This window comes from Coturnix japonica, chromosome 12 (genome assembly GCF_001577835.2).
Source record: "Coturnix japonica isolate 7356 chromosome 12, Coturnix japonica 2.1, whole genome shotgun sequence".
In the NCBI taxonomy this organism is placed as follows: domain Eukaryota; kingdom Metazoa; phylum Chordata; class Aves; order Galliformes; family Phasianidae; genus Coturnix; species Coturnix japonica.
The window spans coordinates 4,127,892-4,199,980 of NC_029527.1; the positions used below are offsets into that span (position 1 = coordinate 4,127,892).

The 72,089-nt window shown below is 42.8% G+C and overlaps 1 protein-coding gene and 1 long non-coding RNA gene across 5 annotated transcripts; one reads left to right on the forward strand and one right to left on the reverse strand.

The window, feature by feature from the left end:
• Window positions 1-16,780: 16,780 nt before the first annotated feature.
• On the reverse strand, window positions 16,781-48,801 carry WNT7A (Wnt family member 7A). Of its 4 annotated transcripts, none has more exons than XR_001557895.2 (5): window positions 48,667-48,801; window positions 47,695-47,921; window positions 38,806-39,077; window positions 20,219-21,156; window positions 16,781-17,315 (listed from the first exon to the last, which is right to left on the reverse strand). XR_001557895.2 is itself a non-coding variant. In XM_015874795.2 (4 exons), exons 1-4 carry the CDS (start codon window positions 48,735-48,737, stop codon window positions 20,677-20,679), a joined length of 1,050 nt encoding a protein of 349 aa, XP_015730281.1. In that variant the 5' UTR covers window positions 48,738-48,801; the 3' UTR covers window positions 16,781-20,676. The 4 variants fall into 4 exon arrangements, 1 of the variants encoding a protein (XP_015730281.1); XR_001557894.2 differs by having other exon boundaries at window positions 16,781-19,411; XR_001557893.2 differs by having other exon boundaries at window positions 19,215-21,156.
• A 12,613-nt stretch (window positions 48,802-61,414) lies between these two features.
• Window positions 61,415-69,961, forward strand: LOC107319708. Its single transcript, XR_004308746.1, has 2 exons — window positions 61,415-65,203; window positions 68,348-69,961. It is a non-coding gene; the product is annotated as an uncharacterized LOC107319708 (long non-coding RNA).
• Window positions 69,962-72,089: the final 2,128 nt, after the last annotated feature.

Here is a 72,089-nt window from a genome sequence, read left to right on the forward strand (position 1 = left end):
TGCCACAAGCACTTTGCAAAGAGCCTGTTTGTTAGTTACAAACTGATGTCAAAATATTCAGTTAGCAGGACTGGAGTTATGCAGCCTTGTCTCTAAGCTGTGATTTTGTTTGAGTTATTTGGGTTGCTTGCAGATGGCAAGCTATGCAACCCAACTAACTAGTGAGGTACCCTTAAAAGAATGAATTGTTGAAGTGCTACTTTTAAATATCTTGGGATAAAGCATTCAAGGGCTTATTTTCCTCTCAATATTATATCCGTTTTGACTCCATCCATATAATCTCTTCCTGCTGAAATTAGGACCAAAGATGCACTTGTATGCTATGGTTTCAACTGCATAAATATCTACTTCACTTCTGTTGCCACTGCTCAAGCTGTCTAAACAACGGCTGTGAAGGATGGTAACAACTAACATGGAATAGCCCTGGGAAAGTATAATAATGCAAACTTAGAATGGGGGCGAGGGAAATTGTCTTATTTTCTTTTCTTCAGAAACATGAACTTACTTCCCCCATTTGTTTGCTTTAGTTTGCTGATTTGCCAGGTGCACGGATCCAGTAGACCAGGGCGCACCCAAGACATTTGCCTGGATGGTTTTCTTTCCTTTTGCATTGCTCTTCAGATCCTGTTGCATAAATTAACACGTCATTTTCCCACATTTGGCAATGTACGGTCAGTGGTTAAAAGTTGCTTCCTTCTCTTGTGCACTTGTGTTGAATCAACAGCGTACTGTTGGGTAGGATGCAGGTCTCAAGTATGCAGAGTGTTATCAGAGTATCTGAGTTTTCATGTTCTGTTGAGTATGAAACAATCATTGTTTCCTACTGTTCACTCATAACTAGGATAGTAATGAGTTCTTTTTTCTGCAGTTTTTGATCTTGTTTGGTGCTTTAATGGTGTTTTAATGGTGTTTTTGGTGTTTTAATTAAATGTTTCCTTTTGGTAATCTCCGTTTTGTGCTTGCCATCTAGTAGGTTTTTTTATTTGATCTGAGTCCTGTGAAGAATGAATACCACAAATTATCCCTGCAGTATGGGGATTGTTCTGCCCCTTGTCCTGTGCAGAACTAGAGGTGATTGTGAATCATTAAAAATGCTACCCCTGAAGTGAGCACCAGCACAGGGCACAGGAGCTGGGAAGTTTTGGTCCAGTGATTAAAGAAAGGAGCTGAAAGTTGGGACTCTTGAGTGACATACTAATACACAGTTGTATTTTTGGAGAAGAGTCTGTCTTTTACTTAAAATTCTGAACGGAAGGGGTGGCAAATTCTTTTGCAGATGATTTTTATCATTTCAGTCCCTAGTGGTACTTTGCCTTTAAAAATACTGTTAACTGATGTAAATATTGTCAGCATCATAATTTAAAATGATTGCAAAGCAGTCGTCCCTTAGCTGAGGACCACATTCCTTTCCTGAGTGTCACAAGTGCCTTTGGTTGGCTTGCAGTGGAGGATGAAGAGCTGGAAGATTAGAGTGTCTGTCCCTTGTGCTTTCAAAACGACTTTTCATTCAGTAGTGGCTAAAGCTGGTGGACAGATGGCTTCAAAAAGCCCTTTAACTAATACGTGTTGCCAGCCCTACATCCTCTCTTCTGTTAAACATTTCATTCATTATGCAGTTTGAAGAAATGGTGGGAGCCAACTCTTTCTGCCAGTGTCACCCCTGCACGTAACTCCCCCTTCATTCCAAAGAGCTGTCAAGAGGCATTTTTCTTCGAAAGGGGTGGCAATCTAAGTCTTGCTACAATCAGCTTCTGAAGAGGAAGGGCCATGCATTCAGCCAAAGCACTAGCATTTGCTGGGGTAGAATTAAAAACGAGATGAAACGAGAGGAAAGAAAATTTCAAAGGGTATCAGGGGGCTCAAACAGTTTCATCAGTTGGAGTGTGTTGCACAGACTTTGTTTTAGAGATCCAGCTCAGTGTACACAAGGAGAGCGCCTCAGATGCCGTGTGGGTTACCAACAAGGGAAAAGAGACATGAAAATAACACTGCAGCTTTTCCATTCTACATGAGTTTCTTAATGGCTTTGAGTAATTAGAGGCTGCGGAGCAATAGTGGTTATTTTTCATTCCGAGTCCCATTTTAATTCAGCTCAAAGTCACCTGTTGGTAGAAGAGAAGAGGAGAAACAATCAACTGTTGGTTCTGCCTCTGGTTAAGTGTTCCCTTAAAAATGCAAGGAATGAGAGCTCCTCTGGGAACTGTGATCTCAGCTTCAGCAAACAGCTCAGCTGTGGGAGCACAGGCACGGCCGTGCCTGAGGCAGCACCAAGTGCCAAGCTCTGGGCTGCAGAGAGAGGTTCTTCCAGATGCTCTGAATAGCTTGAGTGTGCCTATGTTATATTTTACTGGTTTTTAAAGTATTCAGGAAAACTTCTCATGAGGAGGTGCTGATTTTAACTGAAGTGCCAGAAGATGTTTCTTGTCTTTTCAGCTGTCAATGGGCACGTGCTCAGGACAAAAGGCCATGATGTCACTGGACAGTTTGTGGCTGTGCTCTCAGAGCTCACAGCCCTGTGAAGGTGGTTGCCTCAGGTTCTTGGAGGGAGCTGCTGAGCTCACCAAGTCTGTGTGCTCTCATCCATAAGCGTAGAAAAAATTGTTCTTATCCCACTGAGGAGTGAAAACTGTATTTCTTCTCATATGTTCCTCCTCCTTTCATATATGCGTGTGCATCCAGTTTTGGTGCACATCAGTAACATGGTGTTCCCACCATGGGAAGAAGGGAAGGAAAAGCAGGATCTGCATTCTGATATTGCGTGTGTTGTCTTTTTGCTGTTAATTTTTCTGTGAAGTATAAAACATTTTAGAGTAACTCCAATCATTCAGAGTAAATGGAAATAGACAGGAAGAGGAAATATATTAGTTATTTCAAAGCGCATCTCAAGCTTCTTTAAATTTGAGGAATTTAAAGCATTCAAGTTTTCTGGCTGCCTACTATGAGGAGAAAGGACAGGAATTTTTCCCCAATCGTAATAAGATTTCCTTAAGTTGTAAGAATTTTTTTAAAGTGTTTACTTAAAAAAACAGATAACTGATCACATGAAAAGCTCTAAACATCTTGGTATTACTGGTGCACAGATCGTGAATACGTGTGAAAAGTAGTTCCATAGGTAAATTTTGACTCCAGTCATGACTTGTGAGTAATTTCACTAAACTCTTGTTACGTCGGGCTCTGCAGGCAGAACACGTATTTTGGTAGGACTGCGTTTTGCTTAGTGTGAGTGCTTGAGTTCTGAAAATCAGTGCTCTTTCTGTTTCTGTACACTTTGTGAAATATAGAATTTAAGTCTAAGGCTTCATACATTTGTCATTTTAGAGGACATGAAGTATACATGAACATATATACATGAAGTATATATGTTCTTTAATGATCAAAATAATTTGTCTTTCTTATATCAGTTAAGAGCTTGAGAAATTTTGTTTCTTCACTGCAACATGCCTTTGCTCAAACTTTGTTACCAAATCCTTGGTATGCAAAACCAAGGGAAATTTTGCTTAAGAGACAAGTCAAAATGAACCAGCATCTTGATACCTTATTCTGTGCTCTGCACACCAACTCAATCTTACCTTTTGTTTTGGCTATCTAAACAGTCATTACCTCCTAGTCTCCATTTCTTTCCACCAGAGGAGCAACAAAATTATGTATGTAGTTTATAAATGCAAAATCTGATCAAATAAAATATTTCTGAAACCTGCCTCCCTTTATGGGTGATGCAGAAACAAGAGATAGCTCTGCTTAGTGGAAATTCTCACAAGTTGGCAAGGGACCATAAGCCTAACTGAAAAGGAGGTAAAGTATGAATTTCATCTAAGAATTCTTCTGAAAAAAGCTTGTGAATTCCAAGACAGCAGGGAGTATGAACTGTTTGAGCTAGCTGTGAAAAAAAAAAAAAAAAAAAAAAAAAAAAAAAAGGTGCTGCCAAAAGTTGCATAGCAAAAGACTGCATAAAATTCATCCACTTGTAAAAGCCACAGTTACATGCAAACTGTCCAAACAACCTGTTAATTCTGGAGATACGTGTTCTGCGCAAGCAAATTGTGAACACTGTCACCACCAACAGAAAGCTGGAATACAGCCTTCTGCTTGGAACAGATCAGTCACCAAAGACTCATCCATCACCTAAGCAAGGAAACAATGGAATTCTGTGGGGCTGGAATCATAGAATCATAGAATTGCTCAGGTTGGAAGAGATCTTGAAGATCATCAAGTTCAACCACAATCTGACCACACTACCCTAACTAACAGCTCTCCACTAAATCATGTCCCTGAGCACCACATCCAAAGAGTTTTGAAACACATGCAGGGATGGTGACTCAATTTGGCCTTAAACAGTGCAGGGCTCAAATGACAAAGCAGTGGAATACTTCAATGGACACTGTAGAAAGCACATCAGAAATATCTCAGACACTACTGTGATTTCACAGTTACTGACTACTGATCTTCAAGACTTTGTGAAAACAATCACGATGTGCTATGGGGAAAAACTGAAGCTATTTCAGGAATTTTGAAAAGGGTAGCAATACGTGTAATTCAAGAAATACTGCTATGTTATTTCAGAAACCATAAGTTTTATTTCTTATCTGTGCTGGAACTGAAAATTATCAGTGTAATGTGTAAAGTCAGAATGTATCCGTCTTTCCTATCACCAGAAATCTTCTGAACTGTAAGCTAGTGTGAGTCTAGGTATAAAATGCAACTTGGAAGGAGGTTTCTGTTATTGAAATGCATCTGGCCACTGAGATCAAAAGAGGTTTTGAATGGTTTCACAAGTGACAAATGAATAGGGAGGGATTTGGCAAAGAAGCCATAGGAAGGGGCAGTTCGAAAGGATCCAGTCATTCCCTGTTCCTGGATTAAATCAGAACAAATGAAAGACAGCAAAATCCAAGAGAAGACTGAAATGTTTAAATGACGGAAGATAATCTGTTCTGAGACAAATCCTGCATTCCAAAACACCCAAATCTGAATTAACTTCAGTTCGCAACAGCATTAGTCAAGGGCTTTAAATGTGTTAATATACAAGACAGTATCAAGGAAGGCTCCAGGATCTGTGCTGAACTGACTCAGCTCGGTTCTGGGACAGATTAAAACTGTGACATGATTATATCTAATTTGGTCTGTAGAAGTTGGATTGGGAAATTCAGAGAACTTCTTAGGCTGTCCTAGTATTTTGACTGCTTTTCCCAAATTCACCAACACCAAAGGATTTAAATGCAAATGTTTAGGTTTCACTGTGGGACTCTATCAAATATGTGAGCCTGCATAACACCAGAGCACAATCCAGATCACTGTGTGTTAGTAAAGGAGACTATGGCACATCTGTATGATAAATGATAGCAGAATTAAGCAATCTAGTACAAGTCTTTTGCCACCAGTCACTGAACCATATTTAGCTGAACACAAGAGTACTGCAGAACAAAAGTGCTTGACTTGCTGTTGATGTAGTTGTGGTTCTCCAGCGCTCATCAGACATGACCTTACATGTTATAAAGAATACCAGTAATTTTGCAATGCAGGCACATTTCACTGAAGAGGGAGGTTGGTTGGCTGTTTTCAGGAAGCAATAAATTCTTTCTAGTGAAGAATTCTGTAATCTGAATATATAACCTAATAGGAGTCAGCTGATCATGGCTATATGCTACATCTCTCCAGTTTTCCTCTGTGGAGGTATGGATCTTCATGTTACTTTCTTCACAGCAGAGTTTCCATTTTAAAACTGAAACGCTCACCTTGTAAATCCTATTCGTAATGCTTTATAGCTTAGAACATGAGACGATATGTCCTAAATCAATAGGCCCCCCACAAAAATGCAAACCTCAGTAGTGTAATTATCGTGTAATGACATTAGACTGTGAATTTAGCTTTCCCATATAATAAGTACCTCGATGGCTGAGGTTGTAAATTAGTATCTAATACCATACATTTTATACAGAACTTTTTTGTTCTGTGGTGGTGGTGTTATTTTTCCATTGCTTCATCATTAAACGTAGCAGAACATCACTCGATTGCATTCTTCAGCTAGTCAGATTTCTTTGACTTCACCTAATTGTATTGAACCACTGAAGTTTTAATAAGCAATTTTAAGAATGAACCACAGGGTTATTCCACAGAAGAAAGGAAGGTGTTTTCTCCCCTGGGTTGCTTATGAATACTAGTCCCAAAAGATGAAATTAATCTCATAACATAAGAAACTACTAGGAGAAATTGTTCAGTGTAAGCCATTAATGTGCATTTTAACAGTTACTGAATAATAACTGAAAGTAAACTTCACGTTCAGTCATTCAGTAATCCTACTTATCTTTGATTTTATTAGTTAATGTTTTTCAGTTGCCAAAGCAGTAACTGCAGGAGGGAATCATTCTAAGCTAATTACTTCCAATATTGTGCTATTAATACCTTAGGCAATCCAGGAAGTTGCCTTCCATTTTAATACTTTTATGGAAAAGAATTGGAGCTAGCCTAGAAAAAAGCTCAGGATGCTTTGGCATTCAGGGAGGTGGAGAAGGGAAGCAATGTGCAGGGGAGAAGGAACTGTGAGGATCTGCCAGGAATTATGCGTGCCAAGGCAAGAGATCTGGAACTCAAGCATTGCTTCGCAGCAGTATGTGGTTGCAGTGTTGCTTGCTGCTGCATAAAATACAAAAGGGAGCCCCTAATTTAGTGGGATGCCATCAGATGAGTGTCACAATACATGCAGTTTGTGGCAATCAGCAGTGTGTGCACAGTCTATTTCAGCAGCTTTGTCTCTGGAAAATCAAAGACAAATCTTAGTAACAAAACCAAGCAGGTTAAGAATAAGCTTCTAATTATTAACATTCTTGAACAAACTACTGAGGAACTGGATAAGTGAGAAGATCCATAGCTGAGTTAATAATCACTTTTTGTTTATGCAACTATATCAACTTTTAGTTTAATACAGTTTCAGCACCTCATTGACTTACAGATACAGCATATTGGAAAGAAAGAATAGTTCTGCCTTGCTAGAATGGATTTGCCTATTTCATTATAATCATGCAGGGAATTATGAGATACAGAAATGAGAGTAAGGGTAGAGGAAGCAGTGTATGAAAGAGGTGATATGGGGGATGATAGAAGGGATTAGATGAGTGTCTCAGTTGTAAATGCAGTCTGTCTGCATGGATTGCTATCTATTTATTTTGTTCTCTGTTTTTCAGAGGGAGAAGTTAACTATCTGTGACTTATTTGCTTATTAGATTCTATGTGTATATTAAAACAAGGTCAACAGTCTTGAACTTGGTTATCTAAGGAGTGAGAAGCTGCCTACAGCATATTTCCCTTCAGTAGCAACATACCTGAGTGAGGAGTGGATACAATCTGTGGTGGCTTGGTGATTTTATCCAGAAAGTCCTTTCAGTGAATTTGAAAACAACAGCAGAAATCACTACACCTATTTTTGAAATTACTTTGCCCAAGTACTTGTCCGCTGGGTGTTTTGTCAGTGTTAACATCTCCATTGCTGTCGGTATTTCAGAACACTTGCAGTGCACAGCCTGGCTAAAACACAAGCTGGGTGCAGAATGCTCCACTCACAAGAGTGAGTTTGTTGGCTAGATTTCCCTGAGAGAAACTCCAAGGTGCCTTTGTAATGTAACCTTATTAATGATGGAAACTGAGTCAAAAGAAAGTATTGCAAGCCACTGAGGTTAACCAATATGCCACTTAAATATAACTGTAGTTTGTGTTATCTGTAACTGAAGAAGGTCATAGGATCTATCGTTTCAGTGGGAGTTTGCGGTGCCAACAAATTAGCATCAAAAGCTCTGGCTTGGCATACAGAGCAGGGGAATGACTACAGCCTCTGAAACTTCTCAAGAGAGCTGCGAACGGAGAAGAACAAGCTCCCTCGAGCTTGTGATCTTACTGTCATTTATTACAACAACCCAGCTCTTGTTGCCAGCCTTAATGGGCTGAGAAACTGTCGGCTGAGCCTTAGAAAGCAAGTGGCAGGGCTGGCGATGCCAAGCCGTCTGGTGGGAAAGCAGACCCATGGGAGGTGTGCAGTGCTGAGAGCGATCCTGTCTCACTGCTTCCTGCTCCAGGGCTTGGGCAGGGTGGCATTGGGATGCGCCACAAGGGTTTCCGAGAGGGTAGCAAGAAAACCAATTTACTTCTAGAGTAATGAATTTAAGTGCTTTTGCCCTTTTGTTACAAGACTGGCTAAGAGGGAGAAAAAAGGGAGAAGGCAACGTCTTCCTCTTTTTCTCCTCCCTCTTGCAAAATCCTACATGCCCTTTTGGCAGAGATCCATCATACACTTAATGTGTCCTGCTGAAATCAATTCATGTGTCAGGATTTGGAGAGAGAGAGACCAAAATTTGTTTGATCCCTTCCACGGATCACTCAAGAGGATTCATAAAGGCTAGAGAAGGAAAAATAAAAGAGGACCGTTCAATTTCATGTGATACATTAGAGAATGATGGATTCCAACAGAGAGGAAGAAAAGTCTGATTGTATAAACCAGCTGGTGCAAAGTCCACCAGCAGTTCCATGGAAGGGAATTTGCCTCCTTTGGCAAATGAAACCTGCTCCCTCTATAGTGAGCAACTGCACCCAGCTACACAGGGAGCTCGGGGCTGGAGGTGCGTCACTGCAGGCAGCTCAGGTGGTACTGTAGCCATGTTACTCCTGGGATATGCACAAAGGACAACTCCCAGTCCATACCCCATCAGGGCTGCTGGTCCTCCAGCTGCTTGTCTTGGCTGACTTCATGCACTGTGACCCCTGCTTTAGGATTCCTTGGTGTCTGCACTGCTGCATTAAGCTAAGTCAGCATAAAACTCACCTGTGTCATAGAAACTGGAGTGAGCTGTGGGGTGAAGAGAGAAACAAAAGTTTGGTCCAGATGTCCATAGCTGCCTGCTAATGAGAAGGGCTAAGCATGCAGGTATGAGCTGGACTGACAGGTGACAGCATGCTGAGAGGGTTGCATTTCTGCTGTTGCAACAGACACACGTAGGTCTTCACTACTCAAAATTAGTTTTAATCAAAAACACACTTAAGTCCATTAAAAAGAAAACAGCTTAATCTCACGTTTCAGTAAGAAGGATTGCTACAGGTGTCAGCCAGCAGAACGCTCAGCAATGTATAAGCTCTCCACCACTTCCCCTCTTGCTTTTGAGGTTCGTGCAGCACATCAGGCTGGGAGGCCAGAGCTGTACTTAATCTGGCTGAAGCTCTGACCAACTACATTAACCTGCTTATAGGCCGATGAGCTGCTTTATAACTTCCCCATATGTAGTTCCTCTGGTAAATAGCACAGGCCATGATGTCATGCTTGCTTAAAGCAATTTGTTGAGTTGTAAATATTACTGATCAATTCCTCTGACTGAATCCCGTGACCTTGGGTGTGATCCATAGCAGTGCTGACTTTAATGTATTTTCTAGCCTTAGCAGAAGTACTTTTAGCTGCCCTTTCCCATTAACTTCCCATCTCAATAATAAAATACCAAGAGAATTATATTCAACACTTCTGCCAATTCTAACCGGAAGCAGTTCTGACTCAGGAGCATGGCTGTGTTTGGCAGCACAGGTCTTCAGCCTGATAGTACAGCCAGACATATGTTACAATGCAAGTTCATCTGACCACAGTGTCAGATTTAAATGTAAGGAGCCTTTCAGTCACACCCAAGGCAGCCCAGGGAACACGCTCCCTGTACCTGTACTAGGTTTTATGATGAGATTCCCCAGCTTGAAGGCTTAAAGCCCCAAGTCTGCTCCTGTCCTCCCCCAGACCTGCAAGTAGGCATTTCTGAAAATGCTTGGTATTTGTTTCCACTTGATCATCTCCTGAAGGAGGAAAAATATTTTACTGAGTTATTTTATAGGCTTTCGGTTGGATGATTGAGGACAGGATGCTACTACCTGACAGGAAGGATATTTGCACTTGGTTTTTTGTTTTTTTCCTGACATTTGAGGTGATTCCAGTGACCCAGGTCTATGTACTACTAAATAAATTGTGTTTACACTATAGATCATGGGTCAAAAACCTGGGTAGTGCAGCTAGCTTGGCCAGGTTTCTCTGACTCAGAATACTGAGCCCTGACACTATGGCACTGCTATGTCCTCACACTAGAAGCATTTTAAGTAAGGTCAAGAGCTGATGAGCAGAATGTGATCTGCTCTTGCTATCTTTCTGTGATAAGATGTGAAATCTCTGCATGTTTGCTTTTGCTTCTAGTCCTAGAATAGGGTGCTGGTGTAGTAGGTACCAGATACAGCCCTGTGGGAATCTGGATCTCTGTGGTCCCCATGGAGAATTTACACTTCTGCAGCAAAAAAATCCTCATCTCTTCACAACATCCTAGTGAAAAAATCACATTGCAGTACTGTCTTCCACATTTCCTTATATAGCTGAAGTAGCTTCTGCATCTTCAGGTCACCCAGCAGTTTAATCTCAGCTGTCTTGGCACTTGAGTTTGCAGCAGATGCTTGTTTCTGGGTTGCAAACCTAGTGGTGGGCAGAAGAGCAGCTCACAGTCTGTGCAAGTGATGTGGGTGGCAAGGAAGTGTGAGCTGCAGCCGAAAAAGTTGCTGGAAAGTTTCTTCCCTAGAATCTGAAGTTCAGACAAATAGTTCGTACTGGCTGTAATTTAAATTCAATCAATATTCAGTTAAAAAATAAATAGAAAGCTTTTTAGATCGGTGATGTAAGGGAATGTTGGTTCAAGGAAGTAATTACATATTATGTAGAAAAAGTCAATTTAAGTTCTCAATAATTTACTTAAGTGATTTACGTGACTGATGTGTTGTCTTGACCCAGCAGGGCAGAGCAGCAGACACTAAGTTATGGCATGGTTCCAGCAAAAGCAGCCGTTGTTACTGTCCAACATAAATCATTAGCTACTGTCTCATTCCAGGTGTACACAGGTGCTGTTCTTTTTTTTTTTTTTTTTAGGAAAAAAAAAAAAAAAAAAAAAAAAAAAAAAAAGAAAGAAAAAAAGTGATAAATTTTATGTTTGTAAACATAACTCTGTCAAATCTAATCCTGTTTCTGGCAGATGAAGATGTTATCCATAGCTCTCGGTAAGGTAATATACATCTTCAGGAAATAAAGCTCCCAGTATATAATTAGCTTATAATGGCGGTCCATAGGGAAGCAGGGGTGAGTGCTGTATTTTAAGCTGAGTAGCTGTGAAAGAAGCTGCTCTCTCTGTCAATATTGCATCTACACATGGCGGACAGTTCCAAAAATGCCAAGTAAATGTGGCTGGGTCGAGCAGATCAGCTCCAGGCTGAGTCTTTGCTTCCCAAGGAGCTCTTTGGCCTTCTCCCACGTTCCATACCCTGTGTGTGAAAGATAGAGATTGCAATTTGTAGCCATGGCAACGATGCTGGTGAATGCTGCTGCCTTCCTCTTTGCTCACCCTACCTGCGATACACAGGATCCTTTTAAAGGTTGGCCTTTGTGCTGTGCTCTTTTTGTAGAGTTAAGAGCCAACTTTAGCCTCTGAAAAGATGAAACCCAAGTGAGCCGCTGGTGCTGTGGGTAGGTGTGCTGCTAACTTGGTGCTGAACTGCAGCAAGTCTGAATGCACAGCACTGAGCCCCTTGCTCCTTCTTCACATGGAAGAGAGGTCAGCTGGAGCCTAAACTTAATGCACGGCTCCTTTATGCTATGTCTGGCGGTATTCCTTGGAGAGGTTGGGAAGGTGTGATGAGACCATGTAAGAATCTTTGAGCTAACTGCGTGTTGTACAGCTGTCTTCCTTGTACTCAGCCTCCCAAACACTTGGCACAGCAGCATCAGGCTTTGGATGCACCTTTCCAAGGCACTGGGGACAAGGCAGAGCTCAGAGAAGCAGAGGTTGGTTGTGGAAAGTAGGTATAGCTGCCCACAGTGTCTGAATGTGGTTTTCAACACAGGTGAAGTCTCTCTGAGCCAGCAAATCACTTGTGGGTCTCTTCTGACTCGGGATGGTCTGTAATGAGAGTACTATGGGGCAAGGGGCTGCAACCACTTTGAGCATTGGAAAAACATCTACTGAGTGTTTTCCATATACATTCTTATAGTAATCAGTAGCTTAACATTTCTTGAGTGCAGTTATGTAACTAGATCATTAGATTAACATTCGGGACCTATTTACTGTGACAGAAAAACAGTACTCCTATGATCTATCATGAGCTGGTTTTAGATTTCTAACTCCAATGGTAAATATGGTTGATAAACTTGCAGTTAAATTAACATGATATCCCTGAAATATTAGTAGCATTTTGTGCTTTACAGATGAGAATAGATGTTGAAATTAGTTCTCCGGGAATTAATCTGAATTTCAGTCCTTTCAGGTTTTCGTTCTCTTCACACAACCTAAAATACAACAGGCAGGGTTTAAGTCACTGGACTCTTAATGTTATAAACATTTAATGAAGTTAAATTTGAAGTACAACACATTGTAAAATTGATCTGATCTTTCTTGGGAGACAAAGGGAAGAAAATTGTTTGAGTCATTTGGAAAACAAATTAAGAATTATATTCACTTAACTTTGAAGTGGAGGAAAAAATACGATCAAGACATATTCTAATTCTAAAGGCAGGATTGGGACCAGAGGAAGCCTCTGTCCATGTTAGCTGCCATGCTACATAAATTAACAGCGCTGTCAGCGGCTGCGGCAGCCCAACATGAATCACTTGGGAGATGACAAGCAGTGCTTTCCTAGAAATTGGAGGAATCTCACTCTAAACACTGCAGCTCAGATTCATTTTTCACAAAGTAGCTACTTTAGCAGCTGGAGATTTCTGTGCTATCAGCCGTATGTTTTCACTCTCACACCAATATTTAACTTATTGCAGGGACATTCACCTGCTCCCAGCGTTGCTCCCATTTCATCAAGCACAATGCTGTGTCCTTTGGCTGCAGGACAAAGCTCTCCCTCCCAGAAAGGCCTGCAAGTGCTTTCCTGTAATTGGCTTTCTAAGGAACGTGTTGGAGTGTAAGCTTCTCTCACCTTCTCAAGTGGAAGCAAGGAACTCCACTGGCAGCCAGATCAGCTTGCTAGTACAGTTTAACAGCACCTAGCATCTCCTAAAGCGTTAAGTGGGAAGAAAAGCAATAAATAAAAATAAAACCCTATTAGCAAAGGATTACTGTGTAAAAATCTAAGACAATGAGCAGGAAAAGTGAAGGGCAACGGACGTGTTAAAATGCTGCAGACAACAAGCTGCTCAGAGGAAAGTGTATTTGTTCTTTCTTTTTAAAACTCATTATTTATCATCTCTTTTCTTTGGGCCTAATGTCTCACTAATGAATTCCAGGGGGATTTTTCAATCATGGTGATATCATGGGTTAAACCCCTCTCTACTTTTTGAATGTAAATTCTTCTTGACATTCTTACTTATTGCAGAGCATTGACTTCTTTCCTACAACAAAACCAAATGCTATTTGGTTTTGCATAGTTAACATTTTGCTAATGGGTAGCCAAGATTCTCTCAGCAGCTCAACAACATTTTCTAAAGCACACTGGCGTTGTTGTAGCAACTGGTGGCTGATCTGTGAATAAAGCAGATGTCATTGTGGCAGGAGAAAGAGAAAATAATCTATCACCCAGCCACTACCATTCCTGCCCGAACAAGTCATCAAAATGACAACTTTGGTGTGCAGTCATCAGTTAAGGTCTGCGTTTCACCTTAACTCATCTTCTCGATGCACAGACCAATGTTATGTTATAAACACTGAGAGTTTCTCAGCCCCTCACCATTGCCTTTCTCACGAAGACGGCGCAGTGAGGATGTGCGGAGGCACTGACGGTTTGCCAGCTTCCCTTGAAGCTTTGATTGATTTTGCACTTTCATCCAAGCTGGTCTGGCCTAAATAAACACAATATATATTCTGGGAAGTTCTCTTTACTGCTTCATTTGAATGCAGTTCACATGGCTTGCAACTAAAGATGGGTAAGTGTCAAAATATCCTGACTCGTACCCAAGAGGGGATACAGAAACAGAAAAATTACTGTTCTTACTTCTCAGGAAGTTTTTAATCCAGTTATGTATTTTTTAGCTTCTGTTCTCAATCTCACAGTTTGTACTTAGAGAGCACAACTCGCTGACCTGAGTGAGTCATCTCACATCTCCCTCCTTTGGTAACAGAAAACTCTGTGCAGTTCTGTGCTATGCTGCTAAATGCTTCCCACTAGAATGTTGAAACTGTTCTATTTGCTTTCAGTGGTGATGCATCTCAATAACTTCTCCTTGCTTTATGGAGACCCAAAGATTTTACCATCAGCTTCAGCTTTCCAGAAGCTTTTGTCCTCACTGCTGTCTGCATCTTCTGACTTAGAAGGTTTGCTCTCTGCTGCCTACTTTGTCTCACATCTTTAGCAATCATTTGACTTAAGGAGACAAAACAGGAAAGCAGGTTTGTATGACTGCCCCAGTGTGTGACTCATACTTAATGTGGAGGCTATTTAATGAGGCCGAGAGGAGGAAGGAGTGTCCTCGCTTCAACTATATACGGTATACAGTGAATCTACTGCATGCAGGGATTCTAAAATGCTAAAATTCATTTATATGTAGAAAAATTGAGGTAAATCAGACATTGCTCAAGTTTCATTAAACAGCATGGCAAAAGCTAGAAATCTGGGCCACAGTCCTAATTCTTTCACAGGCTTCCTTTGTGCCCACTGGCCAACACTCTTGTGCTTTGTGTCCTGATTTCCTGTCTGCTTAATAGTGACTGACTAAGGCCAGGCTTAGTGCAGAACATTTGTTCAGCTTGACACCATAACATTATAGAAGGCCAAAAGGAGTTATCCTGTTGATTTTTGTTGTTGGTGGTGGTGTTTTGGTTTTGTTTGTTTGTTTGTTCTGTAAGATATTAAAGAAAAGCAAGTTATACACTTTCAGTCATGTGATAGTGTTATGGTCCAGTACTACTGCCCGTGTTGCATCTTCTATGCTCTTCTCTGTTGACTCCCTTCTCAAGATGTCAGGTACTTAAGATACTCTATAGTTGTAAACAGATCTGATAAAATACAAATAATTTGAAAAATAAGCTCTATATGGACAGATGTGCAGCCACCCGTACTACATATTACTGTGGGCTCATTTATGAAAGAATAGTTGCTAGGAGATAATTTAAGTGCATGAAACAACTCACAAAACAGTCTTCTTGCTGATTCAATGGAATAGATGCTTGGTTTTGCTTTGAGCCAAATACCATTGCACTATGAGCTGGGCAACAACTAAGCAGCCTTAGCTTGGGCTGAAATCTGCCCATTCAGCTAAGCCTTCCTTCCCTGGTACACTCAGTAATGAGTCATCCGTGTGCTGAAATTTTCAAGGATTTTCTTTCCTAAATGCTGCTTCTGTTTTCCAAAGCTTTTCCAGGCTGCACCCTATCTGCAATAGGACATTTGTTTCTTTATCATTCTAGTTTATTCTTACATCTCCCCATGGTACTTCTCTGATGAACTGCTTTTCTCTGACCACACTAAAAAGCAGTCTGTTAAAGTATGTTGGGAGTGGCCTCTCTGAAAAACACCATTATCATCACTTGGAGAGTATCTATGCTGCACTGCTGTGAATGGGTCAGAGTATGTCACGATAAAATGAAATGCCTGAGACTATACCAGAAATGCTTTATGTTGATTTTGATTTAATTTATTCTGAAAGTTCTACAACTTCAAAACTAAGCATCATCTCTGGTGCATGTCTTGTGCTATCCCATTTGAACTGATGGGTCTACCTAATGGAGGAAAAAAAACCTCAGCACTCATTTTAATTCTTGGTTTTGTGCATGCAACCTGGAAATGTTTCCTAGGTATATATATAAGGTATGATGTAAATATAACCTCAACTTGTCCCAGAGATATCAAATCCAGTTACAGAGCAGAAATCTTTCTTAACAAGAGTTTGATACAGAGACATAGCTGACAGAAAGAAAAGATGTACATGAGAGCAGCAATAGTCAAGCTGCCTTAAAAGTGTGATTTCTCTGGGACTTGTTTCTTGCCCCCATTAGTTGCTAATGGCACTATGTGCTACCAACAAATCCATGAATGTCTATCAATAAAAGGGAAAAAAGCATGTTTTCCTAAAGCTCCAAAGATGCTTTACAGCATCTCTTCTGAGCAGGGGAAAACACCTGCATTTAAGGAATTTTTGGTATGATTTTGACCGCAAAAATGTAACTTAGGTTAGCAGAGTACGTCACTTTTCATGGTGAGAGGTATCCAAGATAACCATGAATTGAGGGAGAATGTTTTGGAATGAAGCTGAGGTTCATTGTTTGCAGTTCTGCTGTGTGATAAAATTCCTCTACTTGGTTCAATTTGGTACAGTTTGGGAACAGTAATGCCCCAACTGAGGTGATACCCTGCTGGTTGAGAGCAGCAGTATGAGTTAGATGGGACCACCCCTGTCTGTGCACGTCTACCACTGTGTTTGCTGTTTTGCTAAAGAGAGCTGGAGGGCTTGTTTGGTTGAGCTTTCTGGGGCTACCAGCAAGGGGACTATAATATAAGGGGGACTATAAGGGTCAATATTCTCATTGTCACAGTGCACCTCTGTGGACACCTGTAGTAATGATGAACATAAAAACCTTGTCAGAAATACTTATGTGGAATCTTCACTTGAATATGTGCACCTGGCTGCAGTCTGTGATTCTGTATTCAACAAACTGGTTTTAGAATGTGATCAGTAAAAAGCAATTTTATAATCCACAAGATAATTCGTTAAGAGCTTTGCGTAGTATCTTATATGCCCATTACTTTCCTTTTCTAAGTAACTGTGTACCCTTACAATAACTTGACCAAATGAGCCACATAAGAGTATATTTTAAGGATGTTTTTTCATTTAATCATCTCTGTTGAAAGTCATATCTCCATTAGGTTTGTGCATACATGGCAAAGAAATCTTAATAATTGACCGATATGAGTTTTAGGTAGGTACTTCAAATATTCAAGCAAATTGTATTCAGGTTAGTCGTCCTTTTATAAAAAGGCACCGAGGTAAAATCCATAAAACCTGCATAGGAATCCCAGTGTAGAGTAGCATCATTTCCACGTGTCAGGCTTTTAGTATCAAATAAGAAAGTGATATTTCATAAATAACAGCTTCCAACTTGCAGTTGTTTGCTCTCTTACACTTTCTGCTCCTCTTACTCTTCCTGCAGCTTGAATGTATGCTTTCTTTAAAAACCTCTGCTAGGTTGTTAATGTGGATGGCAATCCAGCACTTCCATGGGTTAGTGCAGATGAAAAGATGTATTTTCTTTTGAGGGCTGTATTGTTCTGCAGTTGTGTGCATTTCAATCCCATTGTGTGGTTCTTCACCGAGTCAAAACAGAGCTCTTCTATCCCTGAGGACAAAGAACAAACTGTTGTCGGGGGGAGAAATATCTACAAAATCGTAAATCTTTCTCCCTCTCCTGTTTATTCTTTATGCTATTCAAGCACATTTAGAGAATGGCCAATTAACTCCAGACACAGTGGATTCTGATGGCCAGATTTCCCTTATCTAAGTGGACACTGCCAAAAATTTTCAGACACTTTCTAGTTGAATGCAGCATTTGATTTTCCTTGATCTTTAATTCATACTTTGCAAAGTGATATCCCAGTTATCAGTCAAATTGAGATTTTCTCTAAGTACTGCACAGATCACCAGCAGCATTGTAAACCGTAGGGCTAATGTGTACCGAATTCATTTAATTATGCACTCAGATCTTTATTATATGAGCAAAAGTGTTTAAAGACATTTGTCCTTCAGGAATTAGCCTGCTGGCTTTCCATTGCATGTCACTGCATACTGAGATATAGAGGAAGCAGGAGACTTACAGGTTGCTTTCCTATGGAAAAACATGCCTCAAAAGCAACAACTTGTAAAACAGTTGTAACCAGTGAAGAAAACACAATTGTGATGAGGATATGATATCTGCTAATGTAAGAAATGTAAAAATAAATACAAACAAAGGAGAAGAGATTCCAAAGTTAAGCATTAGATCCGAGCTACTTAACCACAACAGAGCGTTGTAATTAACACCCATACTGTATGTAATTCATTACATTTTATGCCTCATCAATTCTTGATGCATGGAATTCAGGAAGAAAAGCATGAAAATTCCATGGAAAAAACCTGCTTTTATATGGCTTTGTATTGACAAGTCATAAGTTTGAATGTAAGTTATGTTCATCGTTTTACCTAGCTCTTTCATGCTGGTGTCTTAATAACAGAAAAATTATACGACATGTTAAGTGGCAGGTCTGCAAAACCCATATTTAATTCCAGCTATGCAGTTCAAGGAAACTGCTTGGGCTTTTGTTCTTATATGAATATATGTGAGAGGGGAGTTTGAAAGAAAGCCACGTCACAGTCAGACAGCTTCTGAAAGGTCAGGCTATCCTGCTGAAACTGCAGCATCTCTTATAGTACTTCTGAATACTTTTGCCTCAAAGTTTTCTGTCAGTTTTCCCTATTGCAGCCTTAGATAGGAGCTATGCCTTAGAGAAGGATTGGTGCCAAGATGTGTATCATCACCTATTCCTTGCCACACTTTCTGTTATTAACAGGAATCAGTGAATACAGTGCATACTGTCTACCCGTTTGTTTCCCTTACTGATGCCTCATTAAAGGTGTGAGATCCTGTATTATCAGCATTATCAGTAACTCTGGGTCACGTTTCATACCCAATGAAAAAAAACCACATTAAAATTGGATTATTTTTATCAGCCACAAGAGAATCCAGCAAGATGAACAGAAAGCTTCCAAAAGCAGAAAAATATTTGCTCCTCTAATATCTGGAGAAATGAACAGTGATGAAAAATGAAATGCCATAATGGGAACAGAAGAAGGTTTAACTGGGCTCTGAAAAACAAGAGAGCAGTCTTTAAATTTGCCTAGGTGTTTTTTTGGGTTTTTGAGCTCCAGCCTTTTGGAGGAGAGAATAATGTAAATGCCAAAGAGAGTTGGACAAAAAGTAAGCATTGTATCCTATCTATGAGAAGCAGACGATGTGTATCACGCTAGTTTTTACAGTCACAGTCTACAGTCTTCCATTGATTAAAATCAAATTTGACAGTAACACAATATAGAGGTTTAACTGACAGCACACACAGCACATTTGCTAGTCATAACGCCACAGTTTAATGACTGATGCATGTGGGAAGCTAATTCGGATTTTTTTTTCCTGAATGGGATAAGCGAGCATCCAGTTAATACCAATCATGAATTCAAGCCATGTGACAAAATTGATGCTACATACCATGTTCTTGTTTTGCATATTCTGCAGATTGAGCTGCAGGAAAAGAGCCAGTTTGTACACACATCCGGAGAGAAAGTTCATTCTGCTTTCTGACACATCCACCAACTGCAGCTGAATGTATCCAGCTTGCTGCTGTTGTGTCCACAAGCTAATTAGCCTTCCTCTCTTAAACAGCCTAAGAATTACAAATTGTATGCCTGTTTTGAGAAAAAGTACAGGTTGAACAAGCAGACGTAGTATAAATAAAATATTTATATAAAAATAGTCTCTTACAAAATATACTCTCTTATCCTATGGTTGATTTTCCAAAAGATGGAAGTTTGTCTGGAGTTTCTTATTTTTAGACATATCTCAAACAGGATTTTATTAATGGTTCTTTCTTTAATTGAAGGAAAAAAAAAAAAGAAAAGAAACCTGGTAAAGATTTGCAACCCTTACCACTATCTTTTGTTCCAGACAACTAGCAGCAAACAGGGAACAAAAAAAAAACAAAAAAAAAAAAAAAGAAAAAATTCAGTGTGTTTGTGTATGTACATATATATATATATAAAGATGCCAACTTTTGTACTTTAACATCTAGTATGGGAGAACGCATCCTGCAAGTCCAACTATTAGAAATATCCAAGGAAAGAATGATATATACAGCTCCAGTTTTACCTTGCTGTTTCTAGAAAATTATTCCACAAAGAAAGCAAGCTATCTACTTCAATTGCAGAATAGTTCCAAAAATGTCGGTAGAGTTCTTTTTAATTAAATAAATTAATATTAGTTTTATCTGAATAAATTGTTAAATATTGCTATTATTATGTCCCGAGTGTCCCAAAATCCCTGTGCTAAATCTGCAGCACACACACACACACAGAAGGCAGATAAAGCAGTGTCTACAGAAACTTTTCAACAGTTCTACTCGCTGTAGCAAATGTTATGAAGTGGAAAGATGGGCAAGACCAGCAGAAGCTTTTCACAAGTGTAGAAGCCTACATCTGTATCATCCACACACTCACATGGGCCAGTCACAGCGGGGCACTGTCCATCGCCTCCTGTGCACAGCCCGTGTCTGAGGATTTGTCCCCCACTCTCCCCGCTCCTCCTACACACAAGTTTTTGACCATCTTTATTTCCAAGCCAAGAGTTCATTGCTGTGGTCAGAGAACTTTCCGTGGTGTCTCATCACAAGGCAGTCACTGCTTTTTTGCTTCAGAGGCACAGATAAATTGAAGTGATCTCTCTGTTTCACATAGCAGGGGGCTCAGTGGAGTTTGGGGTTTCAATATTTGTTTCCTGGCCGACTTTGTTAAGAGTCTGAAATACGTATCCATGTATGCAATGAAAAGACAGAGATCCATTCATCAGCATTTCTTCTGGGAGAGCAGGTCTTTGCTACAGTCTTGTGTAGGTTTGTTGAGCGCATGTGCAAATGTACTCATGGCCAGGGACACGGTCAGCCTGTCCAGCCACGGACTCACTTACAGGTATATACTTCTGTTCTTTCACTGCATGTGTTACATTTAACATAGCAGCACCAATGAAATTTGCAGTTGCACTGCCACACTCTTGAGTACTGGTGCGTGTTGTAACCTCGACCGCAGCACATCAGGTCGCAGCCATTGGACTGCTGGGCCGTCTTGTTGCACATCCTCCCCTGTGTTCCCACGCTGCCCGTGACAGGGTCTTCTTCACAATAATTGGGAGATTTTTCTATGTACACTAAATCTGTATCCATGGGTTTGCGATATGAAAGTGGCTTCTTTATTTTGAGGAAGGTCGGACGCTTGTTGCGACTTGCTCTCACTGGCTCGACTTGAACTGCTTCGTTGTATTTGTCCTTAAGGATGTAGCCCAGCTCCCGGAATTTCGGCAGAGTTGTCCAGCATGTTTTAGTGGTACAGGATCCTGAGACCCCATGGCATTTGCACTCTAACTTCATGTTCTCTTCCAGAATCTGGATTTAGAAGAACAAAGGATGATGCATTAATAAAAGCTAGACACTTCTGGAAATCAAAGCAGGGAAAAAACACAAACAAAAAACAGGGTTATCTGATGCATGTGGAGGGGTTTGCTCTCCAACATAAACTGTCACCAGACATAAGCTGGGTTCCCACCAAAGCTGTGGGTTCTGCTTTCCTGGAGACACTGTTACAGGTGTCAGCTGAGCTCTACCTGCTAAGCCAACTCCTCATTTGCAATTTGGGTTAAGCAGGGAAGGTGACTGCTTAATTCCATAGCCTATGGGCCAAGGGTAAACTGAGATCCTTGTTGGCTTGCAATGAGAACAGAACAATTGCGTTTACATTCTGCCTAGCCAGGCAGATACCAGCAGCGGGAAGCCCAGTGGGGGATTATCTGTGCTCAGGGTGTGGCCACATAATTTTTCCTAAGAATTCTCAGTAGAATCTGTGCAGCCCCAAACCTGGGCAGCCTGGAAGGCAGGAGGGAGGTCAGTGACATGGAAATCTGAATTAACCTTTTGCTATAATCCCCCACATTTAGTTTTGGACATTAAGAAAAGTTACCATGCAGACATCATCTGCTTTCTACTAGCTTATTATTTGTGGCTGTTCCTATGTCACTGGTTTGCATGTACCTGCTTTGATAATTCACTGTTCTTCCTCTGCCTCTTTCCAGTGGGGAAAAAAAAAAAAAAAAAAAAAAGATTTCAAAGGCATTAAAATGGCTTTGGTTTTATTTCAGCCCATCCAGTGATGTGTCAGTACAGGCTTAAAAAAGCCCGTAGAATGTATAGATCTAAGATTTTGATGGCTGTGAACTTAGCCTGTATGATGTCACATTATGTGCTACTGTTTGAAAATGAAATTTCCAGGCAAACCATCCACCCGGTGACTGCCCATAAAACTCAGATGCAAGAAACTTTTATATTCAGATCTACATCTTAACTTGCAGTTCTGCTCAAACTTTGGCTTACATCTTGCATTATCTTGTTATCTTGAGTTTCTCTCTCGACCGCTGCATACTTCTTTTATTGCTCACTCATTCATAAGGTAGTATGCTTAGAAGATAGATTAGGAGACGGAAAAGGAGTTATAGCACAGTAACCGGAAAAATAACATAAATTCTTTTAGTCTCATTTGTACCTTTTTAAAAGCTCTCCTTTTTTAATTTGAAACTAGCCAGGGATACATTTCTGGGTCCTAATTCAATCACTGCCTGCCTTCAAGTGTCTGGCCTTGTATCTGGTCAGATGTTCAAACTTGCAACAAAATATTTCTTACATTCAAATCCTCCACATTGACTTGAAGCATTAATACAAACCACATAATGGCCTAATGTCATCTATCCAGGTAGAGCTTTTTTTATTTTCCTGAAGTGTAAATAGCCTTTATTGCCTTTTGATTTATTTCATTACCATCCCACTTACAGACAGGGATCTCTGAGAAAATGAGCAGCGCCCCTGGAAAGAGCTGAGCAAGCAGCTGGAGTGGTTCAGAACCAGGCTACTGCATGTCACGTGCTGGCCTTCTGCTCCAGGAGACTTAATGCCAACCCCAACCAGCCACTGGATTTCTGGCCTCATCTGGGGCTGGGTATGGGCAATAAGGGCAAAGCAGCCTTGCTTCACCTGAAGATGAGAAGTTTGACCAATACTAGTTAAGCCCAAGCACTGTGGGTCCATTTTAGGCAACTAAAAACATTTGGAGGTGTGGGAAGGGAACAGATAGACAGATGGGAAAGAGTTTTGATGGCTTTTGTGGTATTTTTTTTACTTAATACCTTCTAAGAAGTTCTAGCTAACTCCCATTTCTACTGGCACCTATTGGGGTTGCATTTCTGAGGAAATGTTCTAAAATCGCTCAAGTACAACCGCCTAATTTGTGCCTACTGCACTACGCCATCAAACTTTCCTTTCCACCTCTGACTCTACTAGCCCAGACTCTCAGCCTCCCACTCACAAACCCTTGTGTTGGTTTTGTTCTTGTTCATACATCCTCCTTGCAGTTTCTTTCAGTGCAGCACTTTGCAAATTCAGCTGGAGATTAATGTGCTTTTATAGCATTTAGAAAATAGGCTACATGTAGTTTGAACCATCTGTACTGGGTAAAAGCTGGTAATGGGGATTTGATCATTTTGTTGTACTGTGATATTTGGTACTTGGACTCATTTTTGAAAATAGTCTTTGGGTAGGGACAGGAGGCCTTCCCCGTGGTTTCCATGAGCCAAAAGAAGCACTCTACCCCTTCACTTCAGCACTTGGTCTCAGTTAAAAACAGGAAACACTGAACCTTTTGAAAACAGGATTTGCTCCTTCAGAGGTTTTAGCCAGCAGCTCATACTTTTCACATTAGATTAAGACTTTATGTATGTTACAGACTGATTTTCCTAAAGTGTATGAGGCTTGAAGGGTGACAAATTTTAAACCTAGTTCCTCTGTTTCTTACCAAATGACAAGATCCAAGTCCGTCAGCCATGGAAAGCAAATGTATGCACCAGCAAGTGCTCTAAACTGGATTAGATGCTAACAAAGAGCTGGAGTTCTTTTAGCTTTGTCCACTTTTTCTTTGAGTTCCTATAGTAAACTGTCAGTACTTGTTTTTCTCTCTCTCACTCTCAATCTCTCCTTTGCCATTAGCCTCTGGGAAATAGTTTGTGTGAAGAGAACTTGCGCTGGCTCTTTCTGTTGATGTTATCTTCAGATACAGTACCTTTGGGCACTGCCATAAGGAACATAACATGTTTTCTCGTTGCCTTTAGTTTTGTAGAAAATGTGTAGGGTGTGTCAGGTGAGGGTGGCAAGCTGCAGCCCTGGAGAGCCCTTGGAGGAGCAGGAACTAAAGGGGACTGGGTGTGTGGGTTCCAGCTGCATGGCTGACATGGCCAGAAAGCTGGTTGCCCTCCTGCAATGGGTTTTCTCAGCTCACTATCCCTTCTGGCTCATCACTGATTCAGTCAGTGCTCTGTACCTCCCTGGGTGCCCAACATCAAAGCACACATGGCTTCCTAAATGCATCTTCCAGGGCAGCCTGGGTCATAATGTGCCTCCCCCCCCAGTGTGGACAGGTAATGCTAAAGCACAATGCTTCACCAGAATACTAAAGCACTCAATGCAAAAGCTATCCTGACTTAAAGCATGAAATATACTCAACCGTCAAACCTATAGGGCATTCTTCTTCACCAAGATTTCAAGATTTTTACCGCGCAGCATGGTACCAATATCATAGTGCTTGAGGCCAGGGACCCTTTAGTGCAGCATCAGAAAGAACTCCAACTCCAGTCTATGTGTGAAGCACATACAAACAGGGAGACAGTGGATACTGATTTCCATCTCAGTGGGGCCATAAACTCTCTTAATTTCATCTGACATTGCATCACCTGGATCAGGAAATACCTGTCTCCTGTAAGTGCTTGCAGATGCATCTCTACTATAGATCAGAGAAAACAAAACCACAGACAAAACTGTCTGTAAATTTTTCACTCTGGAGAAGAACATGGAAGGACTCAGAGAGTGGTCATAGCATTGCTGTGGGCTGGAGAGACCACTGGGCAAATGCACACCTGCCCCTTTCAACTCATGGAAGATGAGGATTTATGATCTATGTTCATTTTAGAGAGGCAATTCTAACTAATAAAGCTCCTTTTTTTTCTTATGCAAAAGGACTCATTGAGTAGAATAGCATAAGCTAATTTTAATAAAGCTATTTAGTCTGTTAATAAATTATTTGTGAACCAAGTGATATCTAATGCAACTAGCATTTAGAACTAGAGCAAGAACAGGCATTTGTAGAGTAGCTTAGGTAGTGAGGGATATTAAAGCCCACCCAGCCCAACCACTTTGCCTTGGGCAAAGTTGCCAACCACCAGCTCAGGCTTCCTCAGCCAACCTGGCCTTGCCTTGAGCACCTCCAGGGATGGGGCATCCACAGCTCTTTGGGAAGCAGTGCCAGTGTCTCACCACTCTCTGAGTAAAGAATTTCTCCTAACATCTAATCTAAATCTCCTCTATTTCTGTTTAAAGCCATTCCCTTTTGTCCTATTACTATCAGACTGTATAGAAGTTGGTCCCTTCCTGTTCATAAGCTCCCCTCAAAGAGGAAAAGAATGCACATGCAGGCTGATAAAGGGCTACCTCTGTCTAACTAAAGTAAGTAGGAAAATTCTCTGCCACTAATTTCATTTAAGTGTGACAATAATCTCAAGCCAATGCAACCATTTAAGTAACTTGTTAGGACTGTCTTAACAGCAAAGCTTTGAAATTTGAGGAAAATAAAAATAGCACTTAGTGCCTTTTGACTTGAAAACAAAAACGAACATGAAAGAGCGTAAAAGGAGAAATGATGCCAAAAACAAACCCTACAATGCCTTTAAGAAGTGTGAGAAACAGTGTATTTTAAAAGTACCAATGTGGAAATCTAAAGTTGGCAAGAACATGCACAAACAGAAGAGATTATTTACCACCTTTGGATGTCCAGGAGCGATATTAATAGAGCTGTTGTAAAATGCGTTCTGTAGAGACAAAACATTTTTTGCATATCTTATGGCAAACTAACTGTGAATGAGTCTGGAATTGACTGTGTCCCATACTAAAAGTGACTCATTCCAGACAGTCTTTCATATTTCAGTTGATTGTATCATCAAGACCTTAATCAGCACAGTCAGATGATGGCTTTTCCTGATATTTTTTCATTAGTAAATCTGTGTAAAATACTATCTGAAACTGAAGTCAGTATCGGACAGATTTCTTACACTGACTATCTCAAAATACTACTACCATTGGTAGCTTAAACCTTTTTTCTCATTATAAGAAATTTTCTGCTTCTAATAAAAAATGGCCAGGAAATCAGCATAGAACATGACCAATCATACATCAATCAAACTACCATTACATTTTCCTAGAAATATCTGTCTAAAGAAAGTCATGCAGGCTCTTTGTCTGAGGACTAATTTTGAAGACGGCCAAGAGAATGACAGAATGCTAGAAACATCCCAGCTTGTACCCAGTACAACCATTTACCTTCAATATTTTAAAGTTCAGAAACACTTCTTCCAAATTCTAACTCATAATTCCTTTCCACATGAAGAGTTCATAAATTCTCTTCTCTCATAAATTTAACCTTTTGCGCACTCCCACAAAGCAGGAGGTTCCTCACCTTTCTTTATAGAGTGATAATCGTTTTGATTCTTTCTCACCTGAAATGTTAGTTGCCCTTCAGCTTTGTAAAGAAGTTCACCACATGCAGCAATTATTTCCTAAACACAGCTCCTTTTTCCACAATGTATCAAATAGGTAGACAAATACAGATGTTAGTCATTCAGTATGGTCACACCATTCACTTACAGGTGGCAGCATGCGCAAGCCAAATGAGATTTTCTTTTCTTTCCCTTGGTAAGTTGCATCACTTCAATTAGAGGACAGAAGACCTAATACCCTTCATTCAATGTCTGATGCTGTGCAGAATAGCAAATGAACACCCAGGTCTGAGAGCGCCAGTAAAAGCTAAGAGGAATGAAGCAAAAATATTTTCTCCTACATACTTTCATTTTAGTTTTGTTAACTTTCAGGACTTGCCATGCATTCAATCTATTTATCACTGCTTCTGAGACCAAAAACCAAACAGCAGTAGAAAACAATTCTTATGGTATACCTTCACCATTGTTACTTTTGACAAATAGTTGGGCATAGGATAGGAAGGGCACCAGAGGTATAATGAGACAGATTCCCACACTATATTAAATGCTCTTCTCAAATTTAACCACAAGGAATGGCCCTTGCCTTTCTTCAAACTGTAGGGACTGTGCTTTGAAATAAAACAAGGTGTCATGATGCTTTGGCTTTCTGCCACTGAAGGGTTCTTCTAGGAGAAAACCTTATATCCCATCTGGCTGTTCCGAGGACAAGCTTCTGCCAAAACCTCTCAGCTTTGCAAAATTAACTAGAAAAGTGGATTCCATATATGCAGCTCAAAGTATGTATTTTTCTCTGACGTCTCTGCAAATTTAATCATGGTCCCTGAAAGTCAAATAAGGTTCTTCAGTTTTTATTTATCTTCATCAAGATTCTGCTTGAGGAGATAGTGGGCGCGATGTGGCAACACCTGATGTTAATAGCTCAACAAAATCTGATATGGACTTGAAAGGAATGATACACAAAGAAATCCACACTGCCACGTCAGGCAGTCCCTCCTCAGAGCAGGTCTCCTGCCAGGTATTCTCCCTCACCCCCTCCATTTGCATCGTATCTGATAACAGCTACAAGCTGGTAGTCTTTGGGATTCCTTACCTTTTTACGTCTCTTATGAACACATTTCTGTTTTCCCCAGAGAGTAAATACCTGCACCCTTCTCTCTCTCTGGTCATCAAAATGTAAAACGAAACCATTAATTCACGAGCTGGAACCATGAGCTCCAGGCTCAGTTTCACATGCTCTTAGGAGATATGGCTGGTGACAAAGTTTTCTGTGTAACACCAAACACAAAACCTTCTTCCCCACCTTTCCTTCTGTTAGCAGGAAGTCCTTTTACAAAAGCTTGTCTCAACTATGAATTACGAAGCTAATGCTTAGATAAAGTTTTGTACCAGGAAATGGACTTATAGCGCTGTTCCTACTGTACTGCTGGCAAATAGGTTGTGAGATTGGGGGTTCTTGGTGTAGGATTTTTTGTTTTCCAAGTTGCTAGTGACAAACACACTGTACTTGAAAATCAGCTTGAGAGTTTGAGTAGTTACTGCTGTGATGCTTTTTTGGTACGTCTGTCTGCAGGACTGGTCTGACTTGTATTTGGTGTCTATATATTTTTCTATTTAAAAGCAAGACAAGTATTCTAACAGGGAAAAAAATGGAAATAATTTGAAAACATAGCTGTCAATGTGTTTGATAAACTACTTGCTATTTAAAAAAATAACTCTTGGGAGACCCATTATCACCTAAGATTAGACTGGATCAATGCAGTGCCAAGTAAGTGTCATCATGTAGGAAGTTTAAAAATCAGTCATTAAAAGGAGCTTCGGAAAAAAACAGTTCTGGGAAAAAAAAAAAGAAAGAAAAAAAAAAGAAAAGAATAAAAAAAAGAAAAGAAAGGTTTCATTTAATGTGCTTTTGCCTACAATTATTGGAATATAGTTGAATTTTCTGAGAGCCATCCAACAACTGGGGCTGTTCAGACTGGAGAAGAGGAGGATCTAGGGAGACCTGAGAGCAACCCTTCAATATCTAAAGGGGGTGTAAGAAGGATGCGGACAGACTCTCTAGTGGGGTCCACAACATAGGACAAAGGGAAATGGTTTCAAACTAAAAGAGGGCAGATTTAGATTGGATATAAGGAAGAAATTTTCTACAGTAAGGGCAGTGAGGCACTGGCACAGTCTGCCCAGAGGTGGTGGATGCCCTGTCCCTAGAGTCACTCAAGGTCATACTGCATGGGCTCTGAACACCTGATGGAGCTGTGGGCGTCCATATTCATTGCAAGGAAGCTGGACCAGACAATCTTTAAAGGTTCCCTTCCAACTTAGAAGATTCTATGATTCCGTGTAAATTTATACTTTCTATCTATGTAAGTGAAAGTATGAATTCCTAACCCCAGACTGAAACAAGATAGTGAGATTAAGGGAAAAAATTATCTAGGATCATTATTTGCTGCTGTTCAAGCAAAACTGATACTGTGGGCATGATGGATTATAGCTTGTGAAATACTCTTCTTGTCTGGTTTACCTGTATAATGAAGCTAAAATAGACTGGAAAATGGAATGACAGTTCTACAGAATCATGGATCTTCACTTGTACTCTGTGCTTCTAAATGGCAGTGCATCAAGATGGTGTGCTTTAAAAAATAACAGTAAGAGATAAAATTTGTCTACAGTTTATATTTTAGGGTGCCATTTCAGAAGTAATTGAAAGTTATCCTAGATAAGATGAACCAAAGTTTATTTCTGTTCTTCAAGTTGAGAACACAACGGGTTAAAGACTTAGGGGTTACTCAGGTTCTGTTACAGCCTTGCTCTGCTAGTCAGGGATGTCAATGCCATCGCTTTGGGCTATCTCACACAGCCTGAGTAATACTTCACTGCTGAGGTAAAAGAAGAAGCAGAAAAAAAGGTAGGGAAAACAGGAAATGACACAACTCAAATCCATCCTTGTCACAGCTAATGTACACAGAGTGAGGGATGGTACACGGTTGACTCATTCCTACTAAACTTCATCTTCCATTTAACTCTCCCCACTGGTAGTGAAGCGCTCAGATGAAGTGCTGCTGGCACTGAATAATAAAGAACTGGGAGCACCCAGGTAGAGCATTTTGACAAATGCTTAAGCTGTCAAGAGAAAGGTTTCCCAAGTGTGATAGAAACCCAGCAGCCTTACTTGTTCCAGACAACTCATCAGAAAACACCTCCTGTGCTAAACTAATAAAGCCAGATACTGGCAAGAGCATTAGTTGCAAAATAATATCACTTCATACTGCTTCCACATATTTTTAACTAATAGCCATACACAATTGTAGACTTTTTTAGCTAGATTCCAGACCATGAGAGTTAACTGTTAGGTACACAGCAGATAATACCATGCAAGGAGCATTTCTCATGATTAAAAATACATTTGTATCAGTTCTCTCAGCCAGCATCTTTGGTAAACAGTGGATGATTTACCTTTCCATCAAGCTTTCCAGGTGACTTCAAAGTACTCCTACACTAATGTCTCAGTACTTCCTTTATAAAAACTCAGTATTTCCTAGCTTAACTTCTTAAGGAACTCCTTCAACCCAGAAAGAAGCACTTTCATGTTTGGTACACAGGGAAACGTCACTATGAGTTAAAATATATACATCGTATAATAATATGGTGTTAACTGTGATATTCTGGGATATCGTAGTTTTGGTGGGAATAACTCTTCCACAAGGAAGACTTTCAAGATATATACCTACCAGTTTTCCCCCTCCAGTTGCAGTTGGGATAATAGATCCATGCTTCCATGTTTTCAAATAGCTCCCACTTATCAGAGATAAGATCCTACCAGCAGAGCCTATCTCTGTAGCTCAGCGGCTGCCAATATTAGCATGCCTGTGTCCAGGCCAAGAATTTTAACATGGATCTTCTGGCCTGTTGTCAATGCAAATTTCCTCCAATGCAGAAGAACGTGGAATTTCCTAATTTTATTTACAATACCCAGTACAGTCCAAGTAAACCTCTTTGGCTTTCTGTCTTGCCTTACAGAGTTTACTGGTAGTTACTTACTAGATTTTCTCTTTTTCATTCTAACAGATATTTTAGTTGAAACTTTTATTTAACAAGTGAGTAATCACATATTAGCAGAAGTTCACGTTTAAAGAGCATCATGTTGAAGCACATTATTACCCTATGTCAGCTCATCCTCCATACCAGACATAGCGCTTTTGCTCTTTGCTAACAGATCTGACTAGCTGTGTATTAATTATAGATGACTTAAAAAGCAACATCCAACAATACCATTAATTGTTCCCCTTAGTAAGTCACTTATTTTCTATTAATTGAGCCTTGATATCAACACTGATTATTTTTTTTAACAGAGGGTTAACCAGTTGCTGTAGGTCTTTAGATCACAGTTTATGTTTTCTGGATCTTTTCTTTTTTAACCAAGGTCTTAATCCAAGCCTTTTGAACAAATATTCTTGATTCCTTATTGAAATTCTTTTTTATGCATTAACTATTGTGCCATGTCAACAGATAATTGTTTTATGACTGCAGGACTTATACACCCAAAGATAACAGTATGTTATGACTCAATTAAAATCTCATGTGTGAATAGTCATGTAAGTGCACACACAGTTGTACTCATAACTGCACGTAGTCTTTCACTTCTTATAAGATCTAGTATGCTTAAGGCAAGGCTGGTGTCCCTAGCAGGCCACCAGCTGACACTACAAAGAAAGCCTACTGCTACAGTAACTAGCAGTAAACGCCGGCTTAGATTTTATTTAGAGTGTGTGATTACTGATGCTTTCATTCTGTCTGTCTCAGGGGACCAAAAGCAGTCTATGTGGTACAGCTCACTTTTAAGTACCAGAAGACTTGGGGTCATTTCAATAACCGGTCCTAACACAAACGAATACCAGTGCCTCTTGGCACTAATTGGCAATGCAGAGCCAAGCATCCTCTCTGCAATTACCTGAAACCCTCATCCTTTAATAGATTCATGCTACACTTTTCCAGTACCAAACAGGCCTTGTTTGTGTCCTTGAACTAAAAGGTTGTTCTTCACTGAATCGATCATTTAATTGTTTACTTCAAAATACCTGGAAAATCCATTAAAGCAGAAGTCTATTCCATTTGTACAGCAAATTCTAGCAATTATTGCTTTGTGTGAGTCTTTCAGGCTTTGTAATTTCAGAGTTTTCTGTCACCAACTGTGTAATATAGCACCAAACCTTGGTCTAACTTCCACCTTTACCAAAAACCTCTGCTATGCATTGTTCCAACTGTCTCTGCTTAGCCCAACCATGAGCTCACATTGCTGACTCATCGTGTCAAGGCTTTGGGAATGTTTCTGGAGGTACTTTCAGCTCCAGAAAACTGGGTTATAAATGCAGATTATTCCAGTTTCTGTCCCTGTTGACACAGAATGGTTTACAGAAACCCAACAACACAAGTGTGGGGTTGTGTACTGAATGGCTCTACTTTGTTAGAATAACAAGACTGCACTATGTAAAACCTCCAACATAATTCGGTGTAATTTGCATAGTAGTTCCTAGTTAACAGCCCAGTCTGGCCCTTAGTTTGTTGCCAACTTGGCCAGCAGCTGTCTTCTGTTGGTTTTTAATGCCTCAAATATGCAAACAGGAGTGTTTAGCTTCATGCAGTGTGAAGTGTGACAAATGTCACCCGGTAAACACGGAAGCAACACAGCTTTGCTCCTTCTCTACTTCTGACAATTTTTTCAGCAACTTTGGCTTACATCTATGTGTGGCCAGAGTTAAGGTTGATAGATGCTGTTCTCTCTGTCTTGTAATTTTTATTGGAATCATAGAATCACAAGGTCAGAAAGGACCTACAAGATCATCTAGTCCAACCATCCTCCCATTACCATTGCTACCACAAGCCACTAAACCATATCTTTTAGCTCCTCATGCAGATGCCTCTTGAACACTGCCAGGGATGGCGACTCCACCACCTCCCTGGGCAGCCATTCCAGTGCCTGACCACTCTCAGAGAGAAAAAGCATTTCCTTATGTCTAATCTAAACCTTCTCTTCATGATCAGCATAAAGCTTACAGTATTGATATCCAACACGACAAGAATTTGCTTTGAAGTTCTCGTGCTTTGTGACAATGATGTTTGTTTCAAATCAGTAATCTTAGTTTAAAGTCTCAACCAAGGGTGCTGAGAACTGTGTGACTCTTTCAGGGAGACCTGAATAACTTACACTGTAATTCATTTTGCTATATTTTCTATTACATTCCCCTCTGGGTTCTGAATGACAGGTGTACACACTGTGGGAAGTGCTGGTAACTGTCCAGACAGAAAGACTAAATCAAGTTAGAGAAATCAAAAAATGTGAGACTCATCCAATGGCTTTTCTGAACAAATTAACTGTTCAAGCAAGCATCTGATTATTTCAGTTATAAAAGGTGGGTGATACTAAATCTGGAATTTGAGATCTTTGTTATTTATTAACAGACCCTGGCCCTCAGACCCAGCTATCTTTGTCAGCAGCATGGCAGATTGTCAGCTCTAGTAATCACATACATGAAATGCATGTTTTGCTCATAATGCCAGAATCCTCTAAAATTGCGACTGCAGGCAAGTGATAGCATTTATCATTCCCTAATCTTCAGCGTAAATCAGGAATTCAGCTTTCAACCACATGAGATATAAGAGGGAGTTAAAAGCCAAAATACAAGGAGGACTATGTATCACAATTTCTGATTAGCTGCAAGTGGAGGACAAGTGGAATGAAAATTCATTCTTGTGGATTACAGGTTTTTTTGTGCAGCCCAATTCCCTCTCATAATTTAGCCTAACATTAATGTTCCCTTTATCTTCCCTCTGGGTTGTTGAGAAGATGCAGAGCTTGTCTGTCAAGTTTGGTCTTGTTTTAAGACTATTATCTAAAACAAAATTGGGAAGCTATAAAATAGAACTTTGATCCTTTCAAATACAACCAAAATACTGCAAGAGTGCACAGCTGTGTATTGGGTTTTTCACACCTAGGAAGTTGCCCAGCAGTGTCTTGTTGTGCATTGCAAGCATTCAGTAGGGATGGGATTGTTGGAAGCATTCATCTTTGTCCTGTGCTTCCACCAACATCAATGAGTTTTCCCACTCAGTGCATTAAGCTTGGCCTTGCTGGAAATCCTTCTCCCGACAGCAACTGTATGGTGAAGAAGTTGCCAGGAAGGACTTTGCTGCAGCTAACTCAACTTTCCTGATTACACTGAGCTGTGATGCCAGGCTGCAGGGCAGGTGTCGGAGGGAACAGTTAGGGAAGCCAGCATTTGAGTGAGCACTACAGCCAGTCCTGGGCATGTAATACTCTGCTGGATCAGAACTTGTTAACAAGGTATGGAAAGTTATTGCTGAACAATGCTTTCCAACTTTTAGCCCCACTAAATCAGGCATGTACCACAGCTGTGATTGTTTCAGCGATAGATAGGATCCAACAATAAAGAGGAAAAACGTTAATCATTTTTGTATTTAAAGAGCATCCCTAGTTCTAAAACCCTGAAGCTTCTGAATGCAAAAGTCAGGAATAATTCTGTAACTGTGCCAAAAAAGAAAGTAAAAACAACTGGAAAATAGTAAGTGCAATTGCAAGGGCACCGTTAAGTTCTGGGCGTCAAGAAACAGGCTGTGCTGCTGATGCTTTAATATCACTTGATTGCTGGTGCCAGGAGTATCAGGGCAGCCTCACCCAGTGCTGTTCTGCTCCAAGCTGGTCTCCTAGACTCTCTGGAGTCTATGGTAATTTTCAGCAGCTCCAGACACAAGCAAGTTTTATTCCAATGTGTGTGTGCCATTAGAGATGTTCTTTCTGATGGAGTTGTGAGGCAGCTGAATACAGAAATACATGGTTTGGGTTACTACTAGCCAGCTGTGCTATGTGCAGACATTGTTTGAGGCCAAATTCAGCTAGGGTGTACACATGGGAAGTAACTTTTGGCTTCACCACGGGTCCGCTGTCCTCCTGGATGAGCGATGGTGCCTTGCTAACACTGCACTCACCAGGCACTGAGCATCACAGACAGGACCAGAGTCTGTGAGTGCACATCAAGGCCAAGGTCAGGCAGAGATATTAAATCTCCAGAACTTCATGAAAATTATAAAGGCTAAATTGTTTGGTAGCCTATTTTATTAGTCTCTTTTCTGACAATGAGGTAGTGCTTACTACCTTTTAAAAGTAAAAGAATTAAGTGTTTTGCTTTACTTCCTGCAGCAGGTTAGTTAAAGGAAAATATATTTGAATGAAGCAGAAGAAAACGTCTCCTCTAGAGGACAAATGAATTCTGGCAGTGGTGTGGTGAGGTCACACTGTGTGAGAACTGGAAGAGATTCAGCAAAGTTTGGTGGCTGCAGCTGCCTGAGGCCAGGGATGCCAGCAAAGGGCTGAGTGTCACAACTGTGAGCTCAACAGAATAGCTCAGAAAAACTCTCAAAGTCCATGTTTTCCAAATGCCCATATTTCACCTCAGCTTTATTACAGCCCTCCCTAAAGAATGCAATACTAAACACTTCCGTTTGTTATGATCATTGCATGACCCACTTCAGAAACACCTCCCAGTTTATGGTAGCGTTGTTTCGTATGTGCATTAACACTATTAGGTGTGTTCAGCACTCCTATATGCTCTGAAGCTGAAAGAGAAAGCTGAGATGCTACTGATTCAGAGGATGGAGATGCGTTACAAAGTTAGTGCACCTATGTATGCCTCCAATGAGAAATGCTGAATAAAAATCCACCTTGATGTGCTCTTGAATTGCAAAAGCCTTCTAATGTAGCCTGTGGCCATGATTTATAACAGTGACTCATAATATTGCATTATACTTAATATGATGTAACGCTGATGCAAGATGCCATTCGTGGAATTTCAATGTCACAGAGAAAAAGAGAGGAGGGAGCAATCTGGTCATGTACCATGTCATGCTGTTGAAATGAAAGTGATACAGCCCAAGTACATAGAACATTTCAGTACCTGCTTTGCTATTTTAGCAGAATTACTGGGAGAATAACATTTTTATTTCCTGGAGCATAAACATCCCTCAGACGTACATTATTGTGTTACTTACAGTAATTCAATTACCTTTGTACTTGAGAAGACAAATTTGCTAACAGACAATTCAGTCCTGCAATTATGACCCCTCACATGGAAGTTTGCAGGGCAAATCAGGATTATGCCTTTAAATTAATTCAAGCTTTATCTTTCTTTTCTGACCCAGCTGTTATGAATTCTCCTCTTGTTCTCCCTGTCCTGCTTACTTCTTCCTGCAGTGAATCAGCACTTCAGGAAATACTAATTCAAAGAGGAAAGACACCCTGGACTCTGCTTCTGGAGGTCAGAAATAGCTGCTCTTCAGTGGGTTTGACAAATGAAGCAAGGCTTCTTGAGCTACTTGGGGCCAGTTGTATGCAGGGTGTATGCAACTCCTGGTTTGAACTCTGCCCCTTCCCCTCTGCGTGGATGAGGAAGTTTGAAGCCCTGCGGATATGCTACAGAGCAGAGACCAGCTGATTTGGGGAGAGACAAGAGAAATGGAAAGTCAGAGCCCTGCCTGGTTTCTAATAGTCTGGAAAATTTAATTGCTTCACCCTGCAGCTGAGGGGGGAATCATGGGTGCTCGTTCTGTAGGAACCAGTGGCACCAGCGAGACATCTGCATGGGTAAAACAAGACTATAAAGTGGAAAGTCTTGAATGGAAGTCTTCAAAGAAACTGGATCACTTCTCCTGGCAGCTCTTTATGAGTATGCACCATGCAGCCCTAACTGTGCCCAGTCTTCCTGGCAAGCCCAGCAGTCATGCCTGATGCAGTGCAAAGTCTGTTGTCTCTTGCTTGCTGAGGTGGGGCACATGAAATGACTGGTGATGCTCAAGAAGGCAACCATTTTATTATACATGTTGGATTCACCAGAGCACATCCTGAATCACCTGCATCTAGCACAAGTGGTCACAGCACTCAGCTTCATGGAGTTCAAGAAGTGTCTGGACAGAGCTCTCAGTCATATGGTCTGATTTTTGGGTAACCCTCTGTAGAGACAGGAGTTGGACTCAGTGATCCTTAAATGACTCTTCCAACTTGGGATATTTGATTCACATGATTAATTCATGAGCACCCAGCAGAGTGGGGCACAGCACACAGTGCAGTTTCACACTGCAAGAGCAAAGGTGTAGAAGAGGCTGACTTCTGAATGCAGTGGCAGTGCCTATAGGTGAAGATAACAAATCAATGAGAACTGAACACCCAGTTTATTTTTGGAAGCCCAGTAGGTGCCAGTCTGTCTCCTAGGTGCATAAATATCATCAAAAACCTTGCCATGGGCAAGTAAAACTAGACAAGAATTTATAGCCCAGAGGAAAGCCACCAAGAATAGATTGTGTGGAGGCTGATAAGATCCATAATGCTCCAAAAGAGAGAGTTCCACCTCAAAACAAGACGGTCTTTGTTGTGAAAGGGTTAGGTTGTGAGACCCAGCTTGCCAAATATCTGTAATGGCCTCTCTCTGCCAATTGTCTGTAAATACTGTGATCTTTCACATAAGTGAAAAGCCTGAAAGGAATCTCTCTAGCAAAAACATCATTTATTCATCCTCTGCAGGTTGGTGGAGTAACATGCCTCTTCTCAGCCATGTTACTCTTTCTTTTCCCTGAAGATTTCCAACAGAGATTTGTTCGAACAAAGATCAGTAATTTTGCTCTGTAAGGGATGCAGGAAGAAGCATAGAAATATCTCTAGATCAGAACAGTTCCTGAGCCTGCTGGAGAAATGGCAGATCTCCAGAGATAGCACAGCCACTGTTCTCCCAGATAACAATGTGCAGAGCTGAATCTTCCAGGCATATACTTTTAGGAAAGTGAACTGCACACGCCTAGGTGAGAAGCAGGGAGCTCCCATCTTCTGGGGAGGTTGCAGGATGCTTTGCCTTCACACTGACCAGTTCCTTCTTTGCCCTGACTCCATGCCTAGATGACAATGGAGCCAAAAATACAATGAAGTACTGAAAACAACATTTTTTTTCCATATCTTTGGGCTTTACGTTTGAAATAAGCTTCAAAGACAGCAGCTCATTCCATTTGTATTTTCAGTCCTTATAGGCTGCTGTGTCATTTCTTGCAAATGTTTTACTGCTGTCACCTACTGAATAAAAGCAGCCTGTTCAGGAAAGTAGCTCTCCCGCTGAACTGAAGCTCTGCTAGTTCTGATTTCTGTGGATTTCCACTAGGTTCTTCCATATGCATCTTTATCCCACCAGAAGCCAAGTAATATAGTCACTGAACCTCCGGTCCTTTGATTCACTAATCAAATGGTCAGCTGCTGATGGTTTGAAGTATCATGTTAGCACTAGAAAGCAAGACCCCAGCAGTTGGGATACTGGGCAGTGTAAGAAGCATAGAATCATTAAGGTTGGAAAAGACCACTACGAACATCCAGTCCAACCATCAACCCATCACCACCATGCCCACTAAAGCATGTCCCTTGGTGCCACATCTACATGTTTCTCGAAAGCCTTCAGGGACAGAGGAAATAATCTGACATATAAAACTACTACAGTTGTACTACACAAGAAAAGGAAATGTTCAGCTTCTGTTTGGTTGGAAATGGCTTATCTTCAATACCATCTGCTTTGCTCCAGCGTATGTACCTAAGTGGAGATGTCTCAGAGCCTACAGGTAATTGCCACAACAAAAATAGTATCCACAAATTAATTGCTGTTCCCAACTTCCTTCTCCCATTTGCTTCTAAGTCACACTAAGATAATGCTAAAATGAGGATTAATGTGCAGAACTGCAAGCAGCAGAGAAAGTAAAACAGAGCTAGGAAAGCAGGAAGCTGTGGAAGATGGAATTAAGGAGATGATCACTACTGTGCTGGGCTAGGGCAAGAGGCAAAGGCAGTGTAGCCAGGGCAGGCAGGGCACGTGTGTGTGGGGCTGCTGGGTTCCTGCCTTCCCCAGCACTGCTGCTGTGAGAGCTGCTGGCAGCAACCTCTTCCCAAAGCATGGGAAGGGGGCAGAATGCAGTGCAAAACCGTAACTGAATGTGTGTGACAGTGAGGCTGTGGCTGTTGTGCTCGGGTGTTTTTCTCTTTTAGAGGTAGTACTCACACAAAGAGCAAGGTTTAAGCAGTTGGGTTGAAAATGATCCCTTTTTAAATGAGTGAGAAGTTCATGTCTGAACCTGACGGGAATCCCATTCACCCACACAGTAGCAGGCGAGCTTTTTAGCGTACGAACCATTTCACTTTCCAGTTAAAGTGTCTGTTTGCTTTTTCTTTTTACAACTGCAATAAGCAACATTCAGACAAATGGTTGGCAGACAGATGGCCCTACCAGCCCATGTCCCCTGCAGAGATGCTCACGTGCCCATTGCGCCATGAGCCAGGCAGTGGAGCACACTGCAGCACACAGCATGGTGTGGGACATGGCCAGGCCCCTCAGGCCAAGTCCCAGGTGTGCAGGGGACCTACCTTGCGCCCAGCCTCGTTGTTGTGCAGGTTCATCAGTGTCCGTGCGTTCTGCTTAATCTCGCGGGCATCCACAAACACTTTGGCGAATCCTATTCCGTATCTGATGTCGGCAGAGCAGCCGCCCCATTTCCATCCTTCCTCCTTGTGGTACTGTCCCTGTTTCTCTTTGTCACAGCCGCAGTCGCTCAGGTTTCCCTGCGTGCAGGCAGCCGTGATGGCGTGGGCTACTCCGGCAGCAATGATGGCATAGGTGAACGCTGCTTCTCTGCTACCTGAAATGACAACAGTGCTGTTAAGTGCATGGCACGGCATGGGGACATGAGTCAGAAGAGACAGGCAAGTTCCTGCAGTGCAAACATCAGATGGCTATTATTAGAATGCAGCAAATCTGCACGCATAAGCAGGTCTCTGCTTTTCTAAGTATTGATTTCTGTGGATGTTCACTGTCTGAATTGGTAGTTCTCCATAAGGCAGTAGAAGACAATGTTTTATTCAGGCAACTTGTATGTGCGTTTCCAAATGGAATTAGAAGCAGTCAAACTGAACTCTCCTTAGCAAAAAGAGGGAAATGCTGGACCTCATGAAGCAAATAAAAGAAAACAGGTGGAACTGGGGAGTGAAAACGCTACAACAACCATATCCAAGTGGGATAATCATGAGAACATGTGTTTTCCTGCCAATTTTAGATTACAAATACTAGCGCTGGACTTCTAATTTCAGCAGAGGATCTCAGTGGGAAGCACTGCTTTAATGGGCTCTTTGCAGGCAGCTCTGTTACCCTGTGGATGCTGACAAGGGAGGTCCTGCTCCGGACTGATCTCAGCACGTGCAGAGGTTGGAAGGCACAACCTCATCCATTCTGGATTCCCAAAGATGAGCCAGTTTTGGAAGTGACCCAATGCAATTTGTGAAAGCCAGAACTTTGGGGGAATAATTAGACCCATCTTTATCTCCTTTATTTCTTCAGCATAAACGTTCTGTGTGCATTTGTGCTTTAAATTTCATCTTAAAATTCAGTACAAAATTCAAGATCATACTGTTAGCTTTGATATCAACACAATACTGAGGTTCTCAGATTCTCTTGTATATATTTTAACTGTAGATAACTGCGATTGTTGCATCACAAAGTACTAAATAGAAGGATAGAGCACTCCTGTTTCAGGAGGATGACGAAAGCTAACGAAGCAGGAGATAAGGTGCAAATGTGCACTTCTGCCAGGCTATGCTGGAGATGGGAGGAAAATACAGGATAAGGAAAGGGTAAAGGGAAAAGAACTGACAGCAGTGCACCATGCTATGTGAGACGTTCAGCCCACATTGGCCAATGACCAGAACAAGGAAAGAAGTTCTTCCTTAGTAAAAACAGATATTAGTCAGTGGGCTGACAGCAATGTCAAGGATTTCTCTCTTTTATGGAACTGAAAGGGTGCAGGAAAACTCTAATGTGCACTCATTGCCTTCTCTAGCTGGATAGAAAGGTCAGACAGTAGCTGGAAAAGTACATTGTGTGTTTTCAGTAGTGAGATCAGGAAAGACCTTTTGGAGATTGTTTAAATAAAATGTTACTGGTTGGCATGAACAGCTACTACAGTCTCTTCAACAATTGCCTGACCCATTAGTTAGCACCACTCGGTGGAGATCCGGGAATTAATTTGTCTTGCAGTCAATTCCCATGAAATCATTTCATTTTAAATCTATGAATTTTACAAAATAATAAATTTTAAATGCATGTAACAAGCAGTTCAATTTATTTTAGAGGACTGGATTCCAGAAACTGCTGAAGAACTACAGAAAGCAAGGGGGAAGAGAGGGCAGCCCCAGAGCCACCTGTTAGCAAGCCACTCTTTCTGCTCCCAGGTGGCTCTGCTTTCCTATTGCCTAGAATGAGCAAAGCCTGAGCGCACACCCAAGCTGAACTCAGATGTGAGAAACTTCAGAGAGGGTCTGGCAGGCTTTCAGAAGCTGTCCCATCCCTCCCGAGGCTGGTGATCCACAGAGCTTTCCTACCATGGCAGCACTGCCAGGTTTAAGCGTGGCACTGTCGCAAGTGATGCTGGAGCTCAGTGGGGATATGCTGGGGCTGGCTGGGACAGAGACAGGCACCCTGTGCCTGAGGCACCGCTGCAACCCATCAGCACTTGGCTGGCACAAGCTGGGTGCTGACATCTGCCTGGCTCCTTTCCCCATCCAGAGCAGTCTGAATGAGTGCTGCAGTGCTGGGCAAGCACAGGGGCTGTTCTTCACGTGTCGAACACAAATATCACCCTGCTCTTTCTGTCTTTTCTGGGCTTACATGATGTATGTGTTATGCCCACTGCAAGCAAATCCCCTCTCCCAAACTGAACAGGTGTTGCAGAAGCTCTGTTGCTTTGTTGGTGGTAGCATGGCATCCACGACTTCCAGTGCTTCTGCAACTCCAGTCCACAAGGCAATCCACCCTCCAAAGCACTGAAGTCTTGTCTTTATAGCCCTCACTAGGTAGGGTGGGACAACCCCAAGCTCTTTAACTGAGATCTGCCCAGACCACCACCACCACAGGCAATCAGGTGCCAGAAGGGAAAGCAAGGAGAGAATCACAAATAAGTGAAAGTGTAGATGTTAGCAGCACAGGTGGCTCTGCTGTCACTGAGCGTAATTACAAACAACTCATGCATACCTTGGAGCATTAATCCTGCAACACTCATAAGCACATCTTTGCTCTCATGTCTGTATGTCTGGCTGATCAGCAAGCACCTGTGTATTGATTCAAAGTCTGCATCCTGGTATGAATTCAGCTATCTTAATTTTTTTACAATTTAATTTATTAAAAGTTTTCAAAAAGGCAAAATAACTTGGTGGTGTATGGGAAACAGAGCCTATGCCTGCAAGACACAGGGCAGGCATGACTTGCAGGAAGGCAGCATGTGTTCATCCATTGGGTACCTCTTCCATGTGTTGCTAAATAGCTTGGCCCTGATCATAAACTGACTGAGCTGTGAAATAAAAAAGACAAATTTCTATTTATCTCACTGGAAAACATGGGATGTATTTTCTGTTATTTAAAGCCAAAGGGTCAAAGAGGGAGTTATCTGCAGTGACATGAGCTGAAATATGATTGTGAAAATATAAAGATGGAAAATACAACGTACCTTGCCAATTATGTGCCATAGCTAACATTACTTCACCTCTCTCCGTGGAGGTCATAATTCATAATGAGTAAAAACTAAGAGCAGAACTCATCCTCTGCCTGCTTTGGGGTGTGCCTCTTCCTTTCTTGATAGACGACGTATGGTCTTAGAGATTTGGTTGGTTTTTTTTACATCTTTCTTTAACCCAACATTTGCGAGCAATACAAATAGTAGCTTATAATTATTGAAATATCCCTTTTCTTCCTCCTTTTCTTAATGACTCAAAGTTTTGAGCAGTTGGGTGCCCTTAAAGTACCGTCTTGAAAGAAAAATGACAGATCCCTATAAATTGGCAGAACATTCTCTGGAAAGATCAGTGCCTGTACATTAAATAACCAGAGTAGCTCCACACCACTGTGTCCTTTTGGAAGAGCCCAGGTACTGACCCTGCAGGAGGAGAGAGTCTTCTGCCTTCCAAAGGAAATGTAATCTTTTTGTTTCTCTGAAACATGTACTCACAAGACATGTCTGAAGGCAGGTATGAAAACCTTGTGATGGGAATTCCAACTACAGTGACCTTGGGGCAATGTTTTATCTTACCGTGACAGTCCCTGCTTAGAAAGATTGACTTTTTGGCATAGAGCAGTGTGCTGGGGTTTGGATGTTCAGGCCATATTTCAGCCTGGCCTTTGTTTTGCCTGCAAATAACTGTTCACATGCAAGATCTTGACATTAGAAACTGGTTTCAGGGGTTGGAAATTTTGTACAGAAATGCAAATCCTGGCCCTAATTGATTAGGTAAAAAGGTTCCTGTTAATCACAATATTTATTTTCTGTATCTCTCAGAGCTTCCGTGTATTTCAGGTTTAGCCACTGGTTCCGAATTTATCAAACTCTCTTCAAATATTGACCTCTTTGGATAGTGCAGCAGCACTACCTGGTGTCCCATGGACTTGCACAGGGAATCTGTGCAACATGAAAACAGCATTTCCATGTTGACCTACTGGTGATTATCCCCCCAGAGTCTTATTTTGTAACTTAAAGAGTCAGACAGTCTAAGACCTGACACAAGAAACTGTACCAGTACTTCAAATCAAAAAGCTCTACACAATGACTGAACCACTTTTTTTAACACACCTGCACTTGGGTCTTTTCAAAAGTTTCTCTATTTATAACAATAACAAAATTAGGTTTTACTGTGTTATCTTTCTTTTAACCAGACCAGACCACAAAGGAGAATGAACAAAAGTTTGTTCTTTTTGCACACTAGCAAAGGAGATGCTTCCTAACTGGCAGCTGCTAAGGAAGATCACTGAAATTTGGCTTGTGGGATAGCTGCTAAAAGTAGACTATATTAAGAATGTTAACAGCTTCTACAGCATAGATGTGCACATCTGGTCATGTCTGCACTGACCCCTGAGCCAAGGCATTGCCCACAGTGCAGGATGGTGCTGAGCTGGCCTGCTAGGCCCAGAGTTTTAAGGCCATGACATGACATGAGCAGTGTCAAATGGGTGGAGGTATCAGGGGGTTATACTGAAAAAACAAAGAATCAATGGACTTTACTAAGTCCAGGATGAATACCTGGTTGAAACCAGATTTGCTGTAAGGTTCTTCAGGGACCACCACTTTATCTTCATCCCTTGGATGACTCCTTTCAGCCTCTCCCATGCAGGCAGGGCTCATGACAGCTTCCACAGGGCTGTGTCACCTTTCTTCTCATAGATCTGTGCCAACATGAGTTCTCACTTTACTCTGTCACTTTGCAGAGATGCAAACAGTTTGTACTGGAAAATGTTCATTAGAGTCTCATTGAATAGTGACAGCGGTGTCCCACTATGAGCACAGGACACAGCTTTGCATTTTCTCCCTCTACATGCCATGAAAAGTACAGCCATCCTGAAGGAATCGTTGAGATAGTTACTCTGTGCTATCTGCACTATAGTAAAGTTACTGCTGAGCACCTGGCAGCATGCTGCAGGATTGGGCAGTGCAGCCCTCACCATCCATCCAAGCCCAAAGCTGACAGGCAGATCCAGTCAAAGACACTCTGGTTGCTCACATACTCTGGTTTTAAAGCATATTTTACCTGGGAAGGGGTGGGTGGGAGTTTTCTTATCTATCCTGCTTTAAAACCTTGGGGTTTTGACTGTGGTTGTCTCTGGGAACAGAAGTGCTGACCGCTGTCACAAATGTACTTGGTTTCAAGTGTCTCCATAATTGAAACATTGCATCATCTCCGTGGTTATTTAAAAATTCTCTTTGTGACTTTACATTATTAATAAGATTTCTACAGAATTGTCTAGAAAAATTCCTTGTGTTAACCTTGATTGCCATTTTGTAATTTCCTGTTGTAACTGGACCAAGTCTGGAGTAAACTGATGTCACTTTTACTGCTCTTTCTCTTCATCTTATTGGCACTATTGCCACCAGCTGTCGTGATAAGATATTCACAGTGTGTCAGTAGGGAAGAATCTCTCTTTTGAAGGACAAACCAACACAAGTAACAGAGTGTATAGGCTGCGTGCTGGTTGGAAGCAGGCTATAATGAGTGGAGATGCTGTGTATGAAGTATGGATTAATTGAAGTGATGACTAACTCTACACCTAAATCATCACTGGAAGACAAATTAAACGTGAATCTGTTAAAATACAGAGACACGTATGCTACAGAGAAGAAAAGGAAAATGTTGTTTGATGCTTTCTTTTCTGCAGACTTCAAAGGGTTTCCCCAAGGCTAGTAGCCCTGTTGCCATTTTAAAAATGGGAAAAGAGAAACGGAGAGGAGGAGGAGTGCCGAGGTCCATCAGCCCATGGGGCACAGCCACTGGGAGAAATTAGGCCTCCAGATCCCCCCTGCAGCGTGAGGGAGGGAACTTGAATAATCTGGGTACGTTTGCATAACATTCATAAACTAGATCACCCAGCAAAGGCGAAAGTAATGAAATGTGGTTTTGAAGAGATGTGGCTCGGTGTGCCATTGGAATCATGGGCTGGGAAACAGCTCACGGGAATATGCAGTATCCAAAGTAACTTATTTGCATGGAATAACACACACACAAATACTATTAGCATGAGAGTTACATAAGCACATCCTCCCAAATTGATATTAGAATTCGCTTGCTGCACGCGCTCAGCAGCACAGCAGCAGGGAGAGCCACATTACTGTCATTCTGAAGTCATAGCCTAATCTTAGAGCAAGTGCATCAGTGCTGCTCTCGTCCCAGCGCAGCCACCCAGAGGAGCAAGTAGGATGAGGTCATATGCCCCAATTCCATTGCCAGCTACAAGGCAAATGTACCTGTGCACCTCCAAGGTAACTGCTGCAAGGGTGCAGCTGGCCAGGAAACATTGCCTGCCTCTGAATGCTACAGAAGGTGCTAATGCTTTAGTTGCCATTTGAGTGGTATTTTGTAACACACACTGTGTCAAAGGGCTGAGAAGGAAGAGGTGTTGCTACTATTTAAACTTATAAAATTTAATAAATAAATAAAAATGGAGAAGGATGCAATGTATTTGCCCTAAGGGTGACCTGGCTTGTTCTTGAAGCTCCAAGTATGTCCTATAGGCTACATGGCTCTCAATGTCATCTCTGTCTCTCTTGTTTAGGGTAAGGCACATGAGCCTCATCTCCTCTCTGGGGGCACCAAATTTGACTTCTGGCTTTGTGGCACATAGGGGTTACCCTTCTTAGCCACAATCAAACGTTAGCCTTCATTTCTGTGCCTGGTAGCCCAGAGCACAACCCTACACAGAGATCTTGAGAGAGAGAAATTTGGAACAGGATACTTCTTCCTGATAGCCATAGAAAGTTGATTTGTGTCAGATATTGTAGGGCTCTACATACACCAACAGATAAAGAGCAGAGGAACAAGGAGACAACCCGAGCAGGAGCAGTTTACATAGTATATCGTGGAGTTAGAGGGCTCTAGAATTTGAGATATCATGCATGTGTGTAAGATCCACCACTGCAGATCCCAAACCCTTAGTGACTTTTATTGAACGTTGTTTTTAAAAGTAAATGCATAAGCTGTTTAAATTTGAAGTTTTGCTTATTCCTTAAATGAGTTTTATAATTTGGATGATGTTCAACACTTGACTCCGTTCTGAAACCAGCGATGAATCTGCCCTATCCATCTTAGCTTCATAATGGATAGATAGAACGTATTAAGAGTTATCACCTCAAAGACAGATCAAAGTCTACTTCCTTCAATATTGACTTTCTTTAAAAGGACCTAAATATAACCCACTAGCTAAATAATTCAGTTTTGGAAGGGGTGGAAGAACTGAGTGCCTGTTTATGCAACAGACCACAATAACTCCGCACTTTTATGATTTGCTAGAGAAGAAATCCTTCTCACATTTTCTGCTCAAGGAAATCTTACTCTTAGGCTAAATGAGCCCAAACCTGTCAGCCATCCAAATGGACTCTTCACCGACATAAGTGGCAAATACTTGCATGGATCACTGACAGGAACAGCTCAGCTCAAGGAACAGAAAGCATGAGCTAATCTGAATAAATGGTCCATTTTCAGATGTTTCACAATGCTGGGCAGTGTGGTTTTCACGTACCCTACTTGACTCACCGTGTTTGATTATCACAGGTGTTGAAAGACCTGTAGCTCACACCGGACTTTAACATTTAGCCTCTTTTTTTTTTTTCCTCTCTCTTTGTGTTCTTTCCTTAAGTACCTCAAGGTATTGGAAAATATGCCTATCAATGTGCACACGTGATAAAATAGCGTTCAGTTAATGCCAAGCATTCTTGGGCTTTCCCAAGCAAAGTGGCAATACTGTCTCTTTGCAAGAATGCCAGGAATGGGGTTCTAGGGCCAGATCCTGCCATTTGTCCATATATGACTGAATGGTGCCTGGAGGGCAGTCCAGTCTGGAGGGTTTTCCTGTATGCCAGAAGCCACAGCTGTTGTAGAACTCTTTGGGGTTCTCACAGAACATCCGTGGTTTTCCATCACGCAAAGCACTGCTTGACTGGCTCTGTGGTTTTTGTATCTACCTTCCAGATGGGGAGGAGGCAGAGACCTCGAAGCTGGAAACCACAGATCCCAACTTCACCTTCTGGATGTGGAACACCATACCGTGAGTGATCGACTTTCAGTTGTGACCCTGAAAATGACTATACCTGTATATGGAAAATACTTTTCCTCTCCCTTTGTGCTTTAAGTGCTGCGGAATCAACAAATATTCACTAAGCTCCTCTACCCTGCTCTGTGTTCTGCAGTTCAGGGCCATGAGAGTTTTAGCCTCAGCTCTGTTTCCTCAGATACTCATATTTATCATTACCAATGCCATTTCACTTAGGAATTCCAGTCTATTTTGTACTGTTGCAACAACTGCAAAAGATGGAAATGGGATCTTCTGGCTATTGATTGGAACATTCCCATTGCAAATGCTCTGACATCCAACTGCAGCATACCTACTTGTTCCTGGTGGGAGTCACTACAGAGTCATTATTTCACACAGTAAAAATCCCTTATGATGAGTCTGACTGCTGGACCTTTGTCCTAATAGGTAGAAACCTCAGACCAGAATCACCACTGAGGGTTCTGCACCCCAGTGGTGCAATCTAACCCCACTCAGCATTTAGTCTCAGACCTCTGCCTTTAACCAGAACCAAGCATCTTTTTACATCCTCAAGTACACAGACACAAGTGATGCGTGCAGGCTGCTTTCTCCCAACTCCCACAGCCATGCCTGGGCCCCCCCAGTGTATCATCCTCTCAGATGGATGGGGCCAGCCAACAACTCATAGAGAGGACACGTACCCACTTTCAGCTCCTTCCCGAAGACGGTCCTCTCTCCCAGGGCAGAGCAGTTCCAGCGCCCATTGCGAAACTGGAACTGGCACTCGTTGATGCCCATCTGGGACCCTTCCCCGATGACGATAATAGCGTCGGGCCTGCTTTGGCAGATCGCCCGCTGCCGGGGGGCGAGACCCGGGATCTTGTTGCAGATGATGCTGGCTCCCAGGGCCACCACAGAGGAAAAACCCCTGCAACGACAAAAGATCGAGGTGGCTGCGGGAAGGCTCGTTCCGGAGGCAGACGCGGCGCGGTGCCGCGGAGCCCGGCGCCGGCAGGTGCCCCCGGAAAGCCCCCACCTTTCCCCCTGCCGCTTCCCTCTCCCTCGCTCTCTCCCCGGCTAAAGCGGAGATAAGGAGAGCGTGGGCTCCTGCCAAAACGGGACCCAACTTCCTCATTCGTAAATTCAAGCGCATGCAACAGCGTTGCGTGCCCGGGCCACGCACAGGCACCGGGTTGGGAGGGTTCTAACTATCCCGTCGAACAGTCAGAGGGAGGGGAAGAGCCCACGCTCCCTGCCCCGCGGCCGGGCGCACCTGGAGGGCAGCGCCGCGACCTGCTGCTGCCCCGCGCGTGCGGCGTTCCGTGCGTGGGAGCGGGACCGCCCCGAGAACAGGTAGAGACGGATCGGGGGCGGCCGGGGCACCCCGCGCCGGGCACGGAAGGCTCCGGGCCCCCTCGAGTCCCACCTGCTCCGCTCGGTGCCCGGCCGCCGCTTCATCCCGTGCGGCTGCGCCCCGAGGGTAGCTCAGAGGCGCGGGGGCTCTACCTNCGTGATCACCGCCACCGGGGTTTTTTGAGACTTCCCGAGTTAAATAGTAACAGGTCTGGGCAGGTTAGGCTGAGAGCGAGAGGGAGCGCAATTGTTATAAAAGGCGAAAAAAAAAAAATTAAAAAAATAAAAAGAAAAAAAAGAGAGAAAAAAAAGTTACTTACCCGATCTTGATATACACAATCCCCAGGCTCAGGAAGATGTGGAAAATCCAGCGCCTTGTTTTCCTGTTCATATTCCTTGCTTGCCGTGTCTCAGCCCAACATATGAAATGATGCCCGCGGCGCTGCTGGGCCGGGTCGCTCCCCGCTCCGGGCCGGGTCACGGCACTGAGCCCGACCGGGGCAGCCCCCGCCGCGCCCCGCTGCCTGCCGGGGTCTGCCCGGGGCCGCCGAGCATGGCCCCGCGGGGCTCCGCTCTGCCCCTCTCGCCGCCTTTCCTTCGCTCCCGGATTTGTATGCCTGTCACACGCAGCGCTTTATTGCTGGCGATGTACGGGGCTGCGGGATCCTCTCGAGCGCCGGCGGCTCCGGGCTTTCCCCCCAGGTTCAATGTTAACTATCTCCCTGTCTCTCTCTTTTTTTCTTTTCCTCCCTTTCTCTCTTCTTCAGCTACTTGGGCGTGTTCTCCAAAGGAGGGAGTTGTCCAGCCGGGGGGGAAGAAAGGCGGGGGAGGTGGGAAGAAGGGTAACGAGAAATGGCAAACAGATCACCTGCTTGCCAGGAGGCTCACAGCGATCCTCCTTGGGCGGAGGGCACGGCTCCTCCGAAGGGCACGGCCCGGGGGAAGGCGGCGGGGACGCGGCGGGGTGGCACCAGGGGGCGCCCCGTGGGCTGCCCCGGCGGTGCGCCCTGCTGGCTGCGGGGCGCCGGGCGGCATGGGGCCGCCGTGCCGGGCCCGCACCGCACCGCACCGCACCGCACCCGCTACTGCTGCCGGCACGGGGCACGAGCTTCTCTTGACCCGCGGCGGCCGCCCGCTCCGGGGCTGCTCAGCACCTCGGTTTTATGCTCTCTCGGCAGCCCCACGCTCCTCCCCTCGCTCTGCCTCCACGCGCGTAACTCGCCGCTCCCGGCTGCCCGGCCGAAGCGGAGCGGAGCGGGACCGAGCCCTGGGCAACCGTAGCATCCCCGCACGGGGCGGCGGCCACCGCCCGCAGCGGGTAAAAAACGGTGCCTTTCGTCAACCGAACGCCCCGTCCGTGCACCTGGAGCGCCTTTCCCACTCCGTCCGTCGGTTCCGCTGATGACAGCGATAGGGACAACCTCGGGATGCCCCGACCCCACGGGACGCGAGGAGTCTCGCCTCTCCTCGGTGCGGGAATTTGCGTAGATGTGGTGGCTATTTTATTATCCACTTCAAATATTTCTAACAGGGAGGTTACCTAAATGATAACAGGGGTGTGGTGCTGGAATTGTTCTGCTGATAAGTGTTTTGTTGAAAACAAAACAAAACAAAAAAAAAAAAGCAATAAAAACGCGCCCGGGATTCGCTCTGGAAATCCGCGCAGACACCTCCGCGGGGAGCCCCAAAAGCAGGGGGGGGACGGACGGACGGACGGACGGAGGGCTGCAGACGATGTTGCTGCAGGGAAAGGGCACGGAGGGCTCTTCGCGACCTCCTCCACTGCCCACTCGCTCTATCTCCTCTCCTTTCCCATTCTCTCCGGCTGGTCTCACTCCGCCTTTACACCCACCCATTGCCGACCCCCTTCCAGCGGGCAGTGGGAGCCGGTTGCGGGGCGCAGCAGGACCCGGCCGGGCTGGACGGGGCGGGGAGTGCGGCGCTGCCCGCTCTCTCTGTTATGGCACCACCTTGCGGGCACGGCGTGGAGCAGCGGCCCCGGCACCTGCGGGCGGCCCCGACGGCGGAACCGGAGCCCGGCGTAGGTGAATGGGATCGGCTGCGTTAATGGGAAGTGAATAGAAGGCTTAGGGTACGTCTTCTCAGTATGGGAGGGTAGACCACCGCAATGGGCAGTTAAGAGAGTCAGAACGGCGTTCATCCAGCCTGCGTTTATCTGTCATCTCCGTAAATCAACGAGGAACGTACAGTGTCGAGGCTAAACGTGAGCCCGGCCCCAGCTTTCATGCCGGGACAGGCACCCCGCGCCGTGCAGCGGCACTGGCAGCTGTGCAAGGAAGGGGGAGGGGGATAACGATGCAAACAGGTGTGAAACAGCCAGAGATTGTCCGAGCGGCGGTGTGATGTGCTGTGCTGATGTGATGTGCACTGTGCGTGCTCCTGCAGCGAGCACGTGCCGAGGTGTTCGCCCGGCTCCGGTGGGCTCACGGCCAGAGCGTTGGGCGAGGTGGGGCGGAGCAGCTTTCATTTCTGTAAAGAAACATCCATGTGCTCCGTGCATGTCAGCCTTGAGCATAAAGCAGATGTTTTCTACGGCTTTATTTTTATTGTGCTTGGTTCGATGCCGTCCTGACCTGCTGCTTGGGCTCCTCGGCGCTACTGCAGTGCAAACCGGTATCCTGATCCATAGAGCTGCTGCTGAAGAGCTATCAGTGGCACAGAGGGGGAGGAGAGAGGCTCTCTGCTTTTTGTTGTTGTTGTTGTTATTGCTTTTAATGCAACTGGCCACATTGATTCAATAGTCCTTGAGCAGAAACGGGTACAAAGAGTCTCATCTTGAAACAAAACCTACTCTCCAGAGAGCAGTCTCCACTGGTCAGCCTATGGTCACAAATAGAACAGGGAGGTCATTTTCAGTTTCCTTGTTAATGTCATCCCATTCCATGCTGTGGTGGTCCTGCACACCAAATGCTGCTCTGGAGGCTCCATTTCTACCCTCTCTGTATTCCCGACCATAGAGTTGTTTTGTCTGACCCAGCACCATCAAGGTGGCTGGTTAGAACAGCACAAGGTATGGGGTAGGTCAGAGCTAAGCAAACTGTTGTCTTAAGTTCCTGTGAGAGCAGAAAATGGAAGATCTTCCTCAGAAATTAAAGATAAATCAGTTACAGGGCTGATTAATATCTTTTTCTTACTCTGTTGCTAAGAAATTGTGACCCAGATATAAGTGTGTGTGTGTGCGCACATGCGCACTGCACATAACATAACATTCCTGGGCAGATTACAGGAGGGCAGTTTGTCTTGTTTGGCAACGTTTCTAAAACATTTTAATCACCATTTAAGATGATCATAGACCTTACATGGTCCTTCCATCCACGTGGTCTTTCCACGGTAACTCATCTTTACTGAGTTACAGCGTGTCTGCATGCACCTGTCTTTTTCATACCGCCTCCTTATATCTATTGATTTATAATCTCTTCAGCATAAAATCAGTAGGAGATGTTATGATGGATGATTCTATTCTCTTAACGGCATAGCAACAAGTTATGGGGAAGTTAATACAACACTTGGACATGTCAGAAAAGAAGGAATCCAGGAAGTAGTCTTTGGAAATAGAAATGTACTTGAAACCGTTGTCTTCAGGGGTTAAAAAGAAACCCAGCAATCCCAATGTATATGAAGATGTCTGCAGGTGAAATGTGGCTCTCAGCTGTGACCCAAGAGCACCGTGCCTGGGATGTATGTCTGTCCTGTATGGCCAGAGCCAGCTTGTGTCTTTGAGTTATCAGCACTTTGTCTTGCAGTTATCAGCAGTTCTGTTCAGCTGAGATGATGTCCCAGGCTTTGTCATAGCAGGCAGAAATCAGATGGTTTTCTTTCTTTCAGCCACTGCAGCAGGGCTGTGTGGTGCTGCTGGAGAGATTTAGAAATGAACTTTCTTACACTGCCAGGCACTATCTTTTTAATAATCCAGCACCTAAAATAACACTATTTTCTCAACAGAGTTTTTGCACATCCATGAAATGCATTTGCTGGCATCATCAGACTCTGCAAGGGAACAAGCAGAAAGGAAGGTGGGATCCTTTCCTATGCAGCAGTCTTTGGAGCAGGCATGGGATGATGGCTGTGTCCTGAATGCAGGCAGGGCAGACTGTAGCCCACCTCACTGCCCAGCCTGCAACAAGCAGAGCCCCTGTTTGTCTACAGTAGAAGAGCGTTCCATCCCCACTGTGCAGAAGCAGGGCTGCTCCATGGCAGCTCCTGGCTCTTAGCCTGCCATGGGCTCTGGGGCCTCTGCTGAGATGCTCACTGCTATGAGGAAACGTACCCTGAAGGAGAGCGAATAGTTTTATTCCAGATAGGATCTGTTCGCTCTCACCTTTTACTACCCATTTCTTTATTTAGCAGCAGCAACTTTCTTCTGAACAAAGCCTAGACCCAAGCTACACCCTGGAGCCATCCATCACTTGTTGCCACAATGGTGCTTCTATTGTTAATTGTTTGTCAGGGTTGCTTTCTAGGGTTAGGCAGTGCAATGATTTAGTATGCCAGTTAATCAGCTCTGAGAATATATTCTGAAAATAAATTAGATTATGAGGAAAAAAAAACCTAAAAGCTTTAAAACTCCTTAGGTCTCGATACGCTGCTGGACTTGTGGGCTCTGCTCACAGGGCCAGCACCAGGCCCAGGTCTCCCATCAAGCAGACTGTCTGCTGCTCTGAGCACTGATGGAGGTGAGCAGAGATCAGGGTAAAGCCTACACAATGCTGTCTGCTCAGTGTGTGGTTCTGGTCAAGGTTATTAATGTCTCATTTTTCATAAACATAAAGAAACACAAGAAACATACCCACGTAAAACAAAAAAGAAAGGTTGTCTGTCTTTTTTTTTTTCCTTCCCCCCTTTAAGATGGCCTCTGATAACACGAATTCACAAGGGAGAATGTGGTTAAAAGCCCATTTTGTAACTAGATCCTGGATGCACATACCATCAATACTCCAACTCTGGCTCCCTTTTATCAGGCTAATCATAGCTGCACAGTTTTGTTGTCAAAACATCTCCTGTAAAAGTTAGAGCAGAGAATCCTTTCAGTAGCAGAAATGTGTGCTTAATATACCAACACTCGCTGCATTAAGAATCTCCTAACTCCTAAAAGGGTGTTTTAAAAACAAGCAAACAAACAATAATTACAAATAAATAACATTCCCAAAGCCAGTTAATTTCCTGGGCTCTTCCTTGCCCGCTCCCATGTTGTATCACTGGCAGCCACAGGAGCTCATCATCTGCCAGGTGCATTTGGGGGCTGCAAGGCAAGCACTTGGCAGCCTGCTGCTGGTGCCATGAGGGGCCATGGAGGGCAGACATGGTTTATCTGTGCACAAGTATCTCAGCAGGTGCCCCTCTGCTGTAGCTTCTGGTGTGTCTGCTGGTTTCTGGAGCTCCTCAGGCCAGGCCTTCTCTGAGGGTGGGTTTGCTCAGACTCTGGATGTATGTACAGATACGTGAAAGCTGAAGGAAGAGCTTGCTGAAACTGCCCAACTTGGATGGTCGACTGTCAGCAGCTCTGTTTTGGGGATGAAGTTGTCTTTAGGTTTTGAGTCCCAGAGTTAAGGACATGCGCCCAGGTGAAGATACACTCTTCAACCTTTTCGGTGTTAAAGAACCACCGGCAGGGTGCACAGGTTGTATACCTGCTGTTTTGAAGTTGATATGAACAGATTCTTCAGCACTCTCTGGAGGACTGGGCAGCTCGCACTTACTGTGAGAGGTCTCCTGTGCCTTTCCACATGTGTGTCAGACCTGGTGCAGGGGCTGCATTCCAAAATGCAGTTGGTCCTCAGGCTGCCTATAGCTACACATTGTGCCTCCCTCTGAAACATCTTGAGTGCTTGGAGTTTGGACCCTTGGTATGTGCATGGCTGCACATACCAGAGATGGAGCTAATGATTAATGCACGGGAAGTGAGCTGCCGTCTCAGACAGCGATTCTTCACAGCAGTAACAAGGCTGGAGAAGCAGACCTCTTTTTGTCAGTTGTTTTGAGCAAAGTGTAGGAATGGCAGTGTGAAGCATCACCTCTATATGGCATGGAGGCCTCCTCCTCCTATAGCGGCTCATTTCTTCTCTTTTAATCTCTTGTTCCCTACAGGTAAAAATATGTCTGTTTGTTTAGATGGATGCTACTCATTTGGGCTATTTTGTTACTATTTTTTCATTCCCAGTTTCTTTAGGAGACTTTCCTGATTCCACCTCAGAATGAGTCACACATGAACGTACTGGGCATACACTCTATATAAAAGCCGATATTCCCCAGTTGTCAGGATCTGCACTTAGGCAAATACTATTTCCTTTTGTGACATTTCCTTTACACATTTATTACTGGACACAGAGGTGAAACGATGAACTGTCAAAGCAGATTGTCTGTTGCCAAAGAAAGGTCTTAAACACCATGGATCTGATCCAGACAGCATGACACAGTCTTCCAGGCAGCCAGGACCAGAAAGCTACACATGCTGTTAGAGGGGAGAATTTGACAGCTTTGGAAGTACCAAGTCTGCAGAGAGGAGAAATAGCAATGGTATGTAAGGATGGAAGAGAGTTCTGTTGTCAAAGCAGCTGTCAAACAGGTGCCTTGGTTACTTGTGGCCAACCTGTGTTGAATGGGGGAGTCCTGCTGATGCGTGGTGAGGTGAGAGCTTGCCATGATGCCAGACTGACAACTGTTTGCAGTGCTGGGGCAGTGCATTGAGGAGGCGGATGAGGCAGAGTCGGACTAGATGGTCCTGTGGAAAGGATCACTGCATTTTGTTGGACGAGTGGCCTGTATGCACGGTGATGTGCAGAGCAGATGGCATGTGTGGCTGGGTGGGGAACAGCAGCATGGACAACAAGGGTGTTGTCTATTCCCCGAATGTGCACAGGGCGGGGTCACAAAAATTGTGTATGGGAAGGGGTAACAAATAGCATGAGGAAATCATGTGGAGATCAGGGGAAGCAAACTCATGTTCATGGCAGGAAGGAGAGAGGGTGGAGAAAGTGGAATGGTGGGGAGGAGGGCGCAGAAAGACACAGGTCTACTTTCTGTTCTGGTGAAGGTTGACCTTGGATGCATTCACAGATCTAACAGTCAGCAGAAGAAGTGTTGAGACTCTCACTACTGGGTAAGATTCATATCGCTACAATTATAGCTGTAATTAAAATAATACTCTTTCAAAATGAAGTTCCCCTCCCTTTTTTCCCCTGTTCGAATGTTAGAGACGCAGTTTTACACGGCTGATATCAAGGTGTCACTGGAAATGCATGAGAGCATGGTGATATCATGGTGTCAAAGAGAGTTATGGGCAAGGCACATAAACCTAATGAAACATACTGTAACTTTTTTTCCCTTCCGTTTTAGCCATTGCCTAAACTGTAACCATAAAACTGTTCTTAAAATAGCGCTGCAAGTGAAAAAGGGAAAAGTACTGAACTGGATTTTGTTTTTCAGCCAAGTTTGTTTAATAGGCCTTTGTTAATAGGAAAACTTGGGGGGGTAATTCTGTGGCCCCTAAGAGAGGGAATTGAACTGCAGAGGTCAGGGCTCTTACTAATATTTCCTATTTCCCTGCAGGGGACTTCCTCAGGAACTTCTTCCTATCTACCTGTGCACAGTTATAAAGCAAAATAGGTTTTCAGTCGATATTTACTTTAAATTATGTAAGTAATATGAACTAATCTGTCAAAAAGTATGGTCATGGAAGACACCTGAGTAAGGCTGATTTGCACATCTGGAAATGTCGTTTGTAAGGACACCTGAAGCACATCTGTCTACCACAGGCCTGCTAGTGCACATCCACTCCATCTTCTAGTTATGTATTTCCAAACAGTATGATGGAGTAAGTAAATTAAAGGTATCAAATATATATTGTAAATTGTGGAGGATGTAATGATAGAGAAGACAACTGAGTCCTAACATACTTTGTACAGTTGTGAAGATGTAACCTGGAGACAAATGAGTAGCAGGCCACAAGAACTTGGGGCTTTTGTGGTTCTGGCTTCACTGGTTTCAGCTGAACTCACTGGCCTAAGACAGTTGAACAGTCTTGGCATCAGGAAACCAATGCTGCCTTGTAAATTTAAGTTGTCAAGTAGAGGATGAGGGGTAAAAAGGAAACCAAGAATAAGTCTGGCAGTCTCACCAAGGTATCACGTGGTGAGAGTCTGTCCAAGTGGGAATGGCTTCAGGTTGCTCCAGGGGAGGTTCAGTTTGGGTATTAGGAAAAGCTTCTTTAAAGAATGGTCAGGCATGGGAACAGGCTGCCCAGGGAGGTGGTGGAGTCACCGTGCCTGGAGGTGCACAGGAAATGTGTAGATGTGGCACTGAGAGATGTGGTTTAGTGGGCAGTATTGGTGGTGGGTGGTTGGTTGGACTAGATATTCTCAGAGGTCTTTTCCAGCCTTAATGGTTCTGTGATTCCAAGTGCATCACTGGGAAAGGCTCTCATTTCTTAGGATTCTATGCAGAAAATCACACTTCTTCAGATTCAGCTGGATCTTACAGCTACTTAGTTGGGAAGGTGACAGTTTGGAGAGGTAGGGAGAATGAGTTTGTAGCTATGTTAATGCCATTATGGTGGGGGAAAAAAACGTGAGCTGAGCATTCAGTTGGCCAGCCTGTGTGTAGGTAGTCTAGACTGAACTGAAATTAAGCTTGAAATAAAATCAGTAATTTTCAAATGGAGAAAAGGACAGGGGGAAGAGGCCCATAAACAGAGGAGGAAGGAAAAACTGATTGTGTTGTCTGAATGAGTAGTGACCAGAGGGAGAATTTTCACAGTGGAGGGATGACAAAGAGAGGCTGTAGGTGAAAAGCATAGATTAACAATTCTGGAGTCACCAAATGAGTCAAACAAGGGCTATGGGTCAACTGAAGGCACAAGGAAATAGACATGCCATTGTCGGAAACTGAGCTGTCAAGTCAGAATCTGACACCACCAAGAGTGGAAGTGGGAATCTGGGAGGAGGAAAAGGCCTCGGCTCAAGCACAGAGGATGAAAAGAGGCTGGGCAAACAGTAGAAGCAGCAAACAAGAAGAGAGAAAAGGCTTGGAAGCTGTGAGGAGAGGAGGGACCCCGGACCATTTGCTGCTGATCCAAGGAACTCAGAATAATGAATATGCACAGTAGAGGAAGGGGACACAGGAAGGTCCTGAGTGTTGCAGATGGATGGCTGAGCCCAGGGACTGCCAGGAGCGGGAAGAAATTCAGTAGTGGCGCTGAAAAGCAGGTGGAGGTGAGGGGTGGGTATAGCTGGGTGGGGAGGACAGTACACCAGGACAGGGACTCCATCCAGAGCTGTCAAAGGAAGGGACGAAGGGCACGGTGGGAAGAGGATAGGCTTGGCACGGAAAATGGGAGAGCGTAAGGAAGATAACAGGGCCAGATGCTGCTGTGAACAAAGGGTGAGGTCAGAGCAGTGGCCGAGTGGCAGACAGACACATGTACAAAAACAGAAAACAAGAGGCAGCTCCTGCCTGTGGTTTCTAGGTACAGTGCTTGGCTGCCTGCATTCAGGAGTGATTGATCACATTCAGACTTGTTCTATTTTGGCCCTGTGACTTCAGATGCTGTAATCTAAGCCCACTGTGTGCTTATCCTTGCAGAGTGGATAACGAGTCGAGCACGGGGATGATTTTGGGGAGACATGTCAGAGAGCTTGTCCCCAAACTGCATCTGTAATCCTGCCACTCCTCTCATCCATCATCAGGCTCATATAACGCTGGCAGCGTGCTTCCTGTTGGAGTGTTGTGAATTTTCAAAGGCAAAGTACACTATTGTTTAATAGCCAATTATTCACCGGCATTGATAAACAGGCTCTGCTTGTGATTGCTGCAGCAATTACTCACTCTCCTAATTTAGACACGAGGAAAAATTAATTCAAGCTTCCAGTTGATCATTTATATCTTTGGCTTCTGTAATACACATCACAGTGTGCTGAAAACAACTCCACCATAGAGGAAACTGATCTGGTCACATTGATAACGTGTTTTACACAGGTTCTGTCACTGAGTGGCACGACCAAGCCCAAGCTGAAGGGCTGGGGCTGGGCAGCTTTTTTTAGGCTTTGCAGTCGTCAAAATATGACAACCTTTATATTGAACCTTAAATTAAAAACAGAGATGAGGGATGTTAGTGTGGCCAGGAGGGAACTCCCGCTGCAGCTAAACAAGCAAATAAAGCGGCTCAAGGATGTTGAAGTAATTTGACCTTGCCTTTGCCCAGACCACCCTTTGAGTGCTGATGGACCCATCTCCAACATCAGACATCCAAGGCTTTGGGAAGACACGTGGGGGGAATGGCAGGGTGCTGGCTGTCCAGCTGAGATGGAAGTTGTCCCCACATACGGAAAGCTGTTAACAATCTTAGTGATGGTGAATTGCAAGCGTTGTGTTTGCTCTTTCTCATAATCCAGGAGCAGTGAGATGGAAAGGCATCCACACACAGCTGGGACAAGGAAACACTTTTATTTGTTTTAGCATTATTATTACAATTACTCTGCAAACTGGCTTTCTGTTGTGAAGGGCACAGGAATTTCGTGGTAACTGTGGGCTTGAGCCTTCAGCATCAGAGAGGGCAAGAGCAGTACCTGGGGAAATCTCAGGCTCTGCCCCTGGCCAAGTGCTTTCATTTTCAAGGCTGTGCTGCTGGCAGCTGTTCAGCTCCTTACCCAGCACAGGTAAGGAGGCAAAGCCCCTCCTGAGCCGGGTGAGGAGTGAGCACAGACAGCCCCTGAGCACAGAGCCCTCTGCCTCTGCACCTCCCTGCCTTTTGCCCTTCTAAATTTGGCTTTATTTACCAGGCTGCCCAGGAGAGGAGCAGGGGTGCAGTTGAGGCAAGGCTGGGGCAGATCTAGGTTTGGAACTAAGTGGCAGTGAGCTGTGTCCCCAGCAGACACAGCAGCACTCAGTAAAGGTGTTCCAAAGCAGAGCAAGCCCTGCAGCTGGGCTGTGAGCATTGGGATGGAGATGGAGCGAGGCCAGTACACTGCTCCCCTTGCAACAGGCCACAGTGAGGCTGGCCTCACACAGCAGCACCTCTGCCAGCCCTGCTGCTCCAGGTGTGGGTGATGGTGGAGCATTCCATGCTGTTACCCCACACCTGGGCTGAGGGAGGCAAGTAAAGAAAGGACTGCTTGGGGTTCCTCTTATCTGAGGCTGCCATGTGTGCTCAGGCACTGTGCAGTCCAGTTGCCCTGCTTGGCCAGCAGCTAAGTACTCTCTAAAGTTTATTTCCTGTCTTTATAGCAACTGTCTGTCCCTGTATTTATTTCGCTGAAAGCTATAGGCACTCTAAAAATAATTTTGGGAGTAATTATTGTCGCAGACTCTACAATGGCAGGTCGCAATCAGAGCGGCTGGGCAGTGGAGGATGCCTCTTGTCCAATCTCTTCTTTACAAGCTTCCATAATTCTTATTTTTATGGTCTGTGCTCAGGCATTCAGTGCTCCTCACGGCTGAGAAGAGCTGACGGCTCACATTGTTGTTACCTTGGAAGGGCAGTTATCACTGTTAATCCACCCTCCAAGGCTTTTCCTCAGGATAATTATTGTTGCAGTGATTCATCTTGCAGACCCTGCCCTTCCTTATTCGCACAAAATATCCTGCTCCCTGCGATATTTCTGGGTCAGGCTCGTGCCACACACGTGACTTCCTCTTGGGCACATAGACAAGAGAAGATGGATTTGGGAGTCAGCAAGGACAGGCCGGCTGCCCCCAGTGCACAGCTCCATGTGTACCCAATGGGTGCCACCAGTTGGGTGCCTCCAGGCGTGGTGACAACCAGGGCTGAGGGGGCACAAGGCTACTGCCGTGTTGGAAAATGTCACTGCTCCCATCTTCAGTGGAAAGCATTATCACCGGCACATCCTGGCATGTAATTTACTCATTTATTATTGTCTAGCATTGGCTTAATGCTTATGGTGCATTTCTAAGGTACTTAAAGAGGGTTGTGGTTTTTCAAGGAAACATAACTCACGGGGGGACAGGGGAGGGAGAATCCTGAAAGTCTTGGCACAAATTGAGTCAATTCTTACTGAACGTGAAAAACAGAACCTGTGCAGGCTTTGACATGAGCTGTGCATGGCCCGGAGGCTGCAAGGAAGGGAATATGCCCAGCGGACAGGATTACCGCACACGAGACCTGGGCTTGGCTGCTCCTGCCTGGCTTGGCGAGCTGCTTGCATGTCCTGCATTCCCGTGGGGTGCACCCAGGGACAGGTGGTACCAAGTCCCTGAGATCTCAGGCCCTCACCCTGCAGGTGGGGTGGGAATCAGTTCACACACTTGATGCAGTATTGCTCTGTCTGAGCTGTTTCCCAGCACAACCCAATGGTGGTCTGGTGGCAAGCTGCTACCACCAAACTCACTTGATTTTACTTCTGCTTCGGGGTGTAATTAAGGAAATTAAGTCTTTAGTAAGGGACAGAGAAAAGAAGGAAGAAAAATAGCAGCTTCAAGCATCTTGCATACAGTGTGAAAGGTGGCAACAGCAGCAGTTGGTCCTGTAGGAACCAACCTTCCTGTATACCCCTTCAAGGGGTATAAGCCAGTTGTGGAAGCTGTTCACTGTGCAGCAAGGTATCTGCTGATACATTGAGACTCAAGTAGGGTATGAAACCTGTTCTTTCTTTTTGTTCCTCCTATGTTGAAACATTTTTTTTCTATCTTTCATTTATTTATTTTTTTTTTAATAGGCAGTGTATTTTAACCTCACTGTATCAACACAGTCAAGCAGTAGAATACTTTTCCTGTACCTTTCCAATGCAGGTGGAGCACGATAGCAGTCTCCAAATACGGGTGTACAGCCTCTGGTATCAAGAAGTGACAAACAGCACACCCAGTGACACCCACAGAGCAAAAACCTGTGCACGTAGCAGCCTGAATGTGTTGGTAATGTGCTCCCAGGTGCACCCAACCTCTGCCCTCCAGCAGGTGCCATCCAGCAGATGGGAGGTATGAAACCCCTGCCCTTCATTTTATGGTATAGGGTTATGAATGGTGTAACTTATTAGTCTTTTTTTTTTTTTAAGTGAAATATTAGAGTGATTATTTTTTTATTCTCACATTTTTCTTATTAAAAAAAACTTAATGTAAACAGTAGCCAGAATGTTTTGTTTTGAAAATTCCTCCACAAGCCTATGCTTACATTTGCGCTGCAGTTGCTCAGAATGTTTAAGAGTGGTGGTTCAAAGAACTGAGGCTTTCGTGGCAGAACTGGGACTCAATCTGGTACCACTGACTTGACAGCAGAAGCTGTTGAATACTTGGAACAAACTTCAGTGTGTTGAAAATCCTTTTCTTTGGCACAGCAGTTCTGGAGCAACACCTCAGAGAGCAGTTCCTGGAGGAAGCAACACTTCTTTCAATGCCCAAAGCATCAAAGTTGGTTGTACAGTATTGAAATGAAACAGTTCACCTGGTACAGGTATATCTTATGTTGACTAGCTTCAAATGAGAGGTTGAATGGTCATCCATTGAAGAACTTGTACTGAACCTAAGAGCAGCTTTTGATTATTTTCTGTTGCTGAATTTGATGGAACAAACTTTGGATTGTGGAGGGACTGCACAATGACCGATCCAATATTGTTGTCCATGAGGGAAATTGTTCATTATCAAACCTGCTGATCAGCACTTCAGACTTCTTTATTTTCAGTTTTGGAAACTAATTCCTGAATGCTGGCATTTAGACCAGGCACACTGCAACTACAACATACTACTCAAGAGAGGCTTAGATTTGACTACTGTTATAGCTGCTACAAATGCAGCCTTAAAACACCTGGGATGTCTACCATGAGTCTGCAGTTTGACTACTCACTCAGTAAACAAGAAGCCTTTCTTAGCTGTGAGTAACATTAGGAAAAGAAATGTGTTAATGCTTATTAATCATCTCTTAATTCTTCATCCACGCTGACTTACATAATAATTAGTTGTGTACTGTATTTCAATAACGTGTACAAATGTATTTGTGCTTATTGTGAAATCCTGCTCACAGATTAAGGGAAGGATTTCCATGGACTTCAGCTGAATCAGGAATCAAATGTCTGCTCCTGTCAAAGGACAACCTTCCAAAGCTTGTTGCTGGCAGTTCATTCATGCAAAGCACAGAGCTCTACACAACTTCAGTGCTGAAACTTCTGCAGCCAGTTTAGATGATTTTTTTTAATAGCACCCTAACTGTGCTGTTAACGTGTTCCTTGCTTTTACACCCTTCAGATACTCATCTACTCTAGTTATTTCATGCTGTACTTATTTATTCATTACTTATTCTCATGTCTAGTGCTCCAACTATATTCATTTTATGTTTTGTTTTCCCATTGCTCCAATAAAGTTTGGTCTTCCTACTTCATTCAACAGTAGAACACATCAACTGGTGCAAAACCTTTGTATCAGAACAGCATCTCCAGCGTTACTGCACTGTTAAGTGCTGAAGTGGAGAAGGTATGAACAGCTGAAACGCTGTTCTGATCACTGCCACCACCACTGCAACAGAGACTACTCAGACATGTTGACTTTGCTTGTTTGCTCTGCAGTGGCAGCATTAACTGCGGGCTCTCTTATACTCTCCACAGTAGCTGCTTTTAACTTGACTCAGCCATGGGAAATGGAGGAACGGTGCATTTGTTCGAAACATGAAGAACTGAGGAACGACTGTCCTGTGTTATCTTTCTGTGCACTGTTTTCAGCAGCTCTGCATCACCTGTTTCACTGCTGCATAAATTATACAGCAATTTAGGCAGCATTTGCCAGCTGATGAAGTAATAATCAGGCTGGCATTACATCAACCCCTAAAAACAGCTTCACATCCTTTTTATTTAAAAAAGAAAGAAAGAAAAGTAATGTATCACGGAAAATCTCTGCGCTCATTTTGGTGTAAAATACTCTTTAGTGTTACGGACCAGGTCTTAACATCATCAATCATAGCTTAAATGAGAAGAAAGACAGTCGAAAAAGGACTATTTTGACATTGTACAAACTTCTTTTTGTTGGGAAGTTCATACTATGTCTCTTCTTCATCCCTTCTCTTCTGTGCACTCACCCTTCCTCATTTTAGGCAGCTCTGCAGGAAGAGCCACAGAACGTTCCAGTTGCACATCAGGCTTTGTGTGTTATAGCATTTGAGGATGCTGGGATCAGCACAATACTCTTTCACCTCCTGATGACAGATATCTCTCCAAAGGTGCTGTACTGAAGGGAGTAATAAGTCCTTAAGGCAATACAAAAAGGTAAGTGTAGCAGAAATGCTGAAACAGCCTGAACCAGTGATGGAGCCCCTGGTGGGAAGGCAGGGCCAACCCAGGGAAGCTCAGGTGTAAGCAATACAACACACCTGAGTGACTGGAAGGGGTGGAACCAGGATCCACCTCTTCCCAGACCTCATTTAAGGGCTGGCAGTGAAGGCAGGGGTATTTTGCTGGAGATCCTTTTCTTCTTTGTGCCTTCTGTGGGTAAGCAGAGTATTTCCTTTGTTTCTGTGTCTATAGCTGTCACGTTTGGGCATACCCTCAGTTGCTGTGGCCTAGGGCTTTGCTACTAAGGTGTCATTGCTGCGCTTCCCATTGTGTTACAGCCTTACATTAAGCATAAGGCTATGTGAACTCCCTTGATAGAACTAGGATTTGGAATTGCAGCTTCAATCCTTCTCTCTGCTCTGGTTTTATTGTTTAAATAATCAGCTTTTACACGCATATGTGTGTAATAGATTTGATGCCAGAAGTAGTATTTTTTTCAGCTAAGTTCTCCCATATCAGGTAGAACCATTTTGGTTCCCCAAAATACAGTCCTTAGATGCACTATGACTTGTTGCAACTTCCTATTTCAGCAGTCTTCAAATTAGCAATGTCTTATTTCTATGCATATAAACTCTATTTGCTTTCATGGGTTTCAATGTCAAAAACAAAACTCCAGTAACGTTATACATGCAACAAGAGCAAATCTCATTCATTATATTGCAACAAAACATGCATTGCTGTCTGATGCTTCCAGCAGTTCCTGTCACAACTTGTCTTCACAGAATGATTTCATGAAGCACACAACAGCTTGTTAGATGAAATCTGCTTTCTTGACTGACTCCAGCTGTATCATCTGCTGGGGCCCTTAAACCTTAGCAAAGGTCTGAAAGCTACACCTGGTACTGAGCCTTCTGGAGCTGAGTGGCATGATTTGGGAGTTTCAGCTGAGCCCACTAATATTCAGTCAAACTCTAGCAGAAAACACCTTTTAAGCAATGGTAAGGCTAGTGTATGCTGGAATATGCTCCTTTAGGAGTTTTTGTTATCTCAAAGCTATGCAGAAATCTTACAGTAACTTTTGTGGCAACACTATTTAATCTGGTGTCTGCCACAATGCTGGATCTGTAAGGAAGGACAGCAGAGGCGATTCTTAATGCATTAAGTTCACAGGTTGTGAACGTGGCACTAAGTACTCAGTCTCTTTAGAAATGAAAGTTTGCTAGTAATGTTTTCTGGTGTAGAAAAATCTCAGCAGGTGTCAGGTTTCATTGTACCAGGAAGATGTCTGAGCACACCTTCCTGCATGGGAAGGCAGGGAACACAAATAATTCTCTTGGGATGTGGATCAGCACAGAAGCCATATTCTATTTTCAGAGCTCTACTGGAATGCTTCCAAGACCACCATGACAAAACTACTTCAGTATGGGTGGTAAACGTGTCTCTACTGTTACTGCAGACTCTTCTGCACTGTTTGCTATGCATTCTTTAGCTACTGTTTCTTGTGTAGATGGATTCTTTCTGTGCTGCCACCTCATCCTTGGACCCCTCACTGGATACACAAGTGGAAAAAGGCAAACAAATCATGTGCTCCGCTAAGAAGATACCATTTGCAGGGTGGAACCTGCAGATGATCAAGGTAAGAAATAATCTGATTGTTATATGAGAGCTGAACCACAACATAATTCCTTTCTAGTTTGAGCCTCATCACTTAATCAAGCTGCTTCAAGTTATAAGAAAATGCCTGCACCTGCCATGGGTGAGAAAGCCAGACTAAGATGAGGGGCAGGGTTTAGCATCCTTAAATAAAGGACTAATTGACTATTTTAAAAGAATGAACTGAACATTAACAGGCTTATGCAGCTGCTGTTTTTCATCTAGTTATAGTCATTCCCTAGCACAGGCTTTAATAACATAGCATGGAGTGCTGCTGTAGCTAGCACTGACTTGCTTACGAAAGACTTGAATAATTGTACACCTTATACACAGTGTTCAGTATACTGAAGCTTTCAAGGCATTTTATACTGCAAGCACTTCAGGCTGTTTCTCTCCCTGAATGGTACCTGTTAATGCCTTACCAACTGTATGCAGAAATCAAGGTGTAGGCAAGAGAAGAGCTCACCTTCTCAAAACCCCACATTCATGAGCAACAATTAAAACTTACTCTCAGGTAACAGCTCTGGAGTAAGCAGAATTCCTACGCATTCAACAGTAATGTTGTAAATAAGGATTTGTCTCTTTTTCATGTCAGTCTTTCATATCAAAAATCACAATTTACATTGGAATTTTGTAGTTAACACTAATTCCTGTTAAAACTTTTTTGATATGGTCTTGATTTTTACTTCAATAGTACGAATCAGGTGTTATACAGGTGTTTTACTGTATAATTCACTTCCTTATTTTGTAGAAAGTAAAGTCAATTCACCATAAGAGTTCAATGAAATACTTTTATTGAATAAATCAAGCGTGTACATTTTGATGAATAGACAATTGCCATTAACACACTAAATATGTTTATAATATCTATGATTCTGTCTTGCCAGAACTTTTAAGAACTGGCTGCTGTAAGCATAAGCTATTGATCTTACATGATAATCAGCAGTTAAGGGTCTCTGTATCCAACAGCAGAGCACATCTGGGTGAAGCCCTACCAGAACAATGGTAGTACTGCACTGTAATTACATCAAGAAATTCTCATCTACTTCTCAACATACAACTTTACAGCAGATATGCAGTCAATCGCTTTGAAAACACTCCTGTAGGACAGCAAGCATTCCATGACAGAACACGATTTATTGGGAGAGCCTATTCCTGCTTGCAGGAACCCACCAGCCTACAGGTCAGTTCTAAGTTGATCCTTGGAAACTTCACAAAGCCAAAGTTAGGTGTATTATAGCTGCCTGTCTGAAGTACTTAGAATACTTAACTAAGATGGAAAACCTCCATCCTAATTGTAGGGAATTTGATCTTGCTCTTGGAATTTCTTTCAGTATTTTTGTTGTAAGTTATCACAACACTAATGTCAACAAAATGGACACATGTTCCTTGAAATGCAGCATTTCACAATACTGAATTCCAGTTAATAGTACTACGCTTGAGTCTGTACCAAATTTGCTGGGGTACCAGTTTTGTTAAACCTTAATATGCTTAGAACCAGTTCGTCACTTCTCTTCACATACCAAAGCTGCAGAGGTTAAGATGGAGCCAATATGGTCCTGGTGTTATAGAAAGCCCTAAGAAAGGCAGCAGGTTGTATAGTTACCTCCTTGTGAGCAAAATCCCTGCCCTAAAACTATGCAACCTACTACCTCTTCCTAGGAGCCCAACGCTTCCTTTTTGCAGTTCTTCTTGCATAGTCTTCACATGACTGTGAAGTCAGCTTAGCTTATCAGCTGCTTTTGGTCTTCTGCATTTTTAGGCTGGGGCATGTACTACAAATTTATAGTTAGCATGGTTTACCAGTGTTAACCAGTAACACTCCTGGCTTAAATACTTACTATTGGCTCCATTTTTTCATTCTTACTATGCTAAACTTTCAGTCCCAAAAACAGTTTCCGTAGTTTTCATGTTTTTCTGTTGTTGTTACAGATGTTGGTTGATTGCTCTAGGGCAGAAGCAGCCAGATGGGTTACACCTAGGGCTTACAGGGGAAGAACAATACCATATTTCTATGTATTCTTATAGAAGGAGTAACCTCTTCAGACAGAAGTTACAATTCTGGATCTTGGGTGCTCACATTTCATAGCTTTACATTCTCCTAAACAGTTGAAAGGATCAATTTTGGCCATTCAACACTTTAATCTTTGTATTACATTGTTTAAGTCTCACATGCTAGAAGAGCTAGAGAAAAATAAGCAGATTTATTAATGAAGTATAACTGTAAGTTTTCCAGCTTCTACTGAACAGCCACAGAATGTTAATGTATTACAGAAATTAAAACAGTTTATGTCATAGTGTATAAGCTTGAGCCAAGACCAATTTTAGATTCAAAACCAAATTGTTTTAGAATGATTTCCAGTATATGGTGTACTCAGTTCTATATCTACTAAGAGATGCATTGTTGATGTCCAGACAGCACTGTGCCACTCACCTTGGAAGAAAAGTCGCATTAGTCAAATGAGGTTTGGGGTTTGTTCCATTCAAACTGATTGTTCATTAGTGACGGGACATACAGGATTAATTTGATACTCTACAACCCTAAACTTATCTGACAAATCAACTTTTACTCAGTGTGGGAACAAACGACAGCAAAGGACCGTAGTTTGTTTTACTCCTCAGGGAAGGCAATAGATTGTATAGTTATCTCCTGAACAGGGTAAAATAACTACCCTACAACTATACAATCTACTACCTCACTCTGACAGAGAAGCATGTACTTAAGCTCTTTGCTGAAGTAGCTAACCACAGTCTCATTCTAGAGTATTAATATTTGATGCTTCAGTTAGCAATCTTAACACAGCTTATTAGAACATCAACCATTTGTATTTGATTACCCCACCTTAAAGGAATCAATTTATTCTTTTATTTTATCCTTAGAGAAGATAAATTAACATAGAAAGTTAGAAAAATCCAGAAGTAATTACCTGTAGGTGTTGCAGAAATATTTGTCTCCTATAATAGACACTCCAAGTACAGAAGATTGGTAGAAACTGACACTGCTTAAAATGGAATGGTCTCCACTGTTGATTTTTCTGCTGCTTTAGGAAAGACAGTAGATTGTATAGTTATCTCCCAGTTGCGGGTATGACCCTAAAACTATACAACCTACTACCTCATCCCACAGTGCAGGCATCTTCCGAGGTGAGGTCCAAAGAATGGTGCTTTAAAAAAGACAACTTCAGCTAACAGCAGACATTTACTGTGTACAGTACTGGTCACAGGAGAACATTCCCTTCTCTCTCCAGTCATGCAGTAACGTTACTGTAAAGGTAAGATTCCTTCATTTCTAAAGCTTACCAACTGTTTGGGTCTTAATGTATTTCATCTTTAGACACTTAGCAAGCTGCAGCAGTCACAGCAACTGTAGTCATTAAAACTGTAGTCATTAAACTTGTCTATTACAGGAAAAATACTATTAGCGTTCCACAGATGTAATCTCTCATCTGAAACTGTAAGAAATTGTCCATGAGAAACATCACATGCAGGTTAAAAGTAATAAGATCTAGGACCACAACCATGCAGCTCATATATGTGGATCGGTATAAGAACCTAATATTTCTTAAGAAATCACTTTTTTATTTAAATTCTACTTAATAACTATTTTTAAAGTATTACTTTTTATTAAACTTATTAAGGCTTTATGACATAATTGTTAAAACGCCTTACCAAAAGGCCACTTAAAAAATACACTGCCTCTAGATCAGAAACAGTTGTGCTCCTCTGACTGTTCCTTACAGAGCTTTAAAGCCAGTTTCTGCATTACCAGAGCTCAACATGACCTCAGGCTAAAAAGTCTTACAATACTGAAATCAAAATACTTGCCAGACTGATGTGACTTACAGTCCCCTCCTTAGCAAGGACATCTTGAGAACAGAGCTGAAGAAGAAAACTGATCATTTTATCAACATAATTTATAAGATAGCTGAAAGTGTTGACTGAAATGCACAGATTTTCAAACGTTAAATACATGTCGTGCACATACTTCATCCCAATTCTGAGCTGAGGTTTTCAGACCAGTCATCGAACAAAGCCTTGATAGAACAAGAGCTCCTAATGCATGTTAATGTCCTTGCCAAAAAACACAACGCGTGATCCAATGCATTAATATACAAAGGGATGACGTTATTCCTTGAACAGAGGAAAAAAATGAAAGTGCTTTCCAGCCCCCTCAGAGCTTTACTCCAGAATCCTTTGTACAAATATTGATGACAAATTCTGGTGAATCACACTTCGAGTCTTGCTTGTAACCACTTACAAATCAGAACGTATGTGTTAGCACACACAGATGGACATAAGCATTTCTAAACCAGAAATAAATTACAACAGTAGCACTGGGATAAAGGCAAATGACAAGGGAGCACTGGCATGTAGCACATCCTTTGAATTAGCTCAGTTAGGCATCCTGCTGTCAAGCAAAAATTTGGTAAGGATGCTGACAGTCCTTTCACAGTTCCTTCTTTCTATACGCACACCTTCCCCAGCTGAGGAGGATTCATGCAAGGAGCCCATTCCTACATGGGAGAGGCACTGCTGAGGCCTCTGCCCAGTCAGCTTTGCTACAGCCTTGATTACCGTTTTCAGGCTGTCATTTAGTGATTCCATGAAGTCCAAGGTAGTTCAGTTCAGGTGGATCTTTAGGATGAAGCTGCTGCTTCTCTGATGTGCTGAAAACATTTGAAGCGCTTTGGAAAAACTAAATAATGTTACTGCACCAAAAAAAAAAAAGGCATTTAAAGAATATAAAACATATAAAATATGTAAGGATCCTTGTGAGTTTCCTTTTTTAAAGTGAACCCAGGAGGACGCTAAGATTAGTGAAGAGATTATAATCTGTAGCATTACCACCCCTAGACGGAGTTAACTAAAAGCCTAAACAGATTTTATTATTATTATTGCTACTGACAGTAGGACTTCTCAATTAAGTTCTGTTATAGGAAATTCTAATCTATTTTCTATTGCCGCTGTGAGACTTTCCTGTTAGGTACGTGCAGCTCCTGATGCATCTGTCTGCTTTTGGCTTCCAGAAACAAGATCCTTTCATCTCTTACAGGACTGGAAGGGGATATCTATTGCTTAAGGTCAAAAACGTCCTTGAAAAAATATTTTGAATGACATCCAACTGTTATCTGGTGGTTATATGCAATAGACTGGCTTGAGATCGATGGTGAAGTGCACACAGGGCATGAGGAAAACCTCATTCTGCAACAAATACACCTTATGAAAGATCATCATGTATCCTGCCTTTTAGCTACAGGAGAAAAGCAGTTTTATTGATGGTACATTACTCCGGTAGGTACTTACTATCTTTTTATTATTATTATTCTGTTTAATAATAGAAAGGCATACAACTAAAAGAATCAAAAATTCTAGTCCAAACTGTCTCTTGAATGTTGTGTGACATTCATGCAAGGTCCAGCCCAGCAGCATTGTGCTCCACACCAGTTCTGCAGTTAATGGTTATTTGACATAGCTTTTAAAAACAGTCTCACCTAAGTTGCATTGTTCCTTTCAAGGAATGAGATCTGCCAGGTTTCCCTGATGTTACACATTACGTATTCCTGGCACAAATGGGCAGAGAAGCTTGACGTACTGCATGCCTGATAAATTATCCTCCTGGCACAGCCTCTACTCCTTTGCTATCTTCTCAGCTTCATGTGAATCTGCTATGGCATACATCCTTACATTGAAGTCACCATGCTGATGATATCATGCCTGAGTACAGCACAGCTGTTTGTGCTACCACCATCAGCACGCTCACTACTTTAGCTGTAAACACTTCATAATTTTCTATTTTTTAAGGAATACATATTTGTTTTCCTTATCAACTTTGTTGTGTTCAAAATTGCTTTTTTCCAGTCACAACGTGCTTGTATTTAAAAATCCGCCAAGCAGAAGTGAAGCAAATGGCACTGTAATTGTGCAGCTATCATGGAGAATCAAATGAAGCTGACCAATATCACTGCCACAATTTCCCCCCAATGACTTGGTCGCTGCAGCCCTGTGCTGAGGGCACAGCGTGTGCTCAGTGCACAGCTTTAACCACATGGTGGAGCTCTAGCACCAACATTACAAGCAGTAACACCAACTTCTGATGCTTTTGCCCCATAGTTTCAGTAGCATCACCTGCACTGGAGCTGTACTTTGGTGAAGGAATTTCTGCCACCTTCTCCATCCCCATGTGAGGACCCCACACCTCAAGCTTCCACAGTGAGTACATGCAGACTTGCAAGCTTCCTTTTTTATTTGGACTGGGGGGTATTTGGGGATTGGAGGCACAATAGTGCAATGCAAACTTAATTATCCTCCACATTGCGTCCCCTCTAGTATAGCTGCCCCTATAGTGCTGTCACACACTACAGCCATATCTCATCACTCCTTCCAAAAGAGTGTTAAGGTCGCATAATTGCTGAAACAAAAGCTTTATTTAGTGTGAGTTAAAAACTATTTAGTTTTGGATTGTACTTTGTTAAGATTTAATACTGTGCTTGTCTTGATAGAGCCTTACTCCTACTTAGCATCCAAGAGAACTGACAAAGGATAATCTATTAGATTTCCTAAAGGAATCTAAAGGAGAAACCTGTATGTGTATATATATATTACATATATTACATATATATATATATATATATATATATATATATATATATATATATATATATATATATATATATATATATATATATATATATATATATATATTTGAAAGCTCTAAAACAGTTCTAAACTGTATAGGGGAAAAAAACCTGCTGGAATTTACATGTTCTCATTTAGTGCACACACTACAACAGCAGCATTCTTAATCAGTCTGTAACCTGTGAAATAGAAGGAGAAGTAGTTCAAGCCATAGTTACAATATATTTGTATCC

Bases quoted from the DNA above. Each gene is read 5' to 3' on its own strand.
- WNT7A (XM_015874795.2), bottom strand. From the start codon at position 48,737: ATGAACAGGAAAACAAGGCGCTGGATTTTCCACATCTTCCTGAGCCTG. The intron at 47,922-48,666 runs GTAAGTAACTTT...TTGTCGTTGCAG, and splicing joins ATTGTGTATATCAAGATCGG to GGGTTTTTCCTCTGTGGTGG. The intron at 21,157-38,805 runs GTAGGTCCCCTG...TTCTAAATCCAG, and splicing joins ACAACGAGGCTGGGCGCAAG to ATTCTGGAAGAGAACATGAA.